We start from the raw sequence: 54695 nt of genomic DNA, 5'->3' as shown, positions 1-54695 counted from the left end.
TTCATCACCCAAAGATAGGTATACGGTTTATTCAACGAACATTGGTAAATTTTTAATACATCGCTATTTGAAAGTTATTTACCAACAAATAAAACGAAATACAAAATTTACAGATTAGAATTTTAATAATCTGCAGATTTGATTTTGCGTAGGAACGCTGGGTGACGCGACGGACTCTTTCAAAGTTGTCGTCTGCTTTTAACCGTCAGGAGCGTCGCCTCTTTTCTTGCGGTACACCGGATGTTTTCAGCACGTGAACACATAAATCTTAAAACATATCGAGGTTAAAAGCTATAATTAGTGCGAAAGACATTAAACAGGGCCGAGTAATTCTAAAGAATAATGCACATATAGTGGAGAAAAACTAATATGTCCAAAACCCAACAAAAACATCAAACAAGGGTTCCGGCCATTTGAACTAATGTAAAATTTGTGTTAGACCACGGCAAGTCAACGCGATATGGGGGGATTTTGATGGAAATGTGCCCATTATTAAGGCGGTGTATACATTATCTCCTTACAAATGTGCATGTCCAACTGTCCATGTTAGACATTAAACACGCATTATTGATGTCTTATGTTTGGAGCAGGTGATTTAAGACCTCCACCACTGGTCACTTTTGGACACTGTACAATAACAAAACATTGGCGCTGTACAGCATGTCAGAAATAAGAAACAGTACTAAATCTGAGGATACATTTTCATCTAAAAAATACTTAAATTTGATTTTTTTTATTATTTTTACGCAAAACTGCTATCTTTAACATATAACACATTTACTATGATATTTTATGTGATTTCATTAATGTAAATATTCTAGACAAAGCAATTACTCTGATTCAGAAAGGCGTTCCTTTTTTAATTAATATACCAATAACAATATAACCAATAACGATTATTTCATAAACAGTAAGAAAATTCGTACACAGTGTTTGTTTTCGTGGAAATATAATCGTTCTTAAAATGTACCCGTTGAATTATTTTGAAATTTAACAGCGTTTAATATTTGGGTAATGGGTAATATAATATACAAGTCTAACAATGCATTGTCGTTATCGTCACAGGATGTAAGCGTTTGATACAGACCAGATATCTAAACTTGTACAAACTACAGACACAACATAAAATTGGGTAATTAGATCAATTTTATGCGAAAAATAAGCTATTTTATTCACAATTAAGATGTAGTTTGCATTAACAAACGGAAAAGAATGCCGCCTTATGAAAGAGATATGCAAAATGTTGAGCGATAAAAATGGTAAATATTTTGGTAATATGGCACCTCTAAAGGAACAAAAGCTATCTAATGTTATAAAATTAGTCACATTATTCCTTTCATGTTAACATAAATGTAAATTATTGACTGTGTAAACATCATTATTTTATGGTCGCACAATCAAATATATGTACATCCTTGTGACACATGTAGAATCTCGTCTGTTGCTAGCATTTACCTAGCAGACGATAAAAATTCCTGCATATTCACCAATATAATTTCATAATATCTGACTAAGACACACAATAAAACTAAAACAACAACAAAAAAAAACCAGTGAAATTTCAAGTGGTACAACATTTTTTATCTAATTGACCAAATTATATCATTGCTGAACATTTCTCATAAAAAGGAATAGTGTCTATTTATATCTCTTATATAAATAATAATAAAAACACTTTGATAAAGTGTTCTTTAAATTTCTTTTATATTCTATGCAATCGCAAGAAAATAATTGAAACAACTCAATGGCGCGAAATCAAGTTAAGGGAACCATGAATACTAATATGAAAATGTTTACATACGTCCATTTTTGTGAGTTCCCCAAACACTGCAACACTACGATTAAATCTAGATATATAAGACTAAGATGTTCTTTTCTGACTGAATTCAAAAGAAATCATCGTGAAATATTAACATCAAAATATAATTAATATATTGCTTTTTTAAAAAAAATTCATTTTCACGGCTCGGCTGAATATTGTTATGATTCTTGGACGTAAATACTTTCACACTAAACTTATTTCTAAAAACAACCATCATTTAAATGTTACATAAAACGTACTTTTTTCTCAAGTATTCTCGCTGTGAAACATCATGAACACCGAGTTATATCATAAAAAAGAATCTGTAAAACACTTTAAATCTAGTACTGGCCCGCAGCGTTACGGTCGTTTAACGGATGAACGAAACAATGACAAGCCATTTAACAATTGTAATGTTGCATTATAATTTATAAGACAGAATAACTGCAAATGTTATCACAAACAACAAAAATACTGTCATGTCTGTAACTGCCTTGTCCGCCATATTTGTTCCTGCAAGATTATTGCGCGCGATAAGGGCTAGGTGTAAATCATCAGCGATAATTTGAAAGAGCATTTTGTTTAGTCGTTGTCGGCATTCAATTTGATGAACCGATTAAAACAAGCGATCTTACGAAAACACAAGATTTTTGACATTGATTATAGTTCCCAGAGGGAATTTGATGTCATTAGAGTAAAATTATTACTAATTGCACCATGTTCTGTCAGCGTATCTTTAAGTTATAACTTTTACACTGTGTTAGAGAATGGTGGAAGATTTTTTATATATTATTTTTTGTTGGAAAATAATTACATGTATTATTTCTACAATTATTTCTGGTCAAATGTCCAAGGACACGTAATTGCCAAACTAAAGATGAAAAAAAAACCTTCACCATTCTCTGTATAACAGTTGAAAGTACAATGGCGTTGGCATGCAATCTAGTTTCAGAATATATATTTTTCCTTTGGGGAAATGTATATTACTGCTATTCCAGCCTTTATTTACAATGTTATTACACGATCGGTCATTCATTTTCTGTTTGTATCTTTGTTTGACAAGTATTTTCCCATAAAAGTGATAAACAGTTTCTGTCAAACATTCAGTGATTCTATATTGTGTGAAGTAAAGCAAATACTTTCGCGTACTATGACATCAGTTCTATTCAAATATTTAGTATCAGACATTCCCTTTTTTAAGACCATGGTGATATACTTATTTCATCAAAGTATTCTGTGGTTTTATCCGGTAATCATTTAAATAAAAAAGTATAATTAAAGTAAAAAGGTACTTGTAATAAGCAACACTTGGTAAATAGCAAGTCGTTTTTCTTTTCATTTGTAAACAGTCGCATATCGGTTGTCTTTATCTGTGACGGCTCCTGTATACCGTTGGTTGCTTTATTTTTTGGGGGTATAACATAAATACAGCAGTTGTCCGGTTCCAGTGGCAAACCTGGTTTATGTTATGCCTGATGTAGAGCACTGATACATCGGACTTCGGTTTCAAAGCCACTCTCATCCGAAATAATTTAGTATTAATAATTGTGGAGCAGGGTGTCGAACATACGTACCCTGGATTTCTAGATCAGCACGTGATCATTGAACTTAAAATAGCAAGCCATGCACTCCTAGTTTTATATACAATATACAAACATACATTATATTAATCTGATTGTCGTTTAGAATTGAATAAACATTTTGTGTTATTTAGAAATTTGCTTGAATGTCAAAAATATAATATAGATTTACAGACCATAGTACTAGTATATCATTGAAGTACAAATATACCAGATTGATTTTCTTTCGTATGCAATTGCTCATGAACAGTAACAGAAGTTAGAAATTTCATAATTTGCATTATAAGGTCATGCCCTATTCAGCACTTTAATTTAAGCATTAAAATAAGCAATTTATAGAAGCATAAATGTATTCCATAGTAGTACATTGGACCTTGGACAAAAATACCCAGATTGGACAAATAGAGTATGAATATTTATGTATGATTTTCCTAACAGAATTTTAAGTCTAAGAATGCCTTCAAATATTTCATTTGTGTACTCTCTTATTAATGTTATTTATAAGTAAGACCATATCTTTACTATGACCATGTTTCGGGTCAAGCGGAGAACCAGTAGGTTAAAGATGTATTATCAGAAAAGCGCATAAATCGCGGACATATCGAAATACAAACCGAGAAATGACAGACGCTGAATCATGGTTAACATTACATAGGTCCCCTTTCACAATTATAACTTATACGCAGTTTCAGATAAATATGAGTTATGTGACAGAAACAGATTTAAGTGAAAGAGGGTCATTTTTATGATGGTATAAAAAGATACGGACTTCACACCCAGTCAAACGCTTCATGTAGGTCGGGCAATAATTTAATGCCAAGACGAATCACCTGTAGGTTAACCGCCTCTAAATTATGACACACTGAATGTAACAAATAGAAAATATAAATATAGAGAAAACTGAAAGGCTCGCTATGTTTTGAATTTTCACAACGAGCATTAGTTTATCAGACAATCAAAGAATAGCGATTATATGATTATGATCTTTAAATTAAACCAATATTGAAATTATCATAGGGCATTGTATGAAGTAGTAGATAATCGATGTATTGAATGTTATTTTCTCTTGTTTGAAAGACCAGCATGTTCAAATCATATATATCAAATAGAATACGATTCTGAAATGACATGTTATATGCCTCCGTTATAACTCATCAAAACGACAATACACTGAAATATTAGGAAAAAAGAGAAAATCTAAATCCCCTTCCTAGAGTCGGGGGTGTAAAAACAATGATACTATAGTATTCAAATAGTCTTGTCCTTAGCCATTCATTTGAATAGCGCATAGTTCAGAGTGTGGTCGAATTGCACGGATGTGCCGGCTGATCTTGGTCTACACTGGTCACGTGGATGCCGCCAGCAGGTTAAGGGTTTAAGCTTATCATGACAAGTTAGAATCTTAATTTGAAAAGGTATAATAAATACGAGTAATACACTTCTTATGTTATAAAACAGGTACTTCTTTTAAACTAATGTTGATAAATTGAACGTAATTGTCGGTGCATTATATAACACATTTGCATCGAATTACAACAATTTAGCAGTACTGTGAATAAAATCAACATTAACTAGCAGGCTGTTGTCAAACAAGGCATGACCACGCAACTCTTAACATCTCGATTGAAACACCTGCACGCCATACATATACCAACCCGAAAACAAACTTCCCTTTCAACAGATCCTCTTAGATTGTGAATGAAACTGCCTATCTTTCATATCTTTGTATTCATTAGTATTTACATGTATTTGATTTGAATTTTAAGCGTCTGAAAGCAAAATGAACTATCTTAATTAATTTAGAGTGTAAGGTGCCGTATTTTTTATACACTGTCTCGGTATATACAAAAAGTTTAATTATCGGACTCCACATGTTTTCTCCGTCTTACGGGGCCAGGACATTGAATTGATTACTTGTGCGAGCAGACGGCTATGGAGTATTTTTGAAGGAGATATACCCGAATTAAGCCGATAAAAATGAAAGATTCATTCATGGGAACTTATTTGATAAACTATGAAGCATTACATTCCGTGAGCCTCATTTATTACTAGTAGATTTGTAATTCATACTGTGGATGAAATAGTAACAAACTCGTTTTCTTTTCACCAATCTGATACTTCACTGCTGTGCTTGAAATCGAGATTGGTATGGTGAGTGAGTCAAACAAGATAATTTGTATAGAAAGCCATACGGGGTCACGTTCTCCACTCTGGATGTTCTTCAAATGTCGAAATACCAACTTCTTCGGCGCAGTTATAGACTTGGGCGTGCAAGGTAAACTTCTGGCAGCGAATTCAAACCTTAAGCGTTTCTTGTTGAAAATAATATAAAAGTTTTATCTTAAAAAAGATGTCATAACTGTACTTAATTCACATGTCTCGCCATGGGTTTGATTAATTTCTGTAGTCACAGATCTAATAGCTATTAACAAATTAATTGTAACGAAAACAATAGTCTATTTTATCGTATACTTATAAATGAAATATTGAGAAATATTTTCACTGTAAAAGTTTATTTTTCATTGCAGTGAAACAAATTTTCCTTATTTTCACTGATGTCTCGCCGAACTACTTTCTTAAGTTCAGCATACACAACATTTCAATGAAAGTTTTTCAAATTGTAATACCCAAAAATTTATATAATAAACAGAAAGTACACTCTTTATAACTACAGGATTTATTTTCAGTTTGTGGTATGAAAATCATCATATTTCACTCGTGGCTACCGCCGCTCATGAAATACATATGTTGGTTTTGTCATGACGCGGCTCATATATTTTCATTCTATTTTCACACCACTCGATGAAAATTAATCCTGCATTTACAGAAAAAAAATCATAAATATCCTCTATTTATTATTTTGACGATGTTAGTTTTCCTATCTCTAGTCCTTTACCTGTGACCAGTTCAGTGGTCACTGATCAGTAATTAAACAAGGTCATGACATGTGTCCAAATATATTCCGTTATAAGCTGCACTCAACTTCAACATTTTTTTTCATAGAAAAGGATAAGAAGAAAAAAAGAAGAGAAAAAGAATAAAATAAAAAAAAGAAACAATTAATTCGTTTATTTTTTTTCTTTATTTTATTACCAATAGCAAGGTGAGCGTACGTCTGCTTCTTGGCGTTTACGAAGGAGTCAAAGTTTCTTGCGCCTTTGACATGTCAGACAGAAAGCTCCCTGGTTTGCGATTAGTTTATGACTTCAAACATCATTTTTGCTTCACAGATCTGATTAAAATTTTATTACCTAGGCGAATTAGAATAAAAGTAAAGTAGATGCACTGTATTTTCTTATCTTTTATTTCTTATGAATTTCTGGTTTACCGCCTAGAAAAAAGCCAGAAACTATATTGGTATTTTCTAAGGTTTCATATTAAACCAGTTATAGCATTCTTACAATTAGACCTGTAAGAATTGAATGATAAAAAAATCGTAGTGTGTTTTAAAAATGTGCTTAAATACCTACATTTACAACATTATTTATAGGTTGATAATAGATTTTTGAGCCTAATAGAATAACCAAATACTAAAAAAGAAGACCTATTAATGAAATAAAACACAAATTGGGCTATATTTTGAAGCAAAGTCTATAACAGAATTAAAGAAAAAGACGTTGTCCATCCAATTTAATTACGCAAACTCTATGAAACTAATGCTTGGCTATATATGCCTATATTAAATTCAAAGTGACTTGGACGCTTTGCTTGCTTGTGGTTTGTCCGAACGTCATCTACAGATTAGGAATTACCTTTTAGCGCCAAATATAACACAAAGGGTGACCATGATTCTGGTTTATTCACACCAAATGTAGTTGAAAAACAAATAGAGACCACTTTGGTGACTGAAGGACCTACGCAGGACATTATCTCAATTCTTTGACGGTCAGTGTTGACGAGATTTAAATCACAAACGATCCCTGATTCACAAGTTGACACGTGATCGTTTCTCAGAGCATTGGCACAGACGTTAATCTTTATTTTATCTAAGACCTAACAAGATATGAAATGGCCTGTTGGCTCGACCCCTATACTTTGCTAAAACTGGCCGATTATCGACCTGTTGTTAATCTATTAATCTTAAATAAGGTGGTATTAAATCACAATTTGTGACAAATAATGCCTCACGGTCCTGAAATAACTTGGTGCCAGAGTTATGAGGATCAACCAATTTCGACTTTTGTTCCTTCCAACGTTTATCGTCTATGAGCCGATTATAAATTGTTTTGCAGTAATAAATAAAATAACAGTTTTAGACAAACGTCAGCGATTTAAAACCCCGCAGTGATAAATTACACAGATATTTTTGTTCTTATAACTGTGATTTAGTTTTCGTTGTATTTAATAACAACTACAAGTTGTTTTTTATGTGTTTAAAGATTTTTCAAATCATACATTACAAAGTTTGTTTTTAATCACGAAGTTAAACATTTTGTCTACAAAAACTTGTACACAGTCGTTCAATCATTACCCCAACAGGCTAAAGTATTTCACTGCAGACATTTTATGTAATATACATTGCATTAGTACTGAAACATAACACGTAGAAAGTCTACTATTAGCGGATCTAAGAAGGCACTCCTCCCATAATTATTGTTATTAAACTCAAACCCAAAATAGCAACTTTAAATTGCTTTGCAATATTTATGCCTGCTTTCTAGCGACATCACTATGTGAGCATACGGCAATAGTTTCTACCAATACTTGATTCACATCCCAGAAACTTCATTAAAATTATGTACGAAATATTAATTTGGTTAAGAATTTATATGCCAGGCGGAATTTACGTAACCCATACTGCTGAGAATATTTTAGTAATGTTGTCTTGAACTAAGTCTTTTCAAAATATATTGCCGTCGTAGGGTTCAAATTTAGAATCGAATGACCAAAGCTACCCATATATATAGGTAATGAGTCGATGTCAGACTTTCTGTGTCTGTATGTCAGCAAGCAAGTAATTATGAGCCCCGTCACGACGAAACCAACATAGTGCGTTTGCGACCAGCATGGATCCAGACCAGCCTGCGCATCCACGCAGTCTGATCAGGATCCATGCTGTTCGCTATCAGTTTATCCACATGAAATAGAGTTGGTAAGCGAACAGCATGGATCCTGATTAGACTGAGCAGATGCGCAGGCTGGTCTGAATCCATGCTGGTCGCAAACCCATTATGTTGATTTTGTAATTGCGAGGCTCTTATCTAATACTACGCCATTTGGCGATATTATTCCTTTTTTATTGTCGACTTTTAAACTACTGTATTTGTTTTGACTAATTTCTTTACTTTTAAAATCCTGATAGTGCACTTTATAATCTTGAAAATACAAATGTGATTTAAATACATTATAATACAAGGATTTCAATATTTGATCTGTTGATTTATTTATCTTACATACCAGATCATTCAAAATAACATGTTCTTTAAATATAGTAATCGGTTTGATTATCCGATGATTTAGTAATGATTAATTGCGGTAAAGTAGAGAGAAAAGGGACAGCCATTATAAGCCGATGACACGGCCTAAAGTGGGGGTCTTTGTCCACTTTACAAACCGACCATCTATCTTTAAAACCGATTATATTTAATGTTTTGATCTTAACCACCATGATAAAATTACAATCAGTCACGAGACCCCCTAAAATTAAAATTAGTTAACCTATCTGACTAGGCTAATGAGCCAACTTGAATTATGATATATTGTTCCTACATGTCTAGATTATAACATATATTATGATGTTATCTCGGAAGTTATAATTGGTCATTTCCACATCGACCAAAACTTGCATAGTCAGGTACATTTATGAACTTAAATAGTGTCCACAAAACAAACTCTTTAAGTATTAAATATACACAAAGTTAAGATATCTAACCAGTTATAAGAGTATCAACAAAACACTCAAGAGAACACGCCAACTATTAATTAACAAAACTCACAGATATAAAAGCTCTTAAAAAGTAACAACAAAAAGCTGAAGATAACTGAAGATAACTGTCTAAATATTGAATATCTACACATGCACATACCGGTACATCTATGTACATACAAACTACCCACAAAACACCAAAAAGAACTATCTCTCTTATAAAAGCGAGTATTTCATGCTCAATATTTATAAGTACGTAATTTTTCTTGAAGTCAAGAAATAAAGACTGCCAAATTAGTTAAAGTACCAGAAAGAACGCTGGCAGTTTCGACGTCTTATCTGACAACCAAACTGTTTCAAAAGGTAACTGTGATCATCACTCTAAGGCTTAGGGTCAAGGCAACCCAATGTAGCAATCATTATGACGTTACCAGCATTCAAATAACCAGCGTCCCTTTAACAATCTTAATTTTCAATCGGTTTCTATCTTGTCATTTGGCAAGATGTAATTACATTACATTACATGTATACCTTTAAACTTATAATAATATATTTGATAATAATAAACCATCTTTTCTTCGTACAAAAAATACTCATATCATAATTATGATCATTATTCTTGACGTAATATATTTCGTAATATTTTTGTTCAATATTAAAGTGGCATTATTCTCATTTTTTTCATTGTCAAGTTGCTGTGAAGACTATATATATTTTTTTAAAAGAAAAGATTGTTATAACGGTGATTGACCAACGGTTGATATTGGAAAATGTTAAGAATAAATTAATAAGTTCTGACTCAACTATCCCTCTCTTTTTATCAATTGAACGTTATAGATAAATTCCGATTGATATTAACAGAAATTTCCTTGAGCAATACGAGTTATTTATCGTTCATGCGACGTAAATTATAAGGTTGCAAAATGAAAACTTATTTTGATTTTCACCAGTTCACTTACTAGATTCCCTTGGACGGACATAATGCCACACAAGGCAATTAATGTAAAAATGGGACATGAATATAATGTTCCTTGTTAAAACAAGTACTAGTAAAAAAAGATAATCTTTTATTACAGAATAATACAATGTATACATATAAAAATAGGAATACAGGGATGAATGATTATGGCCACTTGCACGGTATGATTTAGTCATATTTGTTTTGTTGTTCTCACAGGCATAAGTAAAGTCTGACTATTTTATAGACTAACATTAAGAAAATGTGGTGTTCTAAAACACTGACGGAACATTTGCTTGTTCAATGAACTATGCAAATTAGAATAGGAGACTTTAAAACGATGCTAAATTGTTTAATATATCTACGCAATCAAAGCTATTTATATTACATGGGCTGTATGTACATGAGCAAAATTGAAATTTGATAAGCTAAGGGAGGCAACTCACTTTGAAATATGAGAGTATTTCGTGACGAGTAAAAATACATTTTATAACTTCCCCCCACACAAAGTTCATACCTGCATGCTCTGTGCACATATGTCTTGCCAATAATGGTCAAATTATCATGAAATAATCTCCCCTTGATCATCAAGAACAAAAATACCTTCCACCACCCGTTTACTATATATAATATATACTATATTTACTGTAGCTTTCGATCTTTCGGCCTTCTTGTCGGCATTTATTATACATACAAAATCAATATATTCAGACAAAACAAGAGAAGTGACGTAACGTCATTGACCGACGCCCGGCGTGGCGTCGTGTGCGTCTTTCGCGATATTCTCGTAAGGTCGATATGTTCTTAACTTATATTTCCACATATTTCCCATTGTCGTTCTATATTGGTCATTCCCATATGTTTTTCGAGCCCTATTATCGAAAATCACTGACAGTGTGCCAGTTTAAGCAACAAAACGGAAAAACTATTATAATCTCAAACTGTCTTTTGGATTACGCTGTGGTGTAGCCTTAGGCTTTTTCATTTTTATACTTTTTCCAACGTATTTAGTAAACGGGTGCTGGAGAGTGGATCTTATTGTTTTCTTGGTGATCAAGGGGAGATTATTGACAAGACAAATGTGCCGAACGCTTGTGCTTTCAATCATATTATAAATAGGTAGGCGACCTTTATATCCCTTATATAACTTATTTTATCAGAATGGATTCTGGTTTCCAGCAGCTTCAGTAATCAGCATAATGGCTAGGAACCAACCCGGACTCAGATCTCGAGAGCCTTAGGGAACCTATTGATGCCTATGTTAACGACAACGGCGGAGGTATCGAACCTCCGATTGGTAGCCAGCTCTGTTGGCTCTATTTCCGAATAGGTCTCATCCATGTGCCTGCCGATTAAAAACTATTCACCGTACCTTACATACTTGTGCACAAATTGACGATAAATACACTATACCTATATAGCCAATTGAAAGGACATGCCAAATATAAATCAAAGCACAGAAGGCGCTGAATTTGTTTGGGTCTCAGAATGTCAGAAAGGTGAAGGTTGTGAGATTATAAAACAATTTGTTTTTGTATAGTGCCACCAATGCTTTCCAGCGTTTTAATTGTAGTAGATTGGCTATAAGACTAATTGCAACACTGATATTCGATCCAATGTTTATTTGACTTAAACAATTTGAAAAAAAAAGAGTTGCCTTAACTGGGATTTGAACTCCAGACCTCTCGCTTCCTAAGCGAGCGCGCAAACCCCTCGGCCACGGTGGATTTACATGTTAACGGCCTGAAGAAAACCATATTATTCTAGTTAGGGTTTGTAACGACGCTAACTGTTGTTTAACACTTGTGTAAATAATCATGGCGCTTACTATAAGCATGTATATCTATAAAGAATAAAACAATATTAGAAATCTTCGACCATTCGGGAATTATTTTGCTTGAAAATTAATCCGCCTGTCATGTGACCATATTTACGCAGTGATCTCCCCTAAATTTTCGGCCTAAGTGTTACATATAAAGGGAAGTAACCGTAAAAAGCGGACTACTTTCGGCACTTGCAATTAACAGCATTAGAGTCTGAAATTTCGCTACCATTATTTGTTTGGTCTGACGACCCAAACAAATAAAAACTGGTTAACATACAAATTTAGTGGGTTTTAGAAACTGTTCATTTTGTTGCGATTTTTACAGTCATTTCACAGTGGCCTATTTGTTTTGCTATTTTTTTCTAGTTTCTTATCGATGAATTGTTAATATAATTCTAAGTAGTAAGTATGATATGTGGAATTTTGTATGGTCCAAATTTGAACAAAATCAGTCCACAAATAACTGATTTATACAGAAAAATGTAAGAGGTGGGTCATAAGTGCCTCTGAGTGTATACATGTATATACATTTTGTAATATATTTTATACCTTAGCGAAATTACGGTGACATAAAGGTGACATGTGTGTGTGTTTTTATTTATGTCGTGCGCACCAGATAGCTAGGTCGTAGCTGAGCAATCAAGCAAAGCATTTTACACTATATTTAGGAATGCCCCGCAAGATTGCACAGCCAGAAGAGCATTCCAGCATTGTATTTCAGAATGCTTTACTAGATTGCTTTGCCATCTGAGCATTGTAGCAGAGCATTTTTGCACTTTATTTAAGAACTTCCCGCTAGATTACTAAGCTACCTGTGCAATACAGCAGAGCATTTACATTATATTTAGGAATGCACTGCTACACTGCCTAGCCAGATGAGCATTCAAGCAGAGCAGTTTTACACTTTATTTTGGAATTCTCAGCTATATTGCTCTGTCAGTTCGGCATTCCAGCAGAGCATTTTTATACTATAATTAGGAATATCCCTTAGATTGATCATGCATTTTTACTCTATATGTCAAAATGCTCTGCTAGATTGCCTTGCCAGCTGAGCATTCCTGCTGAGCAATTAACTTTACAATTTTTAAAAATGCCTCGCTAGATTGTTTTGTCATATCGGCATTCCATGAGAACATTTATTTCACTATATGTAAGAATGCCACGCTAGATTGCTATGCTAGTTCGGCATTTCAGCAGAGCATTTTTATACTATAATTAAGAATACCCCCTAGATTACTTAACCAGATTAGCGTTCCACAAAGCATTTTTTGCACTATATCTATGAATGCCCTGTATTCAGTATCCCTGCAGAGCATTTTCACACTACATTATTTCAGAATGCTCTGTCACATTACTTAGCCAGCTGAGCATTGCAGCAGTGCATTTCTTGCACTATATTTAGGAATGCCCTGCTAGATTGCTCAGCCAGGTAAGCATTCCAGCAGAGCATTTTAATACAACATTTAGGAATGCCCTGCTAGATTGCTTATCCAGCTGAGCATTCCAGCAGAGCAATTTACTTTACTATTTTTAGAATTGTCCCGCTAAATTGCGTTGTCAGTCCGGCATTCCAGGAGAACATTTACTATATATAAGAATACCACGCTAGATTGCTCTGCTAGGAACAAAATTTCGCAGTAATTAAAATTAAGTCAGTACGTTATAGAATTTCTTTAATATTTACTGCAGTTCGGTACTGTAGTGTAATGGATAAGTGAAATTTCCAATCAGTATGTAAAAAGTTTTAAGTGACATATCTTAATGTAGGTTACATAAATGATATTTCATATTTATATATATTGAATTATATATCAGATGCCATAGGAAAAACTTTGCAAAATCCCATTTCGCGAAACAGAGTTTCTTTCGCAAATCCTTTCCGTTCACTATTTTGATACATGTTCGCAAACTCCTCACACTGATTACCTCCCTTGGCAGAATTCTAATCACTGCCTTCACAGACGTCACATGATGATGAAAGTCACATGACGTAACGTCGAAATTCAAATGTAAATATCGTCCGTTACATAGAAAATCTAACTTCATTTTTCTCTTTCTGTTTTATTTTTAACTTTTTGTACCTACGTCCGTTATATTTTAACAAAAAATTATCAAAAGTACACAAAATAATGAAAAATAAATTAAAAAGCTAAAAAATATAAATATCCAAATTTGGATATTTCAATGTTTGTGATGGCAGAGATCTCTGTACTGATAAGGGGAGATCACTGCGTAGGAGATTGACATGTTCGTGAATTGTCTATATGTTCGTTTTAAAATCCATTTCGTTTCTCATTCAATGTAAAGCTTGCAGCGCCGCCTATCCGAATCGCTTTGTTTAGAAAAAGCGTTAATTTTTCTTAAAAAATAGGTAATGCGACTGAAATAACCAGTCATTTTGTTTTTTAATTTGATTTTCTTACTATTATTATTGTTTATGCATGCTTCTTGATACCCTCAGTCTTAGTGAAACCTAAAATTAGCCGATTGTTTGATCATTTTCAGTGCAGAGTTAGCTACTAGACTAAATTTAGTTTCATCAGACCGTTAGAGATCTAACAGCACCAGCACTATTTTCTGTATGTCTGTAGTCTATGAGGGTCCATCCGCCCGTAAGGGCACAAATTTGAAAATGCAGTACGGACCCCGGCCCGGACATCTTCCAAATTTATATAGCTGGCCACCTTCAACTAACTGAAGTTTACTGCAATGTTAATGCACAAGAGGGAAAGAAAGAGTAAAGTAGTGAGACAATGCCGGTTAAAAACTGGCAAGAGTGCGGTTTAGATAAAGATTTGGGACAGATGAGTACGGAATGACTCAACTTTTCTTTTTCAGCTTTTCTTTTCACTTTTTACTAACAATCCGACATGCACTAAATTCCTGCCTTTATGGCTGCTTTTCCTTAAGTCGTGGGTTTTCCTTGAGTCGTGGGTGGGTTAAAATCGTAGATGACTTTTTGTATGGTTAAAAATGTATTTTAATTATATATATTTCTTATAATGTGTTGTTAAAAAGTTGTAAATACTGTAATAATCGAATAATTTGGCCATTTGTACGGTTTGTTTACATTTTTTGACAACAACAACAACAACAACCTACTGGTTTCCGGTGTTTGGAACAGGTGCGACTTTATTTCAAGCCAAAATTGGGCCCACAGAAAGTCTCACTGAACTATTAATTGAAATATAAACTAACACTTGGTCATCGGCATCATTATATCTATTATCGATCCATTATCCATCTTGAATAAAATTTTGAAATCATTTGTTGTATCTCCGTCTTTTTGCAACTAGTTGTGTTTGTTTATAAAGCAAAATGAACTGTATAGGATACATTTGAAAACCACATTGCCTCATTAAAATATCATTTGCAATTGTTGCTACAATTTTGTTAATGTATAAAAGATTTTGAAGGCAGAATGAGAGTTGCCCTGACGTTTTATTTTAGTTTCATTACAAACTCTAATAGATCATTTTGAAGACTGTTAAGTACCGAATAAATTAATCAAATCTGACTCTAAATCGCTAAAGATAGAAGTTTCTAGTCATATAATGATGTTTAATAAATTGGTATGGTAACTTGAAATAGTTCACTGAGATTTGACAAATGTTTTCTTACACTACTGTTGACATACATGTAAGCCACGACTCAAGGAAAAGCAAAATGCATGTGAATGCAAAATGGTACCTATATAAAATGAGCTAGATAATCGGAAATAAGTCTTATGGGATGCATAAATGATCATGACAGTGCAAAATACAAATAGTTCAACATTTTCTGGTAATTTCCATGCTTGTTCCTGTGATGTCATCATACGTCACTGGTCTATTTTTAGAAATGCCCACGACTCTTGGTAAATAAAGCATAACACTTGTCACAGGGGTTGGCAGTATCCAGGGATAGATAGATAGAATTTTAGAGGCTTACATAACTCCGGAGGGCGGCAGCACGAAATACCCAAATACATCCAAATATAGCAAATCCCAATATACATTTTTTGTTTGTATAAAATACAGATTATAATCAGAAAATGAATTAATATTTATAAAATAATATGACTGAGCTGGCTATTACTTTCAATCATTCCGTTGAACTATGAATTGGGTAACCCTGGTTCTATTCCCTAACGACGCAAGCCAAATTTGTTGTGATTGATCTAAGGTCATTTATGAAACCGACTATAAATAAAGATTATCTTATCTTACACTTTAAATTTGCACTTGTCTGTAGAGAAGTAATCATTTCCTTACAAGTGAAAGTGAAGGCAACTGGTATTGGTAAACTGCTTGACAGCCTGCCCAGGAACGTTGGGTGGCTGAACTGTGTTCTAGTAAATTTTATGTGGCTTATTGCCATGATCTGGAGTGAAAACTACCAACACCGCCAAGCCCATGTGGGGGGAACAGTGCTTGAAAAGCAATTTGGGGAGTATTGTCAATTGTGCATTACAGGTTGGAGAGATAACTCCGACAGGGTACGAGTATCGCTACTTTGGTTATACTCGTTTTATATTGCAGCGTTAAATTTACCAATTCTTATCAGAGGGGAAATTGGGGGAAATGTTCGATTCATAGAGGTTGAAAATGTAGGCTCCTTGGCTGGGGGAGATACCAGATATTTATTGGCTACTATAGAATAAAAAAAAAATGTACTATTAAATTTTCGAAAATACTTGACAAAAATTGAACACTAGCTCTTGATTCTAACAAAAATTTAAGGCTATAAAGTTTCATTTAGGCGCAGGGCTCTCAGTAGGGTTAGAATTTCACGAGTCAAAGACTCTTTGGCTAAAATTTTCATGAGTCAAATAATTTTTTTCTAGTGTCATTTGACTACATGTATCATTTTTATGTTACAAAAATAAATGTATTGGAGGTCATTTTTGGAGATTCCAAAGTCTAAATTGACAGAAAAAAATGCCTAATTATAAATGTCTATACCCCCACCACCTAAAAAACAAAACAAAAAACAAATAAAACAAAAACATGAATTGCTGTGAAAGAATAAAATAAGCAGCAGCTTTTCTGATTAAATGTATAAAATATAAAAAAATATCTTTACTGGTATGCTATATCATATTAATTTTAAATACCAAAATGTACCAGGAATATTTATAAGAAATGCACAGGTACTCCAAGTAAATGAAAGACGTATTATAAACCTTCAGAAGCAATCAATAATTGACACCTCAAGTATGTAATTCTTATCAGTTGTGTAGAGCTATTTTTAGCGCTGTCAAATTGCTGCCACTGAATTGTCGCGCTTCAGTGCACAGGGTATAAACAATTTCCGTGTTTAAAGCATTTTATACACATCTTATACTGCCTGTTGACATTTTTTATGAGTGTGATTTGAACACATGTAGGATTTGATAGATAATTAGGGGTGGATTTAAGGTAATTATTATTGCATAGCTGAAAATCCTATGTGGAAAATTGACTCTTGAGCAGATTTTATCACGTGTCAAATATGTGCATTTCCCGATTTTCACGAGTCAAAACCCGGATCCCCGTGTCAATCAAGAGCCCTGTTTAGGCGGGAAAATTCATTTATTTTACTGGACAAGTTCTTGGGTCCAAGGGTCTTGGGGAATGACGTCAGCATCATGATCATGAGTAGCTCAAGAGACTTCAGCGACAATTTTTATGGAGGTCAGAACTACAACATGAGCTGCCATAACAAAAATAATGATTTTCAAATTATAGTTTGAACATGATCTTATTATTTTATTTTACAAAAAGTAACAATCTGAATCATGTGTTCATATATATTCTTTTTCTTAGATATCAAAAAGAAAGAAGTGGACATACCTTGAATCGATTTACAAATCTGATAGGTTTATAAATTCATGTAGAATATTAAAAATTTTACAGAAAAAATATTCTTATGAACAATCTTTCTTGTTGAGCATCCTTTAATATTTGTATCTTTACATTTCTGACCCTTTTTAGCTCGACTTTTCTATGAAAAGGGGAGCTATCCTACTCGCCCCGGCGTCGGCGTCGGCGTTAGCGTTGGCGTCACACCTTGGTTAAGTTTTTCGTACCACCCCACTTTATTTCAGAAGTATTACAAGTATGGCTTTGAAACTTACCATACTTGTTCACCATCATAACCTCCATCTACAGACAAGAGTACATAACTCTGTCAAGGTTTTTGACAGAATTATGGCCCTTTTTTGACTTAGAAAGTGTATTGAGCTTGGTTAAGTTTTTTGTACCACCTCACTTTATTTCAAAACCATTGGAGGTATTGCTTTGAAACTGACCATACTTGTTTACCATCACGACCTTCATCAACAGACAAGAGGACATAACTCTGTCAAGGTTTTTGACAGAATTATGCCCCTTTTTGACTTAGAAAATACATTGAATATGGGTAAAATCCACTTATTGCCTTAACCCTTTGAGATATTGCTTTGAAACTTTTAATGCTATTTCACATCATTACCCCCATCTGTACGCAAGAGAAGGTAACTCTGTCAAGGATTTGTTTTAAAAATTAAGGCCTTTTATCGACTTAGAATCTTGGTTAAGTTTTTTGTACCACCTCACTTTATTTCAAAACCATTGGAGGTATTGCTTTGAAACTGACCATACTTGTTTACCATCACGACCTTCATCAACAGACAAGAGGACATAACTCTGTCAAGGTTTTTGACAGAATTATGCCCCTTTTTGACTTAGAAAATACATTGAATATGGGTAAAATCCACTTATTGCCTTAACCCTTTGAGATATTGCTTTGAAACTTTTAATGCTATTTCACATCATTACCCCCATCTGTACGCAAGAGAAGGTAACTCTGTCAAGGATTTGTTTTAAAAATTAAGGCCTTTTATCGACTTAGAATCTTGGTTAAGTTTTTAGTACCAGTCCACTTTTTGACTGAACTGTTTGAGATATTAATTTGAAAGTTGGAATACTTGTTTACAATCATGATTCCCAAACATGTCCAGGAGAAGGTAATTCTGTCAAAGATTTTATTTGAATTATGGCCCTTAACTGTCAATGTTTTGTATTATAGGCAAGCACTAAAAAAGTCGAGCGCGCTGTCTTACGGACAGCTCTTGTTATAGCTCTCTACTGACAATGTAGCGGTTGGTTCTTATGACAGTCTTTGCTACATATTGTTTTGACAAGTATGCTCCCTACTGCTATGCTAAAAATCAAACCTAGGAAGAGAATAACCTACCGGTATTTTGTCAATCTGACATGTAGAATGCAGTTAAAATGTTTAAATGCAATTCCTCAAAAGTGAAGGACCTGATTTAACAAAAATGTCTTGACAGTCTGTTTTAAGACCTGTTATCAAATGTTTATTAAGGAATATGCTGCTCATTTGAATTTTGACTTCTACAAATTTTCTTTTGATATTTGTCTGGCCCATCAAATTTGAAAAGATGATTCCCTATCTCGCTAGATTTAACACTGGCTGAGTGAGTGTCAGGTCTCGGGGATATGCATGAATTTTAGACATATTCAGATAAGATTTGACATAGTCAAAGTACTTTCTTTGTTCATTGTTTATATCAATGCAAGCATTGTCAATCACCATGTTACCAGCTAGAATGTGGTATTACAGTTTGTTTAAAAGTGATGATTTATCTTTACAGTGACAGACAAGAATATTGTAATGGCGTTACCAAGTTTTAGAAATCCTCCACAGACTCCTCCAAGCATGTGTATGTATAATTTATTTGTCACTGTTGCTTCTAAGGTTAAACTATTGAGGAAGACGGGCCTGTAGAATAAAATTTTCAAGAATTTTTTTTTGAAAAATACTACATGTTTATTTATAAATATCAAAATTCACATTTTTTTTTACATTCTACAGAATTATAAATTTTAAAGAATAACTGCCAGCTTAAGAGTGCATTTAAAATTCTACTTCAGTGTTCTGTGTACAGTGGTATAGTCCTGAAGAAAAGTATACTATACATTGAAAAAAAATATCTGAAAATAAAAGCTTACCTATGCAAACAAAATTTTTGATGATCATCTGATGAAATAAATACTTGATACTAAATATATCAAATCAAATTTCTCTTTTCTCTCATGACTTGAGTTTTATTCTTGTTATTAGTTATGACAATTAACTATCAATAAAGTTATGTAACTTGAGTTATAAAAATATGCAAATTAGTTGATTGTAAATGTGTTTACTTTTCAGCGAGGTCTAGGTCAGAAAGAAGTCTGCAAGGAGAATCTGGTGGCAGGGTAATTGTTTACAGACAATTAGTAGCTAATATTACGTATTGTAGTGACGGAAAACAGTTATATGTAAAATAGTGTTTAGTTGATTAATGAACTTTCTTTTAAGTGATTACATAAAGTTTTATTATATTTGACTGGAATAAGAGTTGCTTTATGGCTACAAAATACACATGATAGTAAATATATATTATAAAGGCTAATAAAATATTGAACATATTTGAAAATTAGGCTATATAAAAATTGACATAATCTGCTTTGATATTATTTTGTAAATTTTTTAATTGTTGACTATTTTTACAGGGTTCCAGTAGTCCTTTTGTGTCTTCTGGTAACAGCAATCCAAACTTCAATCCTGTCAAGTTAACCACCAAATCTGCAAGCTTTAGTTCAAGAACATCCAATGTAAGTTATTTTGTATATATTTTCACTGTTTGCTGGGAAAAATTTTATGATAATAAATTCATTTTATGTCATTGTTAAGTTAATGAAGTTAAGACGTGTTACAGTACATTTTAAATTTGATAAGCCTCATCATGATTTTGCCAAGTACAGAATGGTGAGTTTCTTTCGTTAAATGGTTGTGAAAGTTCTGCCTAATTAAGTTCATATATAGGTTAAATGATATGTGTTAAGCAAGTGAATTTGTTGTTGCTAATAAATGAATATCTTATGATATCTTGAACTGCATAAAACAAATTATTTCTAGTTTTTCAGAGAAGCAACAGTTCACTGCTATTTAAGAAGTATGTTTAGAAATATCTTTGCAGTGTTAATTTTATGCAATAGACTTGCTGAGTTATTAAATTGACAGTGTAAGGAATTTCTGTGTGAATTAAGAGGTCATCAATGATACAACAAAGGAAGGTCAAACTGCTGTGATATCCTGGCTGGCCTGACTGGTGACATAGACAAATCATTATATCTACAAGATATATGAGAATGTTACAGCATTTTGTTTCTAATGTTACAGATTGACTCTAGATTACCAAAGCCACCTAAACCTCCAGATAAGCCACTGATGCCTTATATGAGATACAGCAGAAAGGTGGGTGCCTTTTCTTAATCGTATTGTTATAGAATTTGTATATTTCTTCTGTTTTCAAACATAAGTGGGGAAAGAAACGGTGCTTTTATTTTTGTGTAGTATGTGTGAAGTTTGTACAAAGTTATCCCTTATAAAAAGAGTATAGGATGAGAAACATACAAATGTTATACTTTGTTAATAAAAAACAACAACAATACATGATACATAGCAATTGCATCTTTTGTATTTAAATAATCAATTTTCTTAATGTTTTTAAAATTTGGAATGAGTATAATTGTAGATTTGACATAACCAAAGTTGGGATTTTGTCTATTACGAATATGAAATGATGCTGAAATCTGTGTACCCATTTAAACTAAATACCAAAAGCATTATCAGTTTTAATTTGTAAAAATCAGTTTTAATTTTAAAAGGATAATGACTGTTTTGGTTTAAACAAAATTCTCTTTTATACAGCATAAAGAATAGTACAAGAAGTAGTGTCCTGTTTGTTAACTTTTACTGCACTCAATGTGCATTGTCTGATAATAGATATAATGTATATGTTACTACAGAATGTTTGCAGTAAAACATTTTATGTTGCATCTGGAAGAAAATTGATCATTTGATCATTCACGAAAGAATGTAGGGTGTGAAAATTGATTCCAAAACATACAGGTTAATAAAAAAATGACGCATCTAGATTTAGCTTACAAATGAAAGGGTACTTCCATGCTTTGTCCATATGTTTAGATATGGGATGAAGTGAAGAACAGTAATCCGGAGTTGAAGTTATGGGAGATAGGGAAGATAATAGGTCAAATGTGGCGAGATCTCAATGACTCGGAAAAACAAGCATTCACGGATGACTACGAGACAGAAAAGGTATGGGATAGCGCTATATCATGTTTCTCATTTTGGTGTGTTTAGGTTTGGGACGAAGTGAAAGTCCGGCACCCTGACCTGAAGCTGTCCGAGATTGCAAAGGTTATAGGTCAGATGTGGCGAGATCTAAGTGACTCGGAGAAACAGTTTTATCTGGACGAGTATGATACAGAGAAGGTAGAGCATGTTGTTGTAGACAAGTATGCTTGCTTGGTGTTGTACAGATAATCATGCCGATAACTCATATATTATTGTATCATACAGGCCTTTTTCTTACTAAGATGTAACTTCTGTTAAAATGGTGACATTCACAAAATGAGAAAAAATAACATTATAGTGCTTTTATTAAGTTTCAAAATTCAAAAGTCTGAGTTACTGGAAGTCATATTATATAAGAAAAGAAAGAAAAGCATTATAGCTTGGAAGTCACAAGCCAAGATCAAGGGGTAAATGACTCCCAAACTTCCATTAATGGAAGCTCTGACATTATCTCACATTGTAAGAGTGTATTCCTATTTGGTGGCTATAGTTGACAAAGTTCTTTTTGTATGAACTATTTTAAAGTTTAAGTTGTTTAAATTTTATGTATTTTTCGTCTGAGTGTACCGGTAGATGGTTTTGGATAAATATTGGAAAAAGGCCTGTTGTATAACATTTGCATGATGTTTACTTTCAGGGAGGCATTTATCATTGTATTACAGTATTGCTTTTGTACCATGCAGTTTTAAATATGCTTTTAGTTTGTAGAAAAAAAACACATGAATACAGGCAGAAGGTGGCCCAGCTGACATAAATATATATGACCCTTTTTTATTTTGTAGACAAATAGGTTTTAATGCATGGGTTGAGAAGAAAGTAAAGGTGTTAGTTAGAAAAGTGCTCATCTTGGTATTATTAGTGGTAGCATCAGAAAAATATGCTAAAAATAAAACTGGATAATAGTATTCATATCATTTCTTAAAATTTAAGTGATAAACTTTCCAAGAATATATTTTCATTAAAATTGTTTTGCACATTAACAAAGGCTCAGCAAGATTTGTACATTGAAAATCTTTAGATTTCAGTGGCTTAACAATTCAGATCGAAGATTTTTATATCCCAACTTTACTATTTTATGTTGGCACATTGGTTGCGGTATTGATTATTTTAGCTGACAATATATGAGCTGCGTCATGACAAAACCAACATAAAGCGTTTGCGACCAGCACAGATCCAAACCAGCCTGCGCATCCGCGCAGTCTGATCTGCATCCATGCTGGTCGCAAACGCATTATGTTGGTTTTGTCATGACACGGCTCATATTACTCTGGTTATATATAGTTATAGTAATGATGTATATGGTTTTATTTACAGCAAGCGTATCATGAATCTATGAAGAATTATCACAACTCTCAGGCATACCAGGCATGGGTTGCTGCAAAGGGCAGATGTAAGTGTATAGATAAATAAATGTCATATTAATATATATCGATCAGCATGTTGTTTTGTACAGGTCTTGTCTGTAAATTATAAAAAAAATTCTTGAATACTTTACTATTTACTTTTGATTCATATCCTTGCAGAAAGGTTTTTGGTACATTGTACTAACAAAAAATATTTTCAGTTAAACATCTGCTTTACAAAACTAGATTAGAATTTGTATTTGTGTATGTAAGAATTCAATAGTCAACCATAAAGAATTTTACTCCATACTTCATTATACAAAGAGTACATATTTAACAATTGTCATTGAATAATAAAATATAAATGTTTTGGAAAGAAGCACATAGCATCTTTTTTGCACAAAGGATTGGTCAGATTTTAATTTTTCATCTTTTCGAACTTCAATGTATAGTTAAGTTAAAATAAAATTAAAATAAAAACATTACATTATTTATTGTTAAACTTGTTTTCAAATCAAGTCTTAACTTAGTGATTATTCTAGACTTGAAAAAGGGGCAGGGAGGCACCAAAAAGGGGCAGGGTGGAACATGTGTCAAAGGGAAACGCTTCACATTTAAAACATGATTTTTAAAGACTCAGAATTTTTAGATGATAGGTATATAGCACAGACAAAGACAAAGCAAAAGAACACTTTTATTTCAAATCATTTTTAAATACATGTATTTAACAACTCATAGCATCACAATTGACCAAAATAATATGACAGTCACATAAAACATTTTTAAGGATGAATAAAAATAATATCTGGTTTGGTGGAATATAAAATTTTATGTTCTTTCACTAATAAAAGTTATATGTAATTTCTATGAACTGTAAATAAAAGGTTTAAGAAACATGAATCTTGTACAGAATGCATAAAATATGACATCTGGTGTTGTGCTATATAAATGTTGCCCTGCAATAAATTCGTTGACATAAATGTACATGTATACAGTGAGTCATTATATTAAACTTCTTTGTTGTGAAATGTTTGTAAATGTTGTTTATGTACAATTTATTGAATAAATAAAGTTTAAAATACATTATTTGTTGCAGATGATTGTAAACTGACAATTTTTTATATTTATATTACAGTGGCAGCAGAACAGGCACTGGAAGAAGAGGAAGAAAAACAAGCTCATGCTGAATCTAAACGGAAACGAGAAGTAATTAAACATACTTGCCCTGATTTAAATAGGAAACTGTCCTTGATTTGTACTATTGCGGTTATTGATACAAAAATCCTTAAATTAGTTTTTATTATATGGTCAGACTGCCCTGTGTGTATGTAAATTAATTTAGTATGTTCAAATTGGCATGGCTTGAGACTGGAGCAATCTGTTATTGCCAATAATAAGCATTATAATGGTTTAACATTTGATACACAGAGTGACTGTATGCTTGACATATTTATGAATTAAGATGTTTTGACATCATTCAGGAAATATCTTGGTTATAATATACTGGTGACATAGACTAGACATTGTTGCTGCTAGCACTGTCGGGGTTAAGTCCATACTACTAGTCTTATTCTTGATCCTTAGGAAAGAATGCTAGGATCATAAAAAGGGTTTCAACATAAAAGTGTATTTATGCATATATAATGGTGTATTTATGCATGTATGTTTACTAAATCAACAATTTTTTTTAGTCAAAACAGGAAGAAAGAGGTTCCAGAATCAGTATCCAGCCAGCAGATGATGATGATGGTAAGTTATACATGTGTTGATAAATAAACTATTGTCCTATATTTTGGACTTTGTTGTGTTTTAAGTATTATTGTAGATACATAATTATATAGTTGTTTTTACTTGAGATATGTTAACAAAGACATACTCAGAGCTTTGGAATTGGGGGTCATTCCCCTTGATTCCTTTGGGGAAAAAATAGCAAAAATAACAGTAAATTTCAAAACGGGAAGAAAAAAAACGAAATTTGTTTTTATGGAAAACTACATGATTTAAAAGAATTTTCAAGAGGTGGGCAGTAGACCTTTAACAGTCCCTGCTATAGAATGGCATGTAAACCTGGATACTGATATGTGTTAACTTTGTAAGATTTCTGTTTCAGATCAAGACGATGGTTTTTCTGTCAAGCATATTGCCCATGCCCGTTATTTAAGGAATCATCGACTCATCAATGAAGTCCTAGGAGAGCTTGTTGTTCCAGACATAAGAACTGTGGTCACCACTGGTAGGATGGGAGTTCTCAAAAAACAAGTGCAATCTCTGACCATGCATCAGGTTAGTATTATGTTTTTCATAATTAACATTGACTAATTAAGCTTTTAATGTAAAAAGAGATAAAGCAAAGAACTGATAAAATGAATCCTTGATGTTGCTTTTTTTGGTGTTATGTAAGCATATTTGTTATAGCTCAATTTAAGCTTATTTAAAATACTTGCCAGTGTGATTCCTGGAACTAAAGGGTACTGGTGAAATATAAGGAAACATGGAAGTAACCCCAGTGGTGCTTAAACCCACAATCCCTTGGTTAAGAGGAAGTCACCTTAACCACAAGGTCATTCTTCTTATTTTTGGGGGAAGAGAAAACAGAGAGCAGATTAATCCGAAATGCTAAAATTTCTATCTGCAAATCTACTGTGATCTTGTCTTTGTCTTTAGATACAGGTGTGCTGGATATTGCACTTACTGACTTAATTTATATCTTTAATAATGTGCTATGTGTTAACTATGATGATCATGTATATATGGCTAAGAGGTTTATGATTTTGGCTGTGGTTCTTATATTGTTGAAAATTTGAAACATATATAAATGACTGGTTAGCTGTAGTCTAAGTTTTTGTTTCTTTCGTTCTAAATGGCTTATGCTATACTTGCCATGCACCTGTAAGTTGTAGATCTGGGTGTGACATTTTGTGTGTGACTTGACAACTGGTGGAGTTGCCAAGTGGTTAATGAGTTGGACCAGTAATATAGGGATTGATGCTTGTGCGGTTTCGAACCATACTGGTTCCTTCAGAGTGTGTAAAAAAGCTTATATGTTCCTACACAATCCAACAGAAAATAAATTCTGTATAAACTTATTTGTCTGAACTGTGCTGTGCTGAACCATGTAATTTGTGTTTGAAATGCTGGCAGTAACTTGCAATAAAAAATGGTTAAATGGTGGTCTAGAGTGCAGAATTTTGTATTTAAAAAATAATACAAAAATCTTGTAACCAACTTGCATTTAATTTAAAAAGAAAACGAGAAAAAATAAATAAGATCATTATATTTTATAGACAAAGTTAGAGGCAGAACTACAGCAGATTGAGGAAAAACATCAAGCAAAGAAGCGAAAGTTTACAGAGGGTAGTGAACAGTTTCATGATGAGTACAAGAAATTGTGCGAGAACAAACCACAGGTCACTGATGAAATGTTCCAGAACATGATTAGCAAAGCTAAAGAGGAGTTGAAACAAAAACAACAAGAAATGCTGGCTAAACAAGTTAGTAAATCAATTCATTAACAATTCATTGCAATATGACATAATTTATTTCATGCTAATAGTTTTGTGGTTAAATTGTTGTTGTAAAGATTGTTACAATACTTGAAACTTTCTCGCACCAGGATTTAAAACTGTGAAAAAAGATACCAGTGAAAATACGGAAAAAATGTTTCGCTGAAGTGAAAAATATTTTTTTACAGGAAAATAGGGAAAATGAAAATATGCATTTTATTTCATCAATATTCTGAGTATTTCATTTAGAAGTATATACTAAACATGTATTTCTATCTTTATTACGTTATATTGTTCTTGTAGGAAGAAGATAGGAAGAAACAGGCTCTGTTAGCAGAGGAACGACAGAAGTGTGATGCTGAAAGACAAAGAATGGAGGAAGAAGAGAAAGTAAGGAGAGAGACAGAAGAACAAATGAACAAACAGCACCAGGAAGCTGTACAACAGATGAATGCTGAACAGGTATAAATATATTTTCATCTTTGGCAAATTTAAACACAATTTAAAATTGAGAATTTTTCTAATCAACCTATAGCCTTCCAGTGATTTTTTTTCTGTATTTTACAGCCGAATATAGGCTGTTTCCCCTAGCTGAAAATAGGTATATTTTCCCCTTAAAAAGCTAATATTTTTCCCTTTAATACCCTGTGCACTTCTTCACTTAACACCATCTGACTTATTATATCAACCAGACCACAGAAAGCTGTCCCTTTAGCCTCTGCTATGTACCATGGGTGTTAAATTTAATTGAAATTGAAAATTTTGTAAAATATGTGGGTAAATTCCATTCTCAGTTGTTGGAATTTGATTTTCCCCTTTTCTAATTTATTGCACTATTTTTTACCCTTCAGGAAGCCACAGGTTGTTTTGAAAATCGGAAAAAAAATCACTGCCTTCTAAATTTTCTCTCCTTTATCATGCTAAATATCTTGAATGGTTATGTCCAGATTGAAATCTGGATAAAATCATTAATCATTTTCGGGAAAGTTTTTAAAATATATACTCACTGCCTCCGTGGTTGAGGGGTTTGAGTCGATGACTTCTAATCCAGTTACCTCTCTGGCGTGGGTTCGATCCCCGGGAGATGCTTTGGTAGTTTAGCGCAGTGGAAGGTAGTCTAGTACTTGTGTAACTCTCCAGGAACGATGGTTAGGATACTACCCGCATATATGACTGAAATACTGTTTGGAAAAGGCGTTAAATGAAACAAACAAACAATTAAAATATATACTGATGAATAAAAAACAGTGCTGACCATGATCAGATGGCAGAGATGTGCTTGTGATATTGGTTAGCTCTAGTTTAATGGGTAGAATTTGTTGTACTTTGTAGACTAAATGTTAATAATGGCCTTGTGTTGCTTTTAATTTTAAACAGTTCATTGATAATTACGGGTAAGTACAAATATTCAATAGAAGTGATTCTAATTAGAGGGCGTATCAAGATCACCGCTGATGATTAGAACATTTTATAAGTAAACTTGGAACATCTGAACATAATTGATATTTAAATGTAAACATGATTCCTTATTTTGATCAGTTTAAAATTGTATATTATGTATATATAACCTTCATAAAATGAAGTGTTTTATACATAAAGGATATTGAATGAGTGTAGGTTTAATACTAAATTAATTGAACAAGTTGAATAAAATAATATGCGAGCCTCTGGCAAGTTCAAAAAATTTAGTATTGAATCTATACAAATATAATATTCTTTTTATCACATATTCAAAATAACAACAGTTAACTGTTAAAAGAACCATTTTTCATTAATGCACTTAGAGTGTAATGCTAACATTAGCGAGCTTTAATACTGTTTTTGTATATGTAACACAAATGATGTCATGTCAAAGTGTTATTGCACTTGTGTTATATTGATTTTATAAAATGGCTTTATTACACTCCAGCTCCATTGTTTAGGTGATAAATGTATATATTTGCAGGGTATTCAGGAACCAGTTAATCCAATGAATGGAGAGGGTGAAGCGTTGAAACAAAATGGTGAATCAAACATGAATGGTGGACCCAGAAATGATGTAAATATTGTATTAAAAGCATATAAATGTGGGACAAAAATGCGAATTTATTTATTGTATTTCTTTTAATACTTTAAGTGAGTTTACTTTTTAAAACTTTTACATGAATGGGAATGAGAATTTTTCATGGCAGAATATTTGAAGTAAATCTTTTTAAATGCAGAGAAGTAGAATTCCTAAAGAAAGCCCAAAACAACAAAATTGAAAATGCTGCTGGCTAGGTTTGATTAAGCCAGTTTATGGACGGTATTGGAAAGTGTAAGTTACTGTCCACAAAATAAAATAGATACAGATTTGGTGTAAAAACCAAATTAATTTTTTTTCAACAAATCTGCTCTTGGATCATGCATATATCACATATAAACAATACAGTAACAATTTAATTTCCTATAAAAATATGGTGATATTAAGTTGGTTGACATTTGTATAATCTAGGGACCAGATACGACTACAACTGGAGAAGCAGAAGATGATGAAGATGATGACAGTGTTGGTACACAGGAATATGATGATCTAGACGGTATACAGAGGGCAGAGAATATAACACAGTCTGAGGACATGGAAGCCATGAACAGGTACTGTCTTTATATGTGCTTAGGATGACGTCATTTCACCGTTGTTATTTAAGTTGTAAGTTTATACGCTATTTTAAGAAAATAAATATGGATGAAATGACTTTAATTTCCACGAACATATATCATATTGAGGTAAACCATTTTAAAATAAGCCTCTTTACCGCCAAATGGGCGGGTCCCCTTGGGACGGATATTCCGGTCCGAACCGCAACATATGACAGATATTATTAGTCTGTTTTGTAACCTTTGATGATAGTGATATATTTATGTGTACAGTTTTTATTGGTTTTAATCTTTTTATGCTACTAAATTTATTTCTTGTCCTGCATTAAAAAGAGAAACTCAGGAATTGATAATGTGTGGATTTTCCCGACTGATATGGGGGTACAAACTTTTGCAGTTATAACTTCATGGTGTTGCACATGATGGAAATAAATAGAACAGGTTGATAATTCTGTTATAAATGGTAATACACCATGAATCTGTGGTTGTTAAAAGTTTGTTCATACTGGTGGATAAACTGGGAAAAATTCACATTTGTCAAATCCTAGGTAACATCTGTTTGGAACTGTCCATATACAATTTAAGGTTTTTCAATACCAAATACATGTACTGAATCTGAGTTATTAACAATATAGGGTCTGGTGTGACTTCACACTTGCTTCTAGTCACACATTCAATAGATTGCCCTCTTAGGGAGAACATCAGATTAGAAATCTAGGGGTCACTTGTTTGATACTTGGGCAATCTGAAATTTCTCTGTGACAATTTACATAGATCTGACATATAATCTGGCGGTCATTTGTCACTCAGAGCTGATTGAGAAATCATGTAGGATTAGAAACGGGTCAATTGTGAAGACATCAATTGTGAAGACATTTATGATTATTGTTAGTTTTACAATAATGCTGGGTAGGTTGATTCACCACTGAGAGATATAATTACCAAAAAATGTGTTAACATGGCCTTAAGAACCAGAAAAACGTATACAATACAGTATATATATTACATTTTCATTAGAGGTTAAAAAAACGGATGTCAGAAGTTTGAATGTTTTAATGGATGAAATGAATGCTGATGTAAAATAGGACAAAATATTTTACCACCTAGGTTTGATTGCCCAATTAACTAGTTACCAATATATCTGATTTGTAAGTGAAATGTTTCCAGCAAATTTTGTTTGTTTGCATTGTTAGTAGTTACATTATCAATCCTATGTAGTTATACATGATAATAATGATTTAAATTGACAGATCTGAAGAGAGTATGGAAGCTGAAGAATCGTCTTCCCCCAGTGTTAACAGGCGAGGTAAGATACAATTCCAACCATATATTTTGTTTATCAATATTTGTACTGTAGTTTCACCAATTATAATGACACACATCAAATATCTTATACTAAATATTTCTTCACTTTGTCATTGAGCTCAGTTTGATAGTCTTAATGTATTTATTTCATTGTTTTTGATAAACCCCTATATACACTGAGCTCTTTGATTGAGTGTTCATTGTTGTAAGACTTTAAACTCTATGGTTCCCACTACTTTATGTATATCTTTAGCCAGTTTACAAAAGGTGGGGGTAGTTCTTTCCATGAATTTGCACTGTAATCATACAGGTTGGAGACACTTGGGTCATTGGATCTGCTTCTACCATTGAAGCTTAAAATTGTCTATTTTAGATTGATATTTATGACTCCTTACTGAAAACAGCTTAAAGTAGTGTGATGATAAATGATTTAGTCTTTCCAGGTTAAAACATTTATTTTTAAATACAAAATATAAGAGATCAATAGTCAATATGAAAAATTATGCATGTAGAGAAAGATTAATAAAAAACAAGCTACTACTAACATATATATGTAAATCTTGGGCTTATGCTTGCTTGTTGGCAAGTTGGCACCTATCATCGTAGAATAAGTTCACCCTTTTCCTGCTGTAGTTGGAATAGTTTTGCCTTTACCACCAGTTCAGAGCTGAACCATTCCAGTCTGCTTTTGGGGGGACAGTTTGACCTAGGTCTATAATATTTTTATCTCAAGTTGTATATTTTGTTGTTTAAATCCCTTAATTTTTGAAATGGACTGTTCCAAATATAAATAGCAGGGTCATTCCATTTACAAAATTCAGCAGGATAAGGGTTAAACCAATGATATATTGAAACTATTTGTTGTCACATGTAATCTCTCATCATTGTGATTAATTCTTGTGCTCTTTTATTCTAACATGATCTTATTAATATGTGTGTGTGTCATTAAACAATGAAAAAACAGACATTGTATATGGTATCCACTTAATAATGGTGGCTTATAGTAGATTGCATTTCACCTGAATGAATTCTAGGCAGGTCAGAATAATATAGTAAAATGATTAACTGGTGTTTGTTATTGGATTAATTTGGTTTTAAGTTTATGGGGCTTGATGGAAAAAAAGATCAAACCAAATTTTGTTATATATATGCTTGCAATAAAGCTTAGAACCATTGTATATCCAATGATAAACACCAGGTGACTCATTTATGACTTCTTACTCGATCATGACTAGATATTAACTCCATCGTGACTAGATATTTTAACACTTTTAGTGTGATATAACAGTACCATCTATTTACACACATCTTTCTGTTTGCTGTGATAATAACAGGATATTCCTCTAGCTTTTACTGATGTGTGAGTACCTCTGTGTTTAGTATAGGACAACAGTAATAGACCACACTGACGGTGTATATAAATCATTACTAAATTGGAAAATTTTGAAATACTTAAAAGCCTATTTCACACAGATGTGTGCTTGATATATTATCAGTTTCATACATTTCAAGATGCCAACAAATGAAAAAAAGGGAATGTAAAGGGTTTTTTTATAGAATAAAATGAAATATTTAGTGCTTCAGTGAAGGCAAAGTGAAATATATCAACGTTGGTACTCTGGCATGTTATCTTTGCCTTTTCTTTAAAATTGGAATTGCCTAAGTTAGACCATTACAAAACTTGGCCACAGTTGATATTTAACTTTGAAAATTGCCATGCCTTTGTAGATTTATGAAGTAAAAAGGTACAGCAAAATAACATCATGTCAGTATGGTCTTAAAAACAATCATTTTTGTGTGTTTTTTGTGTGTGTTTTAAGTCTGTGGTGTTACAAAGTTGCTTGGTTATGTTGAGTTTTATTTTGTTCTTCAAGATTTTTTAATGAGGTTAACGCTTACAGTGGGTATGAATAAGTATTAAGATATGATTGTTCCTATTTAATGACAGAAAGTTATGAAGTATTTTAGACTGTAGAGAAGTTAAAAAAAAAAAATTTTTTTTAGCTCCTTTGGTTTTTCTTGCAAGTGGCATGCTACAAGCATTGTGAACACAATATTGCATGTGTTATGCTTCTTCTAAAATTTGAATGTTTTTTTAATATTTTCTACAACTTGTAAGCACTTCAAACATTTTTTGGTAATGCATGAAGTTATGAATTAAAATAGGATAATTGGTGTCCTATCAGGATGATTAATGTCATATCAAATCACTTTAGGCACTTTATAAGCATTGTTGCTTTCCTCCCCAGCATACACCACCTCTTGTTAATGATTTTATTCTCCTAAATTGGGAATTCTAATTTAAACCTGGTTCATTATGTATTCTGATATCCGTGTAAGGACCTTGTTGCTTCAGTGACAAAGCAGTAGATAAGCTTTTAAAATTGGTAATGGTACTTTGTGGACAAATTCAGTAAAGATTTATGATTATGTTTTCATTTCATCGTTCTTCTTTATGGATATTGGTTAAAACTGCACATTCAGATTCAGATTTTCAGATTTTTGTGTGTAAATAAATATGTATATTTGTGTATATTATGACCAAGAACCTTTGTATCAGGACTGAAGATGAGAAGTTTATTTCAGAGAATATAATTATGCTCACATTTTCTAATTGCTTATTTGGACTGTGTTTCAGTGAAGGATGATGGCCGTCCTAGGCCATTCAAATGTGACAGCTGTGACAAGGCATTCAAGCTTAAACACCACCTGTTGGAGCACTCCAGGCTCCATAGTGGCGAACGGCCTTATGAATGCACAAGCTGTGGTAAAAAGTTCCGCCACTCTGGCTCTTATAGCCAGCATGTTAACAACCGGAGCAAATTTTGCCGTGTTGAGGGAGCGATGGGCTCGTGCATGCCGGTGTCTCCCACTGCTGGGAGCCCGGGGTCTGCATCTGGTCCGGATGGGCTGTCGCCAAAGTCGGCCCAACGGTCTAAATCTAAATTGGCAGCTGGAAGGAAAACAAAAGAATGTAAGGCACTGTAATGTAGCCACATAAGCACGCTCGCAAGGAGAGTGGATTTAGTTACTGTTTATAAAAAAGCATGGTAGAAAGGTTATGTGAATATATTCAGCTTACATTTGCATTTACCATGTTACCCATTTTTTAAATTCAAAACAAAACAAAAATTATTATTAATGAAATAACATTTCTGTTTCATTAACAGATTATTTTGTTTTAGCATTCTGCTCAGTTGGAAAGCAGTGAAATCAGCTAATCAACAAAATACAGCATGTCATTTTTTAGTTGCTGTTTCATTTCTAACACATTTATGTTTGTATTTATGCTAACATTTCTTTCTACACCCTATCATGGGCAGACCTGTCTTCAAGATCATCTTGTTGCTTAGATGTTATACTTTGTGCTCCTGTATCAGTGTAAACAATATCATACCACACACCTATATAAGGATATTTAAAAAAATAATGTGCAAATCTCTTTATAATAAAATATTAAGTGTACCAATGTCAATTTAGCTTGTGTTCATTTTGGTAAGAAACTGAAAATACAAAAGAAATTGAAAACAAAATTGTACTTCTTAATGAATGTATTTGACTGAAATTGAAAAAGTTATTAAACAAAATCGTTTGCTTAAAGAAAAATCTTACAGAAGTCTCAACTGTCTTAGCATTTTAATCTTTATCAGTGAAAATGCAGTAGTTTTACTATGCCCTCATTGTTCAGATTTGACTGGAATAACTGTTAATATTGTAAGGTATTTCAACATCAAAGTACTAAATTAAGAAGAAACTTCATGAAAGTGCTGGCTTTCCTGGCTCTATACAGGCAGTGTGTGTAAGACACTCTAGAAGTGATATGAGGGTTTTAAAGGAGCAAATAACAAATTTACCTATTAAGTTTTACCTTTGTTGTCCAAGTGCTAGGTTCTAGGTGAAGGAGTTTATTTTGTGTGTGTTTTTTTTTGATAGAGCTATTCATAGTGTTTTTCTTTTCATTTTCTTATGTTTTTTGACATACTGCTGTTCTTCAAAGAAGAGGTGGCATATTGTTTTACAGATCTCATTCTGTCTGTCTGCAAAATGATTTATCAGTATACATGTGGCTTCAATTCAAAAAGTGCCGGTATGATGTCCATTAATTTAAAAAAAAAATTATTGAGTATTTGATTATATTAAATAGAAAAGAAAAATTAATATGAATTTGAATTGATTTCTTGGTTTACAAATCAATGAGTAATGGAAAATATTAAAAGTCTGCAGACACTTTTCGCTATTTTTATAAAAGAATAAGAAGAAAAATTCTATCGAAGTAAGATTATATTTAACATATTTAGCCAGTTTTAATGGCTCTCATATTCTCTTTTTCTCCCTTACTTACTCTGCAATCATTGTTCTTCATATCATTACCAAGGTTTGCCTATGGTAGTGGTTTGTCTTTAACCTCTCCTTGCAGTGCAAAACATTAACCTTGTTGCCTAGCAACATATTAATTCATAGAATAGGAGCCTGGGGTTGTTAAGCAACATAGGTTGTCAGGGGTTACTGCATGAATAGAATTTTTTTTGTTTTTTTTGTTTGTTTTGTTTTATTCTTTAGTTACTATTTTATCAAATGTTCATAGGTTATATACCTTGTAATCATTATTCTTTTGGTTGAGGGAGTTTGCATTTGGATTCCTTTGAATATGATTTGCAGTGCAATTTTCAGTTCACATTTAGTTCTTAGTTTAAATGGTCTATTAGATATTAGAAATCTTTGGTCTTCGACAATTTTTTTTAGTTTTCATCAGTAATACCTGACAATTTTCTCTCTGATATATTACATGTATATACCTGTATAAATACATTTAAAACAGCAAATATCATTTAAAATTGCAAATATATGTTTCTTACACAAACAGGATATATGGTATATTACAAGTCAATGCCAGGTGTAGAATTGAATTGCAGAGTTAACTTAATATATGTAGACATTAGATGCATGTTTATTAAAAATACTGTTACTAGAAAATATTTTTCCCTACCTGAAAAATAACAACAATGGCATAATTGTGTTTGAAATAAAAAAAAAATATTAATTTGATTTTAAAGAAAAAAAATTGATGACACCTTATAATTATAATAATGAAGAATTGTTAATGAAGATTCAGTTTTAATCAGTTGGTTTTGATTGTTACACAATCCCGAAGTATAGATTAAGAATAGGTTTAAGATTTCATATAAATACAAATGTAGGCATTAGGAATCAACTAAGACTAAATTAATATATTTCAGTATGTTTTGTGTTTTTCGAGTCGTTCTAACATCTCTTTTTCATATGTTACTGTTTTGTTTATTGCAGTACTTTCAGCAAGATCAACTTATCTATACTGAGTTGGGCATTTTTTACCTATAAAACAGGTGATATTGGCCAAAGCTTGGTCACTGCATGATGATTTCTTTTAGAGTTTGAATTTTTATTATTGTTTGTTAAACTTTTTCATTGATTTTGTTAAAACCCCTCCGTAAGAAAACCATTAACATATTTTTACTTTAGATGTTTTTATCCCCTCTTGTGTGTGTTACTATGGGATGTAGTTAATACATGCATTTATTTTGTTTGCTTGCAAGAAATTATTCAGAATAGTTAGGAAATTAAGTTTCTCGCTTCAAAGAAACTGTGTATAGAAAGATTTTGCTGCAAGATGTGCTGTAGTGAACAAAACAGAACAGATTGGTGTGAACTAATTTTATGTTTTTTTCCATGACATGTTGTATTTCTGTTTATTTAGTTATTTTATTTGACAAAGGCTAAGAAAAAGGCTAAAATATTTACCCTGATTCCTTCAAATACTGAGTTTTTACATTTACATTTTACATTACTTTCGAAAGAAACAACCTGAATACCCCTGTGCTACAGAATGGTGTTAATTTTTAAGCTGAAATTTTGCGCTTTTCAATTGGGCAATGAATGCACAATTGCTTTTAAGATGAAGAAACAAGAACAAAAATATGATTTAGTTTTCATATACACACATTATAAATTTGATATATGAAAACATGAACTTTGCCTAAGACTCCATTCTTTAGTTTTGATTCCAGCTAATAGATTTGTGCCCCATCATGATACATAAAAACTTGCTTTTACGGAAACACCAGCAAAACAGTATTAAAAAAATTAGTAAAAGTCTGTGTGTATGTGTGTATTATTTTTGATAGCACTATCTTGAATGAAGCTTATTATTATTGTAAGTTTGGATGATGATTAGAAACGTTATGAAACAAAAATATAACAGTAGCTCTTCTTTGTGGTGTAATTACAAACCTGATCAAAAATAATGCACCACAACGGCAGGCTTAAGCAGTCGAGATGGCTACAAGATTTTTTCTTACAATTACTTCTGAGAAATTGTTCCCTTCTATCCCACTGCTACTAATTCAAAGTGTTTTTATTTAGCTAATTGCAGAAAGAATGGAGATGGAAATGGCCTAGCAGTGTCACTCTGATGAAATGTGCTCTTTTTATAGCAGTATTTTAAAATGATAAAGCTGGATTTGTTTTGTGGAATGTGAATTGAAAATTGCATTGTTTATCATTTATCTTGCATCTATAATATTGTTTATAAAAAACATTCACAAGTTGTTTATTTGTTCAACTTGCATGCATGCATGCTTAAAAAAATTTAATTATAGAATTCTAAATATTTTCTTTTGGGAAATGTTTCAAAATAAGAAAACGGCTATTGTTATGTTTTTTAAGTAGATTTTTTTATCACAGCATCTTGATTTTCTTTTAAATATTATACAAAATATATAAATTGTATTCAGATTGCATCCATTTTTTCCATATAATGCATTGGATCAGCTTTTTCTCCAAGCTTCTATTTAGATACTGAATGCAAAGAATATTTAAACAATTTTTTCGCACCTTTCTTACATATAAATTTCTATAATAACTTGCCTTTTTTACACATATGCATAGCATTTTCCGCGCGTAATTGAAATAAGTAAAAAAGATTCTATTGTCCAAAATTGATTTCAATTTTCTCTTACAGTTGGTGAGACTGACGAGACTGCCGAGCCTCCTGCATTAACAAAGCTAAATACAGTCGTAGAGTCATCATCTAGTAACGGTACTGTGAACGCTGACCCTCCTCCAAGTAACGGGACAGCAACGGAAACCAAGCCGGCAGAATCTGTAGAACCTCAACCTGCTATAGAAAATGAATAAATAATAGATAATGGAATGTTTAATGTGTTCACTTGTATATAGGAATCATAAAATTTACTTTTGTTTTCATTAGAGGGAAATTGTGCCAGAATACTCCGGTTAAATGGTAGATATTCCTCAGCATTTGTTGTATAGGTGAAAATTGTTGTTTCAGTACTAAGTTCAGAAAAATTGTACTTTGATTGTGAAGTAGTGTCGTACTTTGATTGATTGTTTAGTAGTGGCATGGTTTTATTATCATAATTATATTAGTTTAATAGATTGGAAAACATGATTTCGTAAATTGCTTCAACCGTGATTCTCTTAATATGAATTAAATTTTGTGTCTTGAATTGAATATTAAAGATGACTTATTCATTGTTAATAAAACTTAAGAGAATTAGTTTTTAGTTGCGTTGCTTGTGAATTCGAATAGACAAACTTTCATTGATGTAAAGATACTTAATCTAACGGTTAATTGTATTACAGTAATGTTCAGTTGATAGAAATTTATTGAAAATAACTATGGTTGAGTTGTCTATCCAGTGCATTCTTTCCTACCCCATAGTTTATACGTATAAGTGTGTTATGTGATGTAAAAGTTTTAAGTGTACATGTATATGAGATGTTGTTTATGGAACCAGTTTGCATTTAGTTATTTTTGGGGATGATCGTGTATCAGGTATTTTAGATGTAGCGTGATTGAAGATATGTTTTGTATGAATAGCAATGTTACAGGTCTAGCAATTAACTGCATTATAATGAATCTGGTTGCAAACAATGTAGTTGGAATATCTGAATATTCTGTATTTCTGTGTGGTCAATTTTGTACCAAAAAATAAAGAAATAAATTCGAAACTGTTTTTTTTTCTCCTTTATTTGTTTGTTGTATTCAGTTGAAAGTATATCAGAAGTGTATAAGGCTATATTTCTGCTTACAAATTATTATTTGAATTTCGATAAATGATACTAAAAGACCTGTATATTTTTATGCCCCCACAAAGTGGGGAGCATATAGCGTTGCACTTGGCCGTACGTCTGTCCGTACGTACGTGTGACCGTCCGTACGTCTGTCCGTACGTCCCGAAATCTTGTGAACGCAACTCTTAAACCGGATGGCAGATTTTGCTTAAACATTCAGGGATGAACAACCTTAATGTGTAGATGGTAGTAAAGGAAGGAATTTTCGCTGCGACCAAATTTAATAGAATTATGGCTCTTTGTTGATTTTTTCACTATATACTATGTAGAAATTTTGTGAACGCAACTCCTGTTAAACCGGATGGCAGATTTTGCTTAAACTTCCAGGGATGAACAACCTTAATGTGTAGATGGTAGTAAAGGAAGGAATTTTTGCTGCGACCAAATTTAACAGAATTATGGCCCTTTGTTGATTTTTTCACTATATACTACATAGAAATTTTGTGATTGCAACTCCTCTTAAACCGGATGGCAGATTTTGCCTAAACTTCCAGGGATGAACAACCTTTATGTGTAGATGGAAGTAAAGGAAGGAATTTTTGCTGCGACCAAATTTAACAGAATTATGGCCCTTTGTTGATTTTTTCACTATATACCATATAGAAATTTTGTGAACGCAACTCCTCTTACACCTGTGCACATTTGCACAGTGGGGGCATCCGTGTCCTTTGGACACAGTTCTAGTTTTATATGTCATTGAGATTAAGTGACACATGTACGAAATCAATGCTAAACGGTTAAAACCCAACTAATGCCCCCAAAATATTTTGTTTCGGAACATTTTGTTCTATTTATTTATGTTAAGCAACAGAGACATTCTATGTTGTATGTCTTTTGAGAATCGACCATAAGGTTATTAAAACATCATAATTTTACCATTTATAAATGTTATGAAATATTTTATTAGATACAGCATTTTCCCCTTAGAATTACGCAGGAACGTTGTGTTTAAGTAGTATTTATTGGTTGCTCCTTAGAGACTCGTACAGAATGCAGGATATTTAGTTCACCACAGTAGTTCAATCCGAGAGTTGACTACATGTATTTGAATTCCTGGCAAAAAGTAGTCGAGTGGTTCAGGTCGTCGTAATCCTGCCAAGGATTTTGGAATCTTTGATATTAGGAATCTATTCCGGCAGGTTTGATTGCAGGTGATAGTTCTGTTAATACAAACGTTTCTCATTCTTAAATTAGATAATTCTCGACTGTTTCGAGCAAACTCGCGCTCATATTTTGCATCTGGAATTGCTTGAAATGAAAACATGATTCTTAACACATCTATATGGTCCTTCTAGGATGTCTGATAAATGTCTTCTTAGATTAGTTAAGGGCTTAAAAATCGGTTGACCAGGATTTTGGTTTTAGGCTGATTATCCATTTGATACAGTGTCGTCAACAGATGAAGCTGTTGGAAACTTCCGAGTCTGATTATCGTGTATAAAACTATATATCCCTCGTTATGCCTTCATTTGCGCAACTGGAGTCCTTTTGTAATGACACTAATTTGGTCCGTTTAGCGTTACTCTAATTTGATATTATCTTAAAACATTACAGCAAGTCATTAATACTGGCAATCGTTTAGCATGTGACAATTGATAGATCCTTACTCTGATTTTTTGTTTGAATAACAATGGATTTAACGAGAAACATTGGCGGATATATTGTGGTAAAATAATTATTGTAAGCTACTTGTCTGATAATAGGAATTTGACAAATAAGGGTCATGAAGGGATCTTTGCTAATCCGCCACATCAGACATATAGAGTCGTTGTAGTAATAATTCTTTTTCTCCACAATTTCCATATTTTAAGCAACACATTCCAATGTTTCTATTATATTTATGAAAGATAAGCATATACTTATTTTTTATAGTTTTGTTATATATCATTGTTTTCAAGTTGAAGGCTCGTCTCATGACCCTGTTCTAGCCTGAAATAATGCACGCAGGAACACCTTAAACCTTTTGATTGATTGATTGATTACCCAATTTGATTTAGATTGAATGATTTCAATATTCGCAATGGATTATTATGGACTGAATTGTGAAGAAACGACACAAATGTCCTTTAAGCAAGAAGACTTACATTGTTCTAGCATTTGTGTGTGCGGAAAATCACTTAAATGATTGTATTTGTAAATAATTGCATCAACAAACAAGTAAACAATTCATTTATTTTTCGCACATATAACATGGTACGAAAACACTAGCACACATAACAACAACCTAGTATAATTTATGCACCATTCTACAATCGAACGCTGTTTCCACTCGACAATCGAACATTGTCTATTTTAAAATATGATAACATTTCTGAGCACATCACATTTGATATTCAGTTTCTTCCATGACCTTTTGATATTGAATGTTCTATTATGTATTCAACCGGTTACATTAATTAATTAATTAATATTAAGTCAATATCGTACTGCGCTTAGCTGAAATATGTTTTATTAAAACAGCACGATGTACTGTTACTTTATCATACAGCCAAGTTTGCAAATGTCCGCCTAAAAGACGATGGCTATTGGATGTTATTTCATCGCTTCAAGCTGTAAAAATACAGTAACCTGTTTAGTGTTGGTGATGTCAGTTACTTAAAAACATTTTCAATTTTGAATCTTCAGCATTATCCAACTTTTCGAAGAGTATCCCTCGTACACATATTGTTTTACGACTAATAACGATTATAAATAAATATCTACACACTTTAAACAATTACTCGTGATGGTAATTATATCACACTATAAGATATTGTTGCAAACACTGAAAATTACTAAGCGCTGGTGTATTAAAATAAGCACTTAAAGTATAATTTATTTCATTAACTAATATTTGTATCTAATGTATGCATTTATGTAAGGAATGACCTATGTCTAATACATTATTTGTATACATGTAATAAAATTAGTATTTTTCTCACGCTCACAAATTCCACAGGCTGCTCCAAACATGCTGTAATACTCACTGATGACGACGAAACTTTGTTCAGGATATGTTAGGTCATTTGTACGTATGATTAAATCTTTAGATGAATATAAGATTGCTTTTACGTTACATTGCACATTGCTTAATATTCAACATGATACCATGTTTAGGGTAGCCCGTGAAACACGTGACACAAGATCAATGTTTTCTCTAGGGGCTGCTTTGGACCATTATTTTAAGATTGATCACGAGATGGACGTTGCATTCGCGACGTTATATCAGGTAGTTGTTCAAATACTATCTTCTCTCTTGGGTTTGGATCAATCTGCAAATATATGATAAAATCTAATCAATTATAAAATTTCATTAGTAATGTTGGCTGAAAGCATTATATTTAACATAGAACAAAGATTGTCTGCTGGATTGCTATATACACTGTTATTTTCACAACTTTACCATAAAGCGCTTAGATACAAAGTCTGGGAAAGTAGAGATACCCCGAGATCAATGAAAACTTAAATAAGAAAGTGGGTAGAAAGAGATCGTTGGAAGTGAACTGCAATGTGTCTAATGCAGTAACTTAAAACAAAAACATTGAGAGTACTGAAAACATAAATTGGTGATAACTGCAGACCTCGACTGAAAAAAGAAAACAAAAAGTTACCTTCGCCGAGACACCATTGACGATTAACTAGTTTTACAACTTGATAATTGTACGGTTAATTTGTAAGAACGAAATGAAAGAATAAATTTAATTAAGGGAACGATAGTTTGATACTCACGTCTTGGCCACTTTCGGATGAACGTTTCTTGCTGTGACGCCTGTGACCGCGTTCATCTCTATCACCATGTCGTCTGTGCTCGCCTCGTGCGTCATCTCCATGTCGTCTGCTCTCTCTTTGCTCTCTGTATCCACCATAATCTTCACGTTCTCTCATTCCTTCTATGTCACCACTCTGTCTTCTGCGTCTTTCTTTTCTCTCTTTTGGCTCACCATGTCCAACACTATGTCGACGAGGAGACTCGCTATCCGTGCGTCGGCTGCGATATTCAGTTTCTTCCTCCATACGTGCATAACCGTCGGTCTCGTCAACACGACGATCTTGTTGTACATCAGCAACAACGTTTGGAGATGGTCGTACTTCATTATTGACAGACTGGCGCTGTTCGCTTCGAACTTGTGGGTCTCGGCGAGAGTATTGATTATAGGACTGTTCTGCTTCGCTCCAAGGTTTAGCACTTGACCCGTAGTCAGTTTGTCCATAGTTGTTTCCTTTTTGAGAATATTCAGATGCTCTTGGATTAAAATCATCATCTTTACCAGTTGTTTGGGCTGTTTGATACGGCGTCTCTGTTACAAAAGAAAATATAAAAATATAACATAGAAACATAGGCACGATTTTTTAAATTAAGAAACCTTGATAAAAAGATTTTTTAATCTTTATACAGCAAAAATTTTGATATTGGAAAATACTACCTAAGAACATCTTACCTTTTCTAAGATTTGTTCCTAGAGTTGTACCATAACTTGTGACAGGTTCTGAAAATACAAAAGCAAATAAATGCTAGTAATAAATAAAACGTACTTCTCTTGAAACTTGTAAGTTATAACATATTTTTGCGGCAGTCATTCCCCTGAACACTACCACAACATTGACGGAACTGTAAGAAATACTAAAAAGGTGATACACAATTTCTTGTTACTTCTATGTGGTTAACGCATCGGACAAGTAATCTAATGATTGCATAGGTTCACAACTCGTGAGAGCCAAGTCGTTGTTTCCTTGAGCAAGAAACTTTACACTTATTGCTCAGTACTGGTTGGTTCCAAGAATGGATTCGAAAGTGTGTCTTTAAGCTCCTAACTTCCAACACAATCGAACTAAAATAAATTCGGTATAAACCAAACAATTTCTTAAAAAGATTTGAGAACCATTGATTCGGTAAAATACATATATTCCTCACCATCGGCTTGTTTAAGTTTACTGCTTGACAAATCGCGCACCAAACCAGATGGTACACCATGTGGATCAAATGTCATTTGTTGATCCTCTGCCAGTGTTTCATGCGGCACATGGCTTTCCATTTGAATTCCTTGACGTTTTAACCACCAGTTTACTCCAAAAAATCCAATAAGAACAAATATACAAGCAATACCATAGGCTAGGAATGTATTTTTGCTGCCTGAAATTAACAACGGAAAATAGTTGCCTCTCTTGCCAAAACTGACAGCCATTTTGTTGGTCAATATTCTACATAATATCATTGATAAAGTATGAAAAAAAATCAATAAAAACAGCTGATTTAGGTGAATTTTCTAATTATTTTATACATATGAAGGACTATATTTCTATAGCACCAATATGTTAATGTGATTTTATAATTATGAGAGATTTTTTATCATAAGCATATTATATATTTGTAATAGACCTAAAAATGGCGACCAGGGGAGGTAATTATTGCTATGTGTAAATATGTGTAAAACATCTGTAGGAGACAGCTCAAAATGTAATTTGTAAATTGTACAAATTCGGCGCTCAAAAGACAAAAACGAATATATTGATTCAATACAATGTATATGTACCCTAGGAATGTATTTTTTAGATATGCTGTACTATTTATGTAAATGTTTAAACTATTATTAGCACATTAATTAAGAGAGTATTTAGAATAAAATGAGTAAAAACATCTAGAAAAAGTGGTCACATGTAACTGATATAACAACAAAAAACAATATGAGTTGAAAACTTTAACTCGAAAAGGATTCTAAAACTTCAACTTAATCAGAAGCTCGAAGTAAAACGTACCAAAGCTGTACACAAGAATACCACCAAACACTGCCCCACATCCACGACCTAATCCGTGGTGAATGCCTTGAAGTATTCCTTGAGCCGAGGAGCGAAGTCCGGGTGGTATAGCCGTCATTACATACGAGCACGTAGTTGCCCATACTGCGGCATGCGTTAAACCTGAAAATGAACAAAAACTAAATACTATGTACAAAAAACGTACATTTTACAATGTATGCTGCGATGCTGAACTAGAATCGAAGAAATATTTCACATTTTCCTGGTCAATACATGTTATAAGGACACATTTGACTGATTGGATATTTCCCCCATGTTTGTCAGCATGCGTTTTGACAATCTAATAATTGAGCGAAAACGCAATCTATCAAAATGCTACTAGACTTCTCTCATGCGGAATTGATGGATTTTAAGCTACATAAATGCCTCATGTCCAAACAGACACGGAGATCTTTCTTTGAAAACAAGTTAATGACACAAAAGGATTTAAGAAAACCAAACAAACTTGTAGAGACATTTGTCATTGTAAAATAAAATGGTATTGCAAGAAAAGTAAGAAAAAGTAATATAATTCTCAGAGGTGCAGAAACGAATCAATCTCAGTTTATTGAACATATTGAAACAAAAAGGACCAAAATGACACCTACATAATTCTTTGACGGGTCTAGCTTCTATGACAATCATTTAATGATTAATAAGCGGAATTCGAATTTACGTACAAAACTACATTTATGTATTCTATATCAATTACCTAAGTCTTTCTCGATAATAGATACATAATCATTATCATCAGCAATAATATAACGTTTCATTAATCGAGTATCAGATTATAAATGTTTATAGTTGCTTAAATATCGTATTCTTTTATATTGCTCTCCCTACGTCTCACGAGGCAACTCAAACAAACCAATTCTACAAGTCTAAATGTTTGCTAATTGATATTGTTATTTGTCATTGTTCGCAGGGAATCTATACTTTTTCATAAATTTAGTACTTTCATTTATACACAAGGTCTAACTCATTTACGCACGAGTCCGATGTAATGTCAATATTGACATACAACGCCAGTATACTTGTACCTCCAAACACGAATCATAAAATTACAATACCTAAAGCAATGTAATAAACATCTCAAACATAAAATGTAAAATGTTTAAAATGCATTTGTTTTCATATCTTCTTATTATGTCGAATGAGTTAAACTTTGTGTTCTCTGGTCAGTTAGTATCATTGCAATTAATCATTGAAGAATACACTCTCTAAGCAGGTGCCTGGTGCCTTAAATAAAATTGTCTGAAAATTGTCTGTAAGGGAAGGTCTGTAGTGCAATTTATAATGATGTTTCTAATAGTAAATATCAAACATTATAATAAACCACGAAAGAATAACGGAAAACTATAAGCTATGTCCGATATCACAAATATTTAAATAGCAAATAAAAACTGTTCTAGAACAAAACATTATTATTCATCATATAAATGTTCATAATTAAACACTTAAAACTACACGTATATCAACAGCAATTTTATACGAATATCCGAATGATCAATTTCTGCTGTTTTTATCAATATTCGAAATTCATATCCAAAATGTGCCCATTGTAGACCAATCCATTTAAAGATGTGCTGCGTACATTTTCTATCTATTTCAAAGTATTTTAAACAATTACAAGTACGTGTAAATGAAACAAAAAGAAGTACCCACCTTGAACACATTCGAATGGTAGCACCCAGAACGGATCTTTTAGCAAGGAAATGTATATGAACCTAACAACATTGCCACATAGCCCAGCATATAAAACATTTATATGTCCTGAAACAATAAAAGAGATGACAATCAACAAATTAACTACTAATTTAAGACATACATTTTAATCAATATATTTATTTTATTTCTCTCGATTATATTAAAGAATGATTCTTTGACTAAAATCTTTACTAATGTACGTCAGTACATGTAAAAAATGTTATTTAACAAATGCTTTATGACATAAATACAGAATATAGAACATGATATCAAACAAATCACATGACTCTGACAGTTTGTTTCAAAATAAGCTATTCTCAATTGCACATGAAGAGGACAACGACATTTCCCAAGACACTAATTATTCAAACAATCAACAAATACAATATCTTAAATAAATGATGAGGAATAACAGTGAAATAGGTTACACTTGTATCGATTTATATAATTAACCGAAAGTAAACGTGAAATGTGACTTGACTTGTAAAATATACTGATTTAAAGACACATTCACATTAACAAATGCCTCATAAACAAATACATTTTTACTTCTTAAGAAAGGGCAGACATGAATTGTATATAAAAAATAATGGTTTTAGAGCATATTTGATGCGTGTTACCTGAATGTGAAATAATTTGTCAGAAAAGTAGCAAAATGTAAACAATTCACTTTTTTGACTTCCCTACATAAAACTTAAGTCGCTGTCATTGAATTTCTTGCCAAAAAGCAACAGAAAAAAGAAGATTCAGGTAAAACGGTCAATGGATAACTGTTCGGTTGGGAAACTTTAAAAATACACAATAATACTTTAAATACAAGCTGTCGAGAAATAACAATAATTTCTTTCTTTAAAGTGACGTGCTTTAGTACAATATAAATTATTGCCAGTTAGACTGGTAGCTTGGTAAGAATAGCAACAAGATATAAATTTATAAATGTGTGAATGCTGTATTGCACCTAGGTTTTAACAAATTCCAAACAGGATTCACAAGAATGTATTACTGTAGTGCTTTTAAAAATGTTGGGTATAAATATGACAATTAAGTTGCAGATTGCATATTAAAGCATGATTAGAAGGCAAAATACAAATTAAAAAATTGATGAGCCATATGGTAAATTGCGTCGCTGAAAATGCTTTGTAATTTACTTGCTTCGGAAAACAAAAATCGAGCAATAAATCTTGACAAAGTACTTTGGATAAATTGAAATGAGTATTTAAACATACATAAAATTACAAACAACGCATTAAGAAAAACTTACCATATGCAGCTATGAACCTAGAGCAAAGGAAATATGCAAGCAGCTCCGATATATGGTTGATTACAGACGCAACACCAAACAGTGTTGGATTACCACCGAGATCTTGTAGATGCCAAAACAGGAACGTGAAGATAAGCCCGATACCAAATCCCATGAACCATACCACAAAGAGCACAGAGATGAATTTCATTGATGACAGCAGTTTCAATACTGTCACCCAACGACCAAGAAAAGGTTCATCAGGATCTGGAGGAGCCATCGTTCCTGGGCTATTTATCACGTCAGTGACCATGTCTGTTTTTGATTGTAGTGAAATTTGTAAAGGTTTACCATTATCGTTTACTTTTGGCTCTTTTGTTTCATCCTGGTCAGACTCTGTTAAGGTATTTCTTGGCTGACCGAACTTAAATTCATCATCTTCTTCGACTAGTTGTTCACGATCTATTTTTCGTTTACCTGTGATAGTTTCTGTGACTTTGTCCTTCATAACCAAGAGAATGCTCGGCCATGATTTGTCTGCCCCCATATCCTGGCCAGGGAATCTAAACTGTGTCGCCGTTATCAAAGCACATATCATGAGGACCGTGAAAACAGCAAAGCAAACAACGTAGTTCTTTTCTTTACTGTGCTGGAATTCACAGGGGTGAGATGGATATGTTGAAGAGTGATCAAGGGCCATACCAACGAAGAGCATAGATAGACCCCAACCAAGGGAACCAAACATCCTTTGGCGACCATAGTTGTCTGTATCATCGCCAAGATAAGATAAAGTGACTGTGTCAGCAAATGTGATAGCAGGTGCACTGAAGAACTCACCTATCACGATAATCAGAAGTAGGGCAAAGAAAGCGTCTTTCACATCTTCTCGTTTGTAATAGACGGTACTATAGGCAGGCTTAATGAGGTCTTTATCAAAATTGATGATATCTGTATCGGTCATGTTTCCATTACCTACACATGCTTGGTGGGGTGGTTTAACAAAAGCCATTGCCAAGGTGAAAAATATCCAGCATAGCAATGAAAATAATGTTAAGTGATACCATTTCCTAACTTTGTCGGCTATGCCACCCCAAAATGGAGCACTGCAGAATTCAATAAATGGTCGAAAACCTATTAAAATTCCGCTCTGTGTCGCATTCATTCCGAGTTGTTTGAAATATATGGCCAACAATGGATACAACGATCCGAAGGCTGCGAAGAAAAAGAAGTAGAACAGTTTACATATGAGTAAATCCTTATTAACATATGTTAACAGTGAATCAATCATGTCTCTACGCACTCCCTTGGAATTGTAATCCATCTTTCTGATTATTACAGTACGCTTCCTCTTTTTATAATTCTTGCAGCAATCCGCTGTCTTGCAAAGTCAATTGGAATCAGAAGTCCCTAGCCAGGGTCACGTTTATCAACCACGTAGAACGATACTGCTTTTCCAGGAAATGAGAAATTCTGGAACTCTTAAATTGCAGACAATTGTATTGCTAATTCTTGGTTCAGATTTCCCCGCAGATTACGTCTAGCGGCCATCTGAAATTTGAAGCAAGCAAACTTTTCTTTTTTAGCAAATGTCAAAAGTTGAATTAATCGGAGGAAGAACCAAAACATTAACACAAAATTATCATTTAAACACTCGCGAACACTATAACGCTACAGACGGATAAACTGGTATTAAAGGTATATACAATGTATTATGCTCGTCTTAAAGTAAAATAATTTTACTGCACAAATTTATTGAAAATGGATAAATTCTTACTGAATATATCTACTTTGAAAATGAGAATGCACAAATCATGCACTGGAAGCTGCATTTCATATTACAAGCCAAGCTAAAGCGGTAGATAAGATGGTCCTTCCTTAAAAACATCAGTCAGTATCTTTTACGACACTTAAGATTTATAGTCTGTTTATCTTCAGTGTTTAGTGTTTTGAATGTGACATATTTTCTTCCCTGTGTGTACTTATATCATATTTGTTTTACAAAAATATAAATACTGTGTAGAAATTATCGATTTTTAAAAAAATACATCATACGTTTGCATGATACCTTAAATTAACATAGGAACAAGTTTGTAAAACAATATACGTTAAGTTTGTATCATTGATTTTTCCTACCGCCGGTCAAAAAGTTTTCATGATTGTGCAGGGGCCTTACCCTCTTTTAGGATTTTAGTTGAATTAAAATTATGTTATTTGAAGTAAAAAACCACTTAGCCTTTAATTTAAAGTAGTATCTGTAAAGAAACTGAACTTTATTAACTTTATAGATTCACTTTAAAACTAGGCCTTACGATATCTTATTAATGTAGCTATTGTTTATCTAGCAGATAATCTTGTTAGTTTTGATTTTATTTAGAATATCGATTTATTTCTATGTTTTGATAGAAGTATCTGTATATTTTATTACAGGATTTGATGAGGTGATGAACTCGCACTAATAAATTCCTTTTTGTATTTATTAGTTGGAAAAGATAAAATGCAGTATCAGGCAAATTAACGGCAAAATTGGAAAAAGTGGAATTCCTTCTATACAACCTATATAATACCTAATAACACTGTTCACGGCCAATGTCTGACCAGTTATCGAAAACTAGATTTTATAAAGAGCAATGCCCTTACGCAATGTCTATGTCTTCTTAATGAGAAATCTTATTTTCTATGTCTGTCCCTTTACCATTCTTAATTGGCTTTTTCATTATTTTCAAATTCCAATTTTCTTTTGTATTGACTTTTTTCAATGTTAACAGATCCATGTTTATTGCAATCAGATTATACCACCGTTGTAATCTGTGTTAATGTCATCCTTTTGAAATGAGAACACATCATACAGATTAAAAAAGGACAAATCGATATGGTAATCACCGGCTAATGATCTAGCAATGCACTAAGCCTATTCATTACCTCCAATAGAACAGCTACTTGTGCTTGCCAACAAACGGTAAATAGTTATTGAACGTCTTCCTTTTCTATGTTTGCTCTTCGTATCCGTAAATGATAGTTTTAGGGTTGTTTTAGTACATTCGACCGGATCTTATGTCTGCCATAAAGCATACTGCATTTTCATGCTATCTATACGGTTTTACTATAAACACAACGACTTTATGGATTTGAGTATTCTACGATTATTTAATGCGTTTCTCTGGAACATTGATTTTCAATTAATTTTGTTTCTATTTTCCAGAATAGCGCCGTCCCAGTACTTGAGATAGTCAATCAATTACTGTAATCATTTGGTCTAGATCTCATTACAGAAAAAAGCAAATATCTTGATTTTGCGGTTGTGAAATCAATTTCGGACGTATAATTATCTGCAAACACACTATATACTAGTGTATCTCAAAGCATTCCACTAATAGATTTAAAATAGATTTAATTGTTTGAACATGTTCAAATCGACTTGATCCTACACAAAAACACATACGAACTTTGAAATCGCATATGTCCTGTTACCTTATTAAGCATGGACATTAATAGACTCTTCATTATTTCTCCGATGTTTTTTTGCGCATTATTTGTCATTGCTACTCATAATATGTAAATAAATGTTTACAATTCATTATTTTCTCAGAGCCACCAACAACGATCAATCTTTAACATAGAATGGACTTTTTTACATCTCAGAATTATGATAAAAACTCAATAGGTCCATAAAGTCGTTTTTTTAAATAAACGAACTCGAAATTTTCAGAAACTTAGTTTTACATTCCCAACTTGAGGGTAAAATTCCTGCATGAAGTTTGTTAGTTGTTATTTGTTTTATATACCTATGTTTTTATTTTATACTTAACGCTGCTTTTGAATTATTGTACGTGACCGCCAAATATATTTCATATTGGACGATGTATTAACAAATTTATTTATCTTATAATCAGGAAATTTATATATCAATTTAAAGTGCGTTATTGTAAAACAGAATGTTCAAATGCGACATGTATGTAGTAAGTGATATCAGAAAGCATTTGAACAATAAACCTTACTACAACGCACGGAAAAATTATATCTATATCCATTCTAACATGATAATAAAACAAAATTGACAAAAACATGTTGAGCTACAGACTGTACATTTGGCGAAGTTATTTTTATGACGACATAGGGTTAATCGACGTCACATCTAACGTCATATGACGCGTAATCATTTCTTATTTATTCCGTGAATGTATAATAATGCACTCAAACTGCTCTGTATGCTTGGTAAGAAAATATTTTGAAGAGTGTTCATGTGGATAGTTGAGTTCTTTTGACCTTTACCAACGTCAAGGTATTATCTGTCGAGTTTCACGTTTCTCCAGCTTTTTACTCGTCCAAATATATTCCGTATTGTATAGATCAACATTAAAAAACCTTCATAAATAACCCCCTCTCTCTATATAAATATCAATTGATATTTACTCAGAGCAAATATCAATTTATGCTCAATTAAAATCAATATTACGGAGAATCTTACTGATTAGACCATTAACCATGCTTTAAAGTTCGGGTGTATTCGATTTTTTGCCATTGATAGTATTTGAACAGTGAAATGTTTTTTTTTTAAAGAAGATTTCATAGTTATAGACATATCAGCATTTTCTATTGATCTATTGACTTTTAAATCATTAATTGAGCACTCAATTGAAATGTCCTTTGCCAATTAACTGCTCTGTTCAGATATACTTATCTACTGTAACAATATCGCTATACGCAATGCACTCACCGTTGTTCCAGCGCAATATTTATAGAACATACCTTAAACTCCATCCGTTTGTTTCATTACTTTAATATAATGATTTCCGTTCACCTATCTCAGTTCATACAAAATTGATTTCCTACAACTTCAAGGTCAGACCGTGTTTCAAACCGTTCTCTTGGGACACCTCTAACATCAGCCATATTCAATTTATTTATTTATTACGCATTGGCGTGTCTTCCCTTAATGCATCTAATACATTTACGTTCATTATATGCAATGCTATAATAAGGATATTTGATAAAAAATATCAATATTGTATACGTGTATCAAATAACTAAATTAACCATGAAACTGTTTAAATGGATAACATTCAGATTTTTAGTATAACATTTTGCAGATTTATAAAAGAAACATCTATATTTCTTGAAAATTTTATTTTTCTAAACTCGGTAACAGTAACATTAAATTGTCAACATAAGTTGCATATTGAACTTTGCAGTAAGTTGCATACTGTTTAAAGTAAATATTCTATAAAGTAATCCATCACAAACATATGCAAACATTTCATCTATTCATGTATATTTCTTCTCCAAAATATTTTGTGCTGATTTTAAGCTGGTCATGTTTGTATATCTTACTCCTTATATTATAAATAAATTATTACCAATACTATCTTTCGTTATAAAATACATAAAAATCATAAAAACGAAAACAAAACAACAACAACATAATTAAGTCATTATCGTTATAATCGATATTCAAATCTAGAAAGAAAGTAAGATATATTGCTCTTACCTAGAAGTCTTTAAACACGTTAAGAAATCCAGATTATCTGAGAGCACTGTATAGAGATTCCAGTAATGCTAAAGCTGAAGGAAGAGATATTGATCGACCAGAAGCTACATTGTTATAAATTTTCCCCTCTCTCAAAATCGGACTGGCACCATCAAGCAATATTTTCTAGTCAGACTGCAAGGATCAATACGCCTTTTGATACAGAAATAACTCCCTGGTAACCCTGTCCAAAAACTTTTTCAATAAACAGCCGAATATATATCCTGTATAAAGCTGAATAAAGTCATATCACATATATGAACAGATATTATGAAGTGGAGCTTCATATTGATATTTTCCGATAAGTGAAGCCTCGGAAATTTATTGATCACAGTAGCTTACGCTTGAGCTATGTTGATACAAAACTATTTCAAAGGACCTTTACACAATGAACAGAAAAGTCATAATCTTTTCAATTAGGCGTATGAATAATCAGTCATTCAGAAAAAGAAAAATAAAGAAAGGAAGTAGATTAACTATTATTAAGAATCATATTCCTAACGTGCGAATACCATTTAGCAAGCAGCAACGGCTTTGCCAATTACGGAAAAGCAATGAACCTTATAACACAACTTTGAAATGAAATCTTTACAAGTCAAAATAACTAAAGCCTAATAACATAATTTTATTTTAAAAGAAAAGGAAATTATCCGTAAAGTAAAAACAAATATGGCAATGGGCATAACATAATTATCAAAACCCAACAGTATAGAGCTGAAGATAAAAATATATTTACTTCTAAAAGAGGAAAATATGATAAAGACTTATCATCTTTTGTGAATCCCTTTACTTTAAAAAAATCAATGAATTTGTAATGAAATTTTATTGAGTAAAATCTTGTTTATAAACCATACACCATATTTCGGTAATGTGCAAATGCTTAAATAATTAAGTCACCAAAATGTCATATGAAATTCATAATCATTGTTATATATATGATCTACATGGATTCCAAATAGTGCCTATCAGATAGTTATATTTGCTATAATAGTTAATATATTGATAAAATTTCGTGACATTATAACCAATACAAGCGTCTAAATTAGGAAGAGAGCTATGATCTTGTATCGACTAAAACGTCAGGGGTGATATCAGATTTGTTTTATCATTTAGGTTGTGCGCAACATTTAGCTCCATTTGTGTTAAATTGATAAAGATGTAATCAAAAGAATCGATTTCTGTATAATCTACTTTATTTACTGGTGTAATTTGATAATAACGAATAACTTTCTACTGGAATAGAAGGAAGTGCAAATAACAATGCATTCATCGCAATGTGGTTAATTTTGTTGTTGTAGAATATATTTTACAGTTGTAAAACTGTTGATTAAAATATAATGAAATCAGAAAAGATA

General features: G+C 32.6%; 2 protein-coding genes across 5 annotated transcripts; one reads left to right on the top strand and one right to left on the bottom strand.

Moving 5' to 3' along the window:
• The first annotated feature begins 14311 nt into the window (after nucleotides 1-14311).
• Nucleotides 14312-38979, top strand: LOC132725392 (SWI/SNF-related matrix-associated actin-dependent regulator of chromatin subfamily E member 1-like). Of its 4 annotated transcripts, XM_060710496.1 has the most exons (18): nucleotides 14312-14401; nucleotides 19649-19717; nucleotides 20206-20252; nucleotides 20550-20651; nucleotides 21220-21294; nucleotides 22027-22158; nucleotides 23512-23587; nucleotides 24676-24746; nucleotides 25232-25289; nucleotides 25651-25823; nucleotides 26825-27031; nucleotides 27347-27505; nucleotides 28989-29081; nucleotides 29517-29656; nucleotides 30910-30965; nucleotides 33603-33938; nucleotides 36269-36327; nucleotides 37962-38170. In XM_060710496.1, the coding sequence occupies exons 2-17, from the start codon at nucleotides 19669-19671 to the stop codon at nucleotides 36298-36300; spliced, it is 1806 nt and encodes a 601-aa protein (XP_060566479.1). In that variant the 5' UTR covers nucleotides 14312-14401; nucleotides 19649-19668; the 3' UTR covers nucleotides 36301-36327; nucleotides 37962-38170. The 4 variants fall into 4 exon arrangements, with proteins under 4 accessions (XP_060566479.1, XP_060566478.1, XP_060566477.1 ...); XM_060710495.1 differs by lacking the exons at nucleotides 22027-22158; nucleotides 36269-36327 and adding an exon at nucleotides 22204-22335 and having other exon boundaries at nucleotides 37962-38979; XM_060710494.1 differs by lacking the exon at nucleotides 36269-36327 and having other exon boundaries at nucleotides 37962-38979.
• A 2276-nt stretch (nucleotides 38980-41255) lies between these two features.
• On the bottom strand, nucleotides 41256-53634 carry LOC132725391 (major facilitator superfamily domain-containing protein 6-like). The gene is made up of 8 exons (XM_060710493.1): nucleotides 53302-53634; nucleotides 47838-49364; nucleotides 46535-46642; nucleotides 44831-44992; nucleotides 43989-44207; nucleotides 43516-43563; nucleotides 42806-43374; nucleotides 41256-42348 (listed from the first exon to the last, which is right to left on the bottom strand). Exons 2-8 carry the CDS (start codon nucleotides 49135-49137, stop codon nucleotides 42259-42261), a joined length of 2496 nt encoding a protein of 831 aa, XP_060566476.1. The 5' UTR covers nucleotides 49138-49364; nucleotides 53302-53634; the 3' UTR covers nucleotides 41256-42258.
• Between the last annotated feature and the right edge of the window lie 1061 nt (nucleotides 53635-54695).

The sequence above is a fragment of the Ruditapes philippinarum genome, unplaced genomic scaffold, assembly GCF_026571515.1.
Source record: "Ruditapes philippinarum isolate M1 unplaced genomic scaffold, ASM2657151v2 ctg428_1_1_1_1, whole genome shotgun sequence".
Lineage (NCBI taxonomy): Eukaryota > Metazoa > Mollusca > Bivalvia > Venerida > Veneridae > Ruditapes > Ruditapes philippinarum.
The sequence above is the reverse complement of the archived record's forward strand: the minus strand, read 5'-3'. Positions and strand labels throughout refer to the sequence as shown.

Excerpts from the sequence above, each read along its gene's own strand:
- LOC132725392 (XM_060710495.1), top strand. The coding sequence starts at position 19,669 with ATGGCGTTACCAAGTTTTAGAAATCCTCCACAGACTCCTCCAAGCATG. Across the intron at positions 29,082-29,516 it reads ATGGTGGACCCAGAAATGAT|GGACCAGATACGACTACAAC; the intron begins GTAAATATTGTA and ends TGTATAATCTAG. Across the intron at positions 30,966-33,602 it reads CCCCAGTGTTAACAGGCGAG|TGAAGGATGATGGCCGTCCT; the intron begins GTAAGATACAAT and ends ACTGTGTTTCAG.
- LOC132725391 (XM_060710493.1), bottom strand. The coding sequence starts at position 49,137 with ATGGATTACAATTCCAAGGGAGTGCGTAGAGACATGATTGATTCACTG. Across the intron at positions 46,643-47,837 it reads TAGGTTCATAGCTGCATATG|GACATATAAATGTTTTATAT; the intron begins GTAAGTTTTTCT and ends TTATTGTTTCAG. Across the intron at positions 42,349-42,805 it reads CATCCGAAAGTGGCCAAGAC|ATTGATCCAAACCCAAGAGA; the intron begins GTGAGTATCAAA and ends ATATATTTGCAG.